General features: G+C 44.7%; 1 protein-coding gene across 1 annotated transcript; it reads left to right on the top strand.

Moving 5' to 3' along the window:
• Positions 1-31,205: 31,205 nt before the first annotated feature.
• RPA2 (replication protein A2) lies at positions 31,206-71,034 on the top strand. The gene is made up of 9 exons (XM_073616255.1): positions 31,206-31,354; positions 34,687-34,790; positions 38,076-38,177; positions 47,360-47,473; positions 53,007-53,081; positions 53,690-53,797; positions 54,446-54,568; positions 54,752-54,846; positions 70,679-71,034. The coding sequence occupies exons 1-9, from the start codon at positions 31,339-31,341 to the stop codon at positions 70,761-70,763; spliced, it is 822 nt and encodes a 273-aa protein (XP_073472356.1). The 5' UTR covers positions 31,206-31,338; the 3' UTR covers positions 70,764-71,034.
• Positions 71,035-72,089: the final 1,055 nt, after the last annotated feature.

Raw genomic sequence — 72,089 nt, 5'->3', positions numbered from 1 at the left:
CTTTAAATATCATAAGTAGAAATACAAATTTGCATATCTGCAAATAAACAAAAATAATACAATTCTAATTGTGGTTGCGATCAAATATTTGCAGCAGTGATCAAAAGAGTGTGGTTTCGCCTTCTGACCCAGAAATAAGTCATTGTAATCACCCGGCAGTTCCTGTGTTGGTCAGGATCTCCATCTAGGTGGACATGGCGAGGTCCCTCTTTAGCAAAGAGGAGGTGCTGCTCATTTTCCGCATAAGGGTATGATATGTACTTGTGCTTAATCAATGTGGGGTGGATGTGGAAATTAGATTAGGTGTGGGTGGGGTTCATTGATTTGTTTGGCATCCCCACACATTTGCTTCTGGCCCATGTGCACACATCACTTCCTGCATTTGTTCTGCTGATGTAAATGCAAGTATAAATGAGAGCTCCTTTCTACTAAAATATATATGACTTGTTTCACAGTTGGGCAACTTTGGACCTCCGAGTTGCTTGACAAGTTGTACCCCATGATTCTCAATGATAACTAGGGATGGGCCGAACACCCCCCTGTTCGGTTTGCAGCAGAACATGCGAACAGGCAAAAAATTAGTTTGAACACGCGAACACCGTTAAAGTCTTTGGGACACGAACATGAATAATCAAAAGTGCTAATTTTAAAGGTTAATATGCAAGTTATTGTCAAAAAAAGTGTTTGGGGACCCGGGTCCTGCCCCAGGGGACATGAATCAATGCAAAAAAAGTTTTAAAAAGGGACGTTTTTTTCGGGAGCAGTGTGTGAAATGGTAACGGGTACATTGTACTCCTACCATTTCACAAAAAAAGTGTCAAAAATTGAAAAAACACACAGACACAGCATGGGACAAGTCGTTTATTAAAAAGGAAAAAAAAAATTCCAGCGATGTAATCCTTCCTTGTCCCGGGATACAGAGAAAGATGCTGCCACGGTATGATCCGCCTCCATGGGAGGAGCCCGCTGAATGACACTAGACCTGCCGTGACAGTTCTTAAAATAGCTGAGGGCAGGGCCACCCGTGCCGTGCGCGGGTGACGCCTCACATCATGGGTGGCCCCCACCCTTTAAAAGTCTATGGGAGAAATCAAAAGTGCTAATTTTAAAGGCTTATATGCAAGTTATTGTCATAAAAAGTGTTTGAGGACCTGGGTCCTGCCCCAGGGGACATGGATCAATGCAAAAAAAAGTTTTAAAAACGGCCATTTTTTCAGGAGCAGTGATTTTAATAATGCTTAAAGTGAAACAATAAAAGTGTAATATTCCTTTAAATTTCGTACCGGGGGGGTGTCTATAGTATGCCTGTAAAGGGGCGCATGTTTCCCGTGTTTAGAACAGACTGCCAGCAAAATGACATTTCAAAGGAAAAAAAGTCATTTAAAACTACTCGCGGCTATTAATGAATTGCCGGTCCGACAATACACATAAAAGTTAATTGATAAAAACGGCATGGGATTTCCCCACAGGGGAATCCCAAACCAAAATTTTAAAAATAATGACGTGGGGGTCCCCCTAAATTCCATACCAGGCCCTTCAGGTCTGGTATGGATTTTAAGGGGAACCCCGCGCCAAACTTAAAAAAAAATGGCGTGGGGTCCCCCCAAAAATCCATACCAGACCCTTATCCGAGCACGCAACCTGGCAGGCCGCAGGAAAAGAGGGTGGACGAGAGAGCGCCCCCCCTCCTGAACCGTACCAGGCCACATGCCCTCAACATTGGGAGGGTGCTTTGGGGTAGCCCCCCAAAACACCTTGTCCCCATGTTGATGGGGACAAGGGCCTCATCCCCACAACCCTTGCCCGGTGGTTGTGGGAATGAGGCCTTCCAGGGCGGGCGGGGGGTTTATCGGAATCTGGAAGCCTCCTTTAACAAGGGGACCCCCAGATCCTGGCCCTCCCCCTGTGTGAAATGGTAAGGGGGTACAAAAGTACCCCTACCATTTCACAAAAAAAGTGTCAAAAATGTTAAAAATGACAAGAGACAGTTTTTGACAATTCCTTTATTTAAATGCTTCTTTTTCTTTTATCCTCTATCTTCTTTCTTCTATCTTCCTTCGGTTTCTTCCTCCATTTTCTTCTTCTGGTTCTTCCTCCGGTGTTCTCGTCTGGCATCTTCCTCCGCGGCGCCAGCGTCTTCTTCCCTTCTTCTTCCCCTCTGACGCACGGGGACTTGACAAGGACTTCCCTGTGGCATTCCCCGTGACGTCAGAGGGGGCGGACAGGGAAGTCTCCGTGCGTCAGAGGGGAGGCCCTCCATTATTTAAGAACCGTCAGAAGAGGAGAAGCGTCACACAGCGGGAGTCTCCAATCATGGTGGATGCGGAGCGGCCCAGAAGAAGGGAAGAAGACGCCGGCGCAGCGGAGGAAGATGCCGGACGAGAACACTGGAGGAAGAACCAGAAGAACCAGAAGAAGAAGAAAATGGAGGAAGAAACCGAAGGAAGATAGAAGGAAGAAGATAGAAGAAAGAAGAAGCATTTAAATAAAGGAATTGTCAAAAACTGTCTCTTGTCATTTTTAACATTTTTGACACTTTTTTGTGAAATGGTAGGGGGGAGGGCTGGGATCTGGGGGTCCCCTTATTAAAAGGGGCTTCCAGATTCCGATAAGCCCCCCGCCCGCAGACCCCCACAACCACCGGGCAAGGGTTGTGGGGATGAGGCCCTTGTCCCCATCAACATGGGGACAAGGTGTTTTGGGGGGCTACCCCAAAGCACCCTCCCAATGTTGAGGGCATGTGGCCTGGTACGGTTCAGGAAGGGGGACACTCTCTCATCCCCCCCTCTTTTCCTGCCAGGTTGCGTGCTCGAATAAGGGTCTGGTATGGATTTTGAGGGGGACCCCACGCCATTTTTTTTTTTTAAATCTTGGCCGGGGTTCCCCTTAATATCCATACCAGACCTGAAGGGCCTGGTATGGAATTCAGGGGGACCCACACATCATTTTTTTTTTTTTTAATTTTGGTTCGGGGTTCCCCTGTGGGGAATTCCCATGCCGTTTTTATCAATGAACTTTTATGTGTGTTGTCAGACCGGCAATTCATTTATAGCCGTGAGTAGTTTTAAATGACTTTTTTTCCTTTGAAATGTCATTTTGCTGTCAGACTGTTCTAAACACGGGAAACATGCGCCCCTTTACAGGCATACTGTAGACACCCCCCAGGTACTAAATTTAAAGTAATATTACACTTTTATTGTTTCACTTTAAGCATTATTAAAATCACTGCTCCTGAAAAAACGGCCGTTTTTAAAACTTTTTTTTGCATTGATCCATGTCCCCTGGGGCAGGACCTAGGTCCCCAAACACTTTTTATGACAATAACTTGCATATAAGCCTTTAAAATTAGCACTTTTGATGATTCATGTTCGTGTCCCATAGACTTTAACGGTGTTTGCGTGTTCGAACAAATTTTTTGCCTGTTCGCATGTTCTGGTGCGAACCAAACAGGGGGGTGTTCGGCTCATCCCTATTGAGGGCATGTGGCCTGGTACGGTTCAGGAGAGCTTTCTCGTCCCCCCCCCTCTTTTCCTGCGGCCTGCCAGGTTGCGTGCTCGGATAAGGGTCTGGTATGGATTTTTAGGGGGAACCCCACGCCATTTTTTTTTTTAGTTTTGGCGCGGGGTTCCCCTTAAAATCCATACCAGACCTTAAAGGTCTGGTATGGATTTTGAGGGGGACCCCCACGCCATTTTTTTTTTTAAATTTTGGTTCGGGGTTCCTCTTAATATTCAGACTTTTTTTACTTTTAGAAATGTCATTTTGCTGTCAGACTGTTCTAAACACACGAAAAATGCGCCCCCTTTACAGGAATACTATAGACATGCCCCAGGTACGAAATTTAAAGGAATATTACACTTTTATTGTTTCACTCTAAGCATTATTAAAATCACAGCTCTCGAAAAAATGGACGTTTTTAAAACATTTTTAAAATACATGTCCCCTGGGGCAGGACCCAGGTCTCCAAACACTTTTTATGGCAAAGAACTTGCATTTAAGCCTTCAGTGAGAACTTTGGATTTTGCAGGTTCGAGCCCCATTGACTTCCACTATTCCAGCATATGTGATCTGACAGGCATTATTGCTGGCAATAGCGCTGCTTTCCATTTGCATTAGCGCTCAGTTTCTGAGAATTGAAGTCTTTCTGGCCTTTTTTGAGAGCTATTTTTTGGCACTGCAGGATAATTTTTTGGCGCTATAGTAAATGACCCCCACAGTGACTTCTTCAGAATAACAAAAGGTAGAAATCTGCAAAGTTTGTTCAAATCCTTGCAATGTACTGTACATAGATCACCCAGATCACCCACAGGGGAATGTATTTTTCTCAACAAAAGTGGTGTTACGCTTTAACGTGAAACCATAAAAATGAGAAATAACTATAAAAATGAAAATTTCCTTGAAATATAGTGCCTGGGGGGGGGGGGGGGGGCCCTTGATCACCTCAGTCTGCCTGAAATGTGGCACATCTGTACTGTGTATAGTGCCTGCTGCAGCAATAATGACATTTATAAGGCCAAAAAAAGACATGTTCCATTCAAGCTCTATTTATTTTCTAAACAACTGCTTGGGGAGCCTGTATGACGAGGCCGCAATTTTGTGCATTCATAAAATGATTAGAGATTTTTTTGGATAAATTCTGGTGTCTCTTTTGCAGATTTTGGATAGGAGTAACAGGTGCGGAAAAAATTGTTTTTTGGGTGTCGGTGGTGCCTTCACACCGTAATGCCCAATACACACGATGAGATTATCCGACGAATGAACGTCCAGATTTTTTTTTTTTTTCCATGTCAATCTCAGATTGAACCTAAAGAGTTTACTAAAGTCACGAAAATTCTTGTACGACAGAAAAAAAAATTTGGAAGTGATGTAATGTGTTATAATACTTTTTGTTTTTTTGTTTTTTTAAATATATTTTATTGCCTTTTTTTTAACATACAGACAGACGTACAAATAAATACAACGAAATCCAAAAATAAAATACAGAATGCTCCTATGTCACCTTAGAACAGAAGGGGATAACATCTAACTCGACATTAAACTTTGTATAGACGAGTATCACAGACATGGATAGTACTATTGTGGCAAAAGTCATTCACTGTGTGATTTGTTAACTAGTTTTAACCAGAGACCTCTAGTAGGAGTCACAGTACCCTCCCAGGTCAGTAAGATGACCTTCTTTGCGTAAAAATAGAGGATATGAAGCAGTCTTTTGGCCTTGGAGGGAACAGCGAGGTCACCAAAGATGCTCAAGAGACAGTCCTTGGGATTAAGTATATTCGGGAGACCCAGTGCTGAGGACAGAAAGGCGCCTATGTTCACCCAGAAGTTCTGTACTATAGGACAAGTCCAGAAACAGTGGAGGAAGTCAGCTGTTTGTCCACATTTTTGAAAGCATTCGGCCGAGGGGGATATGCCCATTTTTTCATATTAACTGGAGTAAGGAGTGATTGGTTGAATTATCCTATATCTGGAAGAGATAACCGAGGTCTTAAAGGTGTCACAGAATTCAGACCAGTCTTCTTCTGTGATAGGGATGTCTAAGGAGTCCCATTTCTGTTGTGTTGCCCTGAACCTGGGATTACAGTTTGTCACTAGGGCTGAGTAATAAGTAGATATAAGTTTTGTCTGGTCCAGAGCTCTTAGTAGTTTTTCCAGGTCGGGGGTCTCGAGGGGACTAGCTAGGGAGCCATTTCTGTTGTGTTGCCCTGAACATGAGATTAGAGTTTGTCACCAGAGCTGAGTAATAATAGATATAAGTTTTGTCTGGTCCGGAGCTCTTAGGAGTTTTTCCAAGTCAGGGGTCTCGAGGGGACTAGCTAGGGAGCCAAACTGAGCTTGTACAGCATGTCTGAGTTGGTAGTAATAGAATAGATAAGTACGTGGCAGATCGAAGTCCAAACTCATCTGGGGGAAGGATTTGAAGCCCTGAGGAGTGTATATATATCATAAGTATTTAATCCCCTTGGATGTCCATCTCTTAGAGTCAGGTAGGGAGTTTAGTTCCTTAAGCGTAGGTGACAGCGGATTTAGTAGACCAGACTGTGTGGACTGCACAGAGGAAACCAGAAACGCATGTAAGTGAAAAAATAATGGTGTTTATTAAATAAGTGACAAGTAAGAGAAATATAAACAGTGCAAAACCAACCACAGACCCGCAAACAACAAATAGTATATACAAGTAAATGGAGATACCGGAATCGTAAACAAAGCCAGGCCAAGGTCATACACAGGGAGGTCAGCAGATGGGTAAGGACGGGAAACCAGCAGGACAGGGAGAGGATGGATGGATAGGCTGCAGGGCAGGGATTCAAGGGAATCAGGAGGGACAAGTACAGGATGGGCTAGGGATGGGGATCGGATCAGATCAGGACAGGGCAGAAACAGGTTCACGGTCAGGATACAGACAGCAAAGTCAGGGCGCAGGGAGAAAGATACCAAGGCAAGCCTGTGAGGGCTTGCCGGGTATTTATAAGGCTGTAGTAATTGACCTCATGTTACAGCTGAGCGCAGAGGGTGCTGTTTGCTCCACACTGCCGGAGTGCACGCGCTGGTAGACACCGGTACTACGGCCCAAGGATGCAACAGTGCCACCAGCAGGAGAGTCCTCTTACTACAGGTCCTAGGTGTTGGAAGACACCCGCTGGTGGACACTGGTACTGCGATCCAAGAGACCGATAGCGCCACCAACGGGTAAACCCTCTCATGACAGTACCCCCCCTCAAAGGAGCGGCCTCCGGACGCTCCAACAAGATGAAATTGTCCAAAGTTCATGGCCTCAAACCGAACAACAGATGAGGGCACATCAGGCTGGGCATCGGGTACATCAAACTGGACAGTGGGTACATCCGAGAAGACAGCGGGCACATCCGAGAAGACAGCGGGCACATCCGAGAAGACAGCGGGCAGGAACACACCAAGCTGGGCAGCGGGCACTTCGAGCTGGGCAGCAGGCACAGGCACTTCGAGCTGGGCAGCAGGCACGAGCACTTCGAGCTGGGCAGCAGGCACGGGCACTTCGAGCTGGGCAGCCGGCACATCAGCCTGGGAAGCTGGCACATCAGTCTGGGAAGCTGGCACATCAGACTGGGAAGCTGGCACATCAGGCTGGGAAGCTGGCACATCAGGCTGGGAAGCTGGCACATCAGGCTGGAAGGCAGGCATTGAGACATCAGGCTGGAAGGCAAGCTTCGAGACATCAGGCTGGAAGGCAGGCACTGAGACAGACTGGGAAACTGGCACATCAAACTGGGAAGCTGGCACATCAAACTGGAAGGCAGGCACATCAGGCTGGAAGGCAGGCATCGAGACATCAGGCTGAAAGGCAAGCTTCGAGACATCAGGCTGGAAGGCAAGCACTGAGACATCAGACTGGGAATCTGGCACATCAGACTGGGAAGCTGGCACATCAGGCTGGGAAGCTGGCACATCAGGCTGGAAGGCAGGCATCGAGAAATGCAGACACCAAAACATCAGGCTGAAAGGCAAGCTTCGAGACATCAGGCTGAAAGGCAGGCATGAAGACATCAGACTGAAAAGCGGGCACCGAGACTTCAGACTGGAAGGCAGGCATCAGGACATCAGACTGGAAAGCAGGCACATTAGACTGGAAAGCAGGTACATCAGACTGGAAGGCAAGCACATCAGACTGGAAGGCAGAGACATCAAGCTGGAAGGCAGGCATCGAGACATCCCTCTGGAATGCAGGCATCGAGACATCCGGTTGGAAGGCGGACACCGAGACATCAGGCTGGAAGGTAGGCATCAGGACATCAGACTGGGAGGCAGGCACATCAGACTGGATAGCAGGCACATCAGACTGGAAAGTGGGCACCGAGACTTCGGGCTGGAAGGCAGGCATCAGGACAGACTGGACAGTGGGCACATCAGACTGGGAGGCAAAGACATCAAGCTGGGAGGCAGGCCCGAGACATCCGGCTGGAAGGCAGGTGTCACGTACATGGTAGGTTTTGAGCCTGAAATGCAGAGAGAGACCTCCCTTACAGCTCCCACTCCCGTTCCTCTGGACTGGAGACAGAGAGCCCAGGAGTGGTATGAGGAGTGGTATGAGGAGTGGTATGGGTGCCTGGCAGGATTAACAGTCACCAGAAGTTCAGGAGTGGTGGCACCCTCTGGAACCTGAAGCTGAAGAGAAGACTGGAGACTGGAATGCAGAATGGACCAGGAACCACAGCAGGTAAGTAGGCAGAAACTGGAGTGCTGGACAGGAACCAGGAACAAGCAGTAGATAGTAGACTGGAACGCTGGACTGGAACCAGGAACAAGCGGTAGGTAGCAGACTGGAACGCTGGGCTGGAACCAGGAACAAGGAGTAGGTAGTAAACTGGAACGCTGGGCTGGAACCAGGAACAAGCAGCCGGTAACAGACTGGATACTGGAGCGCTGGACTGGAACCAGGAACAAGCGGTAGGTAGCAGACTGGAACGCTGGGCTGGAACCAGGAACAAGCAGTAGGTAGTAGACTGAAATGCTGGGCTGGAACCAGGAACAAGCAGTAGGTAGTAGACTGGAACGCTGGGCTGGAACCAGGAACAAGCAGCTGGTAACAGACTGGATGCTGGAGTGCTGGACTGGAACCAGGAACAAAGCAGCAGGTAACAGACTGGATACTGGAACGCTGGACTGGAACCAGGAACAAGCAGCAGGTAACAGACTGGATACTGGAACGCTGGACTGGAACCAGGAACAAGCAGCAGGTAACAGACTGGATACTGGAGCGCTGGACTGGAACCAGGAACAAGCAGCAGGTAACAGACTGGATACTGGAGCGCTGGACTGGAACCAGAAACAAGCAGCAGGTAACAGACAGGATACTGGTATCAAGCAGAGGAATGGTCAAACAAGCCAGTGGTCGATATCGGGCGGACAGCAGAGGTACCAGGGAATACACAGAAGGATGGTCAGGCAAGCCAAGAGGGTCTGTTGCAGGCGGATAGCAGGATGGTCTAACAGGAAGCCGGGTCAGATAACAGAGTACACAGATCAGATCAGGCACACAGAACGCTGTAAAGCAGACAGCGGGGATTGAGTGTGACAAGCCGGTTTAAATAGCCCGCCTGACACCAGCGGGAGTGCGCGCGCGCGTGCCCGTGCGTGACAGCACCCATGAACGCACGCGCATGCGCGGTAGAACCCGTGGCTGCGTTCCCATGCGTCTGGATCGCCAATTACTGGCAGGATCTTCATGACATTGCCCCCCCCCAAGGGGCAGCCTCCAGATGCCCCTTTGGAGAAATTTCTCTGGATGGGACCTTTTAAAAGCTTGCAACAGGTCTTCAGCATGAATATTGTTCTCAGGTTCCCAAGAATTTTCTTCTGGGCCAAACCCCCTCCATTTTATCAGAAATTGATTTTGATTACCTCTTTTCCTATGGTCCATGATAGCCTCCACCTCGAATTCCTCCTCCCCATCTACCAAAATTGGATCAGGAGGATCCATACTTCGGCCTGGAAATAGATTAGAAATAGAGGGTCTGAGCAGAGACACATGAAATACTGGATGCACTTTTAATGAATCCGGGAGTTCAAGTTCGTATGCCACCTCATTAATTCTCCGCTTGACAGGGAATGGTCCAAGAAACTTGGGACCCAATTTCTTTGAGGGGCAGGCCAGCCTGAGATTTACTGTAGATAACCATACCTGATCCCCGGGTGTAAGTAACAGCTCACCTCGCCTCTTTTTATCGAAGATTGATTTATTATACTCCTGGGTCCTGGTCATGGTCTCCTGCAAAACTTGGTTATTGGAAGTAAAGAAATCCAACTTCTCCTGAACTGTGGGTACTGTACACTCTGGAAGAGAATTAGGCAAAAATGAAGGGTGGAAACCGTAATTTGCAAAAAACTGAGTCTGTTTGATAGCGGAATGAATAGAATTGTTGTAGGCGAATTCAGCCAATGGAAGCACAGAAATCCAATCATCTTGGGCAAAAGAAGAAAAACAGCGTAAATATTGTTCAAGAGTCTGGTTTGTTTGCCCATTAGTCTGGGGATGATAAGCAGATGAGAATGAAAGCTTAATGTTCAGTGTTTTGCATGGAGATCGCCAGAATCGGGAGGTAAACTGTACCCCCCCGATCTGAAACAATATTGACCGGTACCCCATGGAGCCTGATGACTTCTTTAATGAATGCCTGTGCCGTCTCTGTAGCTGAGGGAGTGCCCTTCATTGGGACAAAGTGGGCCATTTTTGACAGCCGGTCCACTATGACAAAAATCGAGGTGAAGCCCCCGGCCGGAGGTAATTCAACACTAAAGTCTATAGAAAGCATTTTCCATGGCCTATCTGGGACAGGCAATGGTTTTAGCAATCCCCATGCCTTGGTTCTGTGCCCCTTGTTCCTAATACAGGTAGTACAGGACTCTACAAATTTCCTACAATCCTCGCGTAACTGAGGCCACCAGAAGGTACGCTGTACCAGATCAGTGGTCTTAGCTACGCCAAAATGCCCAGCCAGTGCATGGTCATGACAGAGTTCTAGTACTGGAACTCGTAGTGTTTCAGGTATAAAAATCCTACTCTCGTGCCAAAGTAACCCATCCTTAACTTGGAGTTCTGGCCCAATGGAAGATCCCAATTCCGCAGAAGCCTGCTTAATCTGGGAAAGCAGGTTTTCCTGAAGCAAAAGAAAATTCCCCGGGGACAAAATGCCCAGCCAGTGCATGGTCATGACAGAGTTCTAGTACTGGAACTCGTAGTGTTTCAGGTATAAAAATCCTACTCTCGTGCCAAAGTAACCCATCCTTAACTTGGAGTTCTGGCCCAATGGAAGATCCCAATTCCGCGGAAGCCTGCTTAATCTGGGAAAGCAGGTTTTCCTGAAGCAAAAGAAAATTCCCCGGGGACAAAATGGTGTCCGGAGGGGAAACTTCTTGGGACTTGTGAAACATCCTGGATAGGGCATCGGGTTTGGTATTTTTGGAGCCAGGGCGGTAAGTGACATGAAAAGGGAACCTGGAGAAAAAGAGAGCCCACCTGGCCTGAAGTGGCTTCAATCTCTTAGCAGATCTCAAATACTCCAGGTTCTTATGATCTGTAAAAATTAAGACTGGGTGAGCGGCACCTTCCAGCAGATAGCACTACTCCTCTAATGCTGATTTGATTGCCAACAACTCTCTGTCACCTACATCATAATTTCTCTCTGCCGTGGACAGCTTACGAGAGAAGAAGGCCACAGGATATAACAGGGCCATAGTTCCCTGTTTTTGGGACAACACTGCCCCTACCGCAATTTCAGATGCGTCCACCTCAAGTACGAACGGCAGAGAGGAATCTGGATGCTTTAGTACGGAGGCGGAAGCAAAAATGCCCTTAAGGGTCTCAAAAGCCTTTTGGGCTTCAGCAGACCAGTGGAAGCGTGTTCCTTGTCTAGTTAGCTGTGTGATGGGTGTAATGATGGCTGAGAACCCCTTAATAAATTTACGGTAAAAATTGGCGAATCCAACAAATCGCTGTATTCCCTTCTTGTCTGTAGGAACTGGCCAATCTAAAACTGCAGCGACCTTTTGAGGGTCCATCTTAATGCCTTTACTGGAAATGATTAACCCCAAAAATGGAATACTTTCCTGTTCGAATTCACACTTCTCAGCCTTTGCATATAGGCCGTGTTGTTGAAGCCGGCCCAACACACTTCTGACGTGCCTGCGGTGAGATTCAAGAAAACAAGAAAAAATTAATATGTCGTCTAAATAGACGATGACGAACAGATCTAGAAAGTCTCGTAAAACATCATTGATGAAATATTGAAATGTAGCAGGGGCATTGCACAAACCGAAAGGCATCGCCAGGTACTCAAAATAACCATAACACGTACGAAAGGCGGTCTTCCATTCGTCTCCGTCCCTAATACAAACTAAATTGTAGGCTCCGCGGAGGTCAAGTTTGGTAAATATGCTGGCCGTCCCAAGTCTTTGGAACAATTCTGGTACCAGAGGAAGAGGATAACGTTTTTTTACAGTGATCTTATTTAGTTCGCGGTAATCCACACATGGTCTGAGGGTTTTATCCTTCTTCTGTACAAAGAAGATGCCTGCACCTGCTGGAGATGTGGACGGACGAATGAAGCCTTTCTTTAGGTTCTCATCGATATATTCCATTAATGCCCCTTGTTCTACTTCAGTCAAAGGGAAGATTCTTCCAAAGGGAATCTCAGCACCGGGGAGTAACTCGATAGGACAGTCATAGGCCCGGTGAGGAGGTAGGACTTCTGCCCCCTGCTTGCTGAACACATCTAAGAAATCATAATAAGCTGCAGGGATGGAGAGATGTAGACTGGGATCTGTGTCTAGGCAGAGCAAGGTAGGGTTCTCCTGAGCGTTCTGGATTCTGCAAGACTGTTGGCAATATGAAGAAGAAAAGGTAACCTCACCTGTGGTCCAGTTAATGTCAGGATTGTGAGCCTGTAACCAGGGCATGCCGAGGATTATGGGAAACAGGGGTGAGGCGATGATATCCAGGCGTAATAGTTCTTGATGAGAATTGGAAATAGAAACGGGTATCGGAACAGTCTCTTGGGTAACAGGTCCGGATTTGATGGCGGTTCCATCAGCTAGATGAATGGAAAGTCCATGGGCCTTAGGCAACAAAGGTATCTGGTGTTTGGTAGCAAAAAGAGAGTCCATGAAACAACTGCAAGCTCCAGAGTCAATAATGGTGGTTATTTGCAGAGTCTCTCCTGGAAGCTGTAACAGGATAGAGAGAGCAAGGTGAGTAGTATTCTTGTACAGAAAAAAGAAATTGACTCCTGCGCACAAGTGGTCAACCAGATAGATGGAAGGACGACACAGGCCTTGCTGCCCTCAAGGATGGGGAATCCTAGCAGACAAAGAAATAAAAAGAGAGAGGAGTGCACCGGCCATGTGCATTATCTTTTGTAAAACATTTATTGAATAAAATAATAATAAAAGAAATTACTCACAAGCAGTAGTAAAATCTGGTGCCATAAAACTCGAGCAACAACAAGCAGCAAGTGGTAGTGATGATGAGCGAAGCCTTCCAAAGGTCTTAGAGGAACATAAAAGCTTCACTACTAGCTAGTAGTGAAGCTTTTATGTTCCTCTAAGACCTTTGGAAGGCTTCGCTCATCATCACTACCACTTGCTGCTTGTTGTTGCTCGAGTTTTATGGCACCAGATTTTACTACTGCTTGTGAGTAAATTTCTTTTATTATTATTTTATTCAATAAATGTTTTACAAAAGATAATGCACATGGCCGGTGCGCTCCTCTCTCTTTTTATTTCTGAGTAGTATTCTTGGCCAGAGGTGCAACATAGTCAGTGGACAGGGATAGGCACTTACGGAGCTTAAGAGGACAGTTCCTGACATAGTGCCCAGGTTCCCCGCAGTACAGGCACAAATTATTCACTCAACGACGTTGACGTTCCTCCTGGGTAAGAGAAGGCTGCAGGACCCTAATTGCATTGGCTCAGGTGGGTTAGATGTGGAGGTGGTGACGTATGATGAAAAACCTTTGGGGTAACCCAGGTTGGGCGAGAAGATCCCATAGCTCTCTCAGTCCTACGCTCTCTTAAGCGTTGATCGATCTGAATGGCTAGATCGATCAAAGCATTTAAAGTCTGTGGTGTACCCACCCTAGCCAACTCATCCTTCAAAGAGTCAGAAAGTCCCATTCGAAACTGATAACGGAGAGCCGCATCATTCCAATTTGTGTCCGCACTCCACCTTCTGAATTCAGCCACATAGTCCTCTGCTGCCCTGCTGAAGGGTGTGCAGAGCCGCCTCTGCAGTCACGGAGAGCTGGGGGTCATCGTATAACTGACCCAATGCGTCAAAGAAAGTGGAGAGGTTGGTCAGGGATACATCCTTTTGCTCCAAGAGGCGATGTGCCCAGGTTTAGGGGTCGCCAGAAAGCAGAGAAATTACGCAGCCCACCTTGGTAGCCTCCAGGGAAAAGGTACGTGGCTGAAGAGCAAAGAACAATTCACAGTAGTTGCGGAAGGCCCTGAATTTATGGCGATCCCCGGAGAATCGTTCAGGAGTCGGGACTTTGGGTTCTGGAGGGAGCATCACCACCGTTGAGGAAGGCCCGACTGAAGAAGCGGAAGCAGGAGGAACTCCCTGGACCCCAATGGGATTAGACAAAGTTAACACTCGTTCCTCCAGCCTGGTGTATCCTTGCTGCAGATTCTTGACTGCTTCAGTCAATCCTGCCAGGTGTGCACAAAGTTCCTCCATGGGAGAGGTTCCCTGCTCAGGCTCAGACATGGCTGTCTGCTACTGTCACGTACCTGGTAGGTTTTGAGCCTGAAGTGCAGAGAGAGACCTTTCTTACAGCTCCCACTCCCGTTCCTCTGGAATGGAGACAGAGGGCCCAGGAATGAGGAGTGGTATGGGTGCCTGGCAGGATCAACAGTCACCAGAAGTTCAGGAGTGGTGGCACCCTCTGGAACCTGAAGCTGAAGAGAAGACTGGAGACTGGAATGCAGAATGGACCAGGAACCACAGCAGGTAAGTAGGCAGAAACTGGAGTGCTGGACAGGAACCAGGAACAAGCAGTAGATAGTAGACTGGAACGCTGGACTGGAACCAGGAACAAGCGGTAGGTAGCAGACTGGAACGCTGGGCTGGAACCAGGAACAAGCAGTAGGTAGTAGACTGGAACGCTGGGCTGGAACCAGGAACAAGCAGTAGGTAGTAGACTGGAACGCTGGGCTGGAACAAGCAGTGGGTAGTAGACTGGAACGCTGGGCTGGAACCAGGAACAAGCAGCCGGTAACAGACTGGATACTGGAGCGCTGGACTGGAACCAGGAACAAGCGGTAGGTAGCAGACTGGAACGCTGGGCTGGAACCAGGAACAAGCAGCAGGTAGTAGACTGGAATGCTGGGCTGGAACCAGGAACAAGCAGCCGGTAACAGACTGGATGCTGGAGTGCTGGACTGGAACCAGGAACAAAGCAGCAGGTAACAGACTGGACACTGGAACGCTGGACTGGAACCAGGAACAAGCAGCAGGTAACAGACTGGATACTGGAACACTGGACTGGAACCAGGAACAAGCAGCAGGTAACAGACTGGATACTGGAGCGCTGGACTGGAACCAGGAACAAGCAGCAGGTAACAGACTGGATACTGGTATCAGGCAGAGGAATGGTCAAACAAGCCGGTGGTCGATATCGGGCGGCCAGCAGAGGTACCAAGGAATACACAGAAGGATGGTCAGGCAAGCCAAGAGGGTCTGGTGCAGGCGGATAGCAGGATGGTCTAACAGGAAGCCGGGTCAGATAACAGAGTACACAGATCAGATCAGGTTTAGCACACAGAACGCTGTAGAGCAGACAGTGGGGATTGAGTGTGACAAGCCGGTTTAAATAGCCCGCCTGACACCAGCGGGAGTGCGCGCGCGCGTGCCCGTGCGTGACAGCACCTGTGAACGTGCGCACATGCGCGGTAGAACCCGTGGCTTTGTTCCCGTGCGTCTGGATCGCTGATTACTGGCAGGATCTTCATGACAGCAGGCATCAAGACATCAGACTGAGAAGCGGGCACATCAGACTGAAAAGTGGGCACCGAGACTTCAGGCTGGAAGGCAGGCATCAGGACATCAGACTGGAAAGCAGGCACATTAGACTGGAAGGCGGGAACATCAGACTGGAAGGCAGAGACATCAAGCTGGAAGGCAGGCACCGAGACATTTGACTGGAAGGCAAGCATCAAGACATCCGGCTGGAAGGCGGGCACCGAGACATCAGGCTGGAAGGTAGACATCAGGACATCGGACTGGGAGGCAGGCACATCAGACTGGATAGCAGGCACATCAGACTGGAAAGCGGGCACCGAGACTTCGGGTTGGATAGCAGGCAGAGGTTTGGCAGGTTTAGGTGGGTCATCAAGTTCAACTGGCATGAACGCAGGCTGGAACAGGTTGGTTGGTGTGGAGGCAGGTTGGGTTACTGGCAGGATGGTGTGGGTCGGGAAGAACTTTCGTTTCTTTTTTGGTTTAGCCACTGCAGCTTTGTACGTAGGTGCAGGGTTGTAAGAAAAGTATGTAGCTGGGCAAAAGGAAGACCAAGGAACAGTGGCTGGAGGAGGGTTCTGTGGGGTTGTTACAGGTGGAGGAGAAGAGACAGGTGGATTGAAGGCAGGATAGGTGCTACACTTGGAGACTGGGTAGTAGTATTTGGTAGGGGGCTGAGTAAACTGGGCTGTAGCTGAGGTTGCCATAGGCGACGGGGAGATAGATTTTTGGGAAGGCAGGTGATTAATGGCAGGGCTGGAATATTGTGGCTTAGCTAAAGAAGATCTGACCATGCCTGCAGCACAGGTTGAACAAACGCTGATTCACACACAGCCTGACTAACCAAGGATTGCACCGACTGGATGCAATTAGACAACACCTGCTGTGAACAAGAGGAATAATGTTCCATGAAATAGGCTGGATCATCCTCCAATAACCATACCAGGGATTCAACTTGGCCATAATTGAAGGGGGGAGAAAAATCATTGCTTCCTTCGGGAATGCATGACAGGGCTGGTTTTGCACATAACTGGATCAGGGGCTGAACATCTTCAAATGACATATACCCCTGATCCACTAGGCAATGAGCTGATCGGATAGTTTCCATCAGCTGGTCACTAGTCCACCCTTTCAAAATCTGGCGACAATATTCACCATCATCTTCTGCCAGCAGGGAATAATAACTGATTTCATTGAAATTCATATTAGCAGAACTAACAACCCAGACGGTTCCTCAATGCAGCCACATCTGGTCAGGGATGGCCTTGGTATACTGTCAGCGGATTTAGTAGACCAGACTGTGTGGACTGCACAGAGGAAACCAGAAACGCATGTAAGTGAAAAAATAATGGTGTTTATTAAATAAGTGACAAGTAAGAGAAATATAAACAGTGCAAAACCAACCACAGACCCACAAACAACAAATAGCATATACAAGTAAATGGAGATACCGGAATCGTAAACAAAGCCAGGCCAAGGTCATACACAGGGAGGTCAGCAGATGGGTAAGGACGGGAAACCAGCAGGACAGGGAGAGGATGGATGGATAGGCTGCAGGGCAGGGATCCAAGGGAATCAGGAGGGACAAGTACAGGATGGGATGGGGATGGGGATCGGATCAGATCAGATCAGGACAGGACAGGACAGGACAGGACAGAACAGGACAGGACAGAACCAGGGTCACGGTCAGGATACAGGCAGCAAGGTCAGGGCGCAGGGAGAAAGATACCAAGGCAAGCCTTTGGTATTTATAAGGCTGTAGTAATTGACCTCATGTTACAGCTGAGTGCAGAGGATGCTGTTTGCTCCACACTGCCGGAGTGCACCCGCTGGTGGACACCGGTACTACGGCCCAAGGATGCAACAGTGCCACCAGCAGGAGAGTCCTCTTACTACAGGTCCTAGGTGTTGGAAGACACCCGCTGGTGGACACTGGTATTGCGATCTAAGAGACCAATAGCGCCACCAACGGGTAAACCCTTTCATGACAGTAGGGTTATACCAGAGTGGGCTATTGGGAGAGGCCAGCCAAGAGTCAGAGGTACGTTTGACTATCACTGTTTTAAACATAGAGAGAGAGTACGTATGATAGACATTCCAGGTCCTGGTGGTGTGCATCTGCAGTATATTATGTTATGTAGTGTTTCAAACGAGGAAACTACAGCTCCTTCAGTAGTTGTCCACGCGTTATTGGAGTCAGGGTGTAGCCAGTCATGGATATTAACTAATTGAGATGAATGGTAGTAGAGGTAAAAGTCAGGGAAAGCCAACCCTGCCAGGTGGGACGGGAGGCGAAGTGTCTCTAGTGCGACTCTAGGAGGCCGTCCATTCCAAAGGAAGGTAGTACAGATAGAGTCTATGCTCTTAAAAATAGATTTAGGGATTTTGCAAGGGGAGTTAGCCATGACATACAGCAATTTAGGTAGATATATCATTTTAAGGACATTGGCTCACCCCATAAGGTCTAAGGGTAAGTCCTTCCACTGCCTGGTCTGAGTCTGCAATTGGTGTAGTAGGGGGGCTAAATTATTGCTTATATAGAGGGATATGGGCAGTTGAATTATAACTCCTAGGTACCTGAATGAGATGGCTATTTGCAGTCTGGAGTCTGGTTTGATCCACGAAGTAAGAGCTTGGGGAAAGAGAATTGACTTGTCCCAATTCACTCCGAATCCGGAGAAGTTGCCAAATGTATTGATGACAGCTAACAGATTGGTAAGGGATGCATGGGGGTCGGCTAGGTAGACTAGTGTATCATCTGCATGAAGAGATATCCGTTCTTCTATGTCATTTATGGGGAGACCTCTAATTAGCGGGGAGCTATGGATCCGAATCGCAAGGGGTTCCATGGCCAAGGCGAACAGGAGGGGTGATAAAGGGCAGCCCTGTCTGGTGCCTCTAGTAATAGGGAAAGTCTCAGTAACTTGTGAATTCATTTGTATAAGGGCCAGTGGCAGAGTATACAGGTGCCGTATGCAGGCTATCAGTCGGGGGCTGAATCCATATAGCTGTAGGACTTGAAACAGGTATGGCCATTCTACGCTGTCAAAAGCCTTGCATGTGTCAAGGGACGCAATAACCCGAGTGGGTGGACAGTCATGTGGGTAGATCAGGTTATGAAATAATCTGTGAGCGTTCATTCTGGTCGAACGACCTGGTATAAAGCCCCCTTGGTCACTCCCTACCAACTTCGCAACCACTTTATTCAGACGGCTGGCCAGCACTTTAGCCAGAATTTTGACATCTACGTTGATGAGAGATATCGGCCGATAGGAGTTGCATTTAAAAGGATCCTTTCGGGGTTTAAGTATTAAAACAATTAAAGCCTCTCTCATTGAGGGAGGGAGTACTCCTTCTTTCAAGGCCTTATTATATGTATTAAGTAGGATAGGCCTAAGGATGTGTTGAAAGTGCGTATACCATTCAGCTGGAAAACCGTCTTAGCCTGGTGTCTTGCGAGTTGGCAGTTGTGAAATCGCAAGGGAGAGCTCCCCCACAGAGAGAGATTCATCTAGCTCCTCGCGGTCTTGGTCTGTCAATTGGGGGAGTGATATTTGGGTTAAATAGTCATCAAGTTGTGTCTCCGAGTATTGAGCTCTAGAGGTATAGAGATCACGGTAAAAGTTTAGGAAGGTGTTTGTTACATGTTGAGGTACATCACTGATGTGGTCCTTGGAGACCGAAATCCTGGGGATTGAGACGGGGGGTGGTCAATATGCCAGTAGGCGACCCGCTTTTTTACCATGTTCAAACGTCTTCTGAGTGAAATACAGCATGTGTTTTGCAGTGAGATCTAGCAAGCGAAGTTTATATTCCCTGTGACATTGCAGCCATGGAGTTAAGGTAGCTGTACCGGAGTTTTGGGCATAGGTTGCCTCTGCCACTAGTAATGCATTTTTTAATTCCTCAGTATGTTGTTGGGCATTTTTGCATAGGATGCCAGTGATAGACATGAAGGTTCCCCTTAACACTGCCTTGGAGGCCTGGTTCACCCGCCAGTAGTCAGTGATGCCCTTCTGGCATTCACTCTGTACGATCTCATCCTCCAGTCAGTGAGAGGTCAGTCTCCAGAACAGAGGGCCTGCTCTTGGCAGGAGGAGGAGGTCCACAGACATAGGGGCGTGATCAGAGATCCCTCAAGGTAAATACGAGACAGACTGGACAAGAGGGAGTACCCCTGCTAGGGCAAAAGCCAGGTCTATGCGAGACATGGTATGGAAGGAGTCAGAGTGACAGGAATGCTGTCGGTCATCTGGATGCTTCCATCACCATAGTTCAGTGAGGTCATATACCTGGTTCCAGTCAACAAATTAGGGGTAGGATCTGCCCCCTCCCCGCAAGCGGTCCACAGTAGGATCAAGTACAGCATTAAAGTTGCCTATAAACAGTAGGGGACCAGGGGATCTGGACAATGGTAGGAGGGATATGTGGGTTTTTTTTCTGTGGCGAACGGAGGAGGAACGTATACGTTCACCAATGTGAAACCTATAGAGACTATACGAAAGGTAATTATAATAAAACGTCCTGCAGGGTCAGTTTTTGCTAGTATTAGTTCTGCTGGGAGGGACTTTGCTAGCAAGATTGAAACCCCCCGGGAGTAGTTGTTGTAGGTGGCATGATATTGGGTAGCCAGCCAGGGACGTTTAAGAGTCCGTAACGTAATATCAGTAAGGTGGGTCTCCTGTAGACAGATGATATGAGGCTTATGTTTTTTTAAATAGAAAAACACTAGGGACCGCTTGTGAGGTGAGTTCAGACCTATGACATTCCAGGAAATTAATTTTAGCGCATCAGCCATATATGGTCTTATCTAACATAATATCATTAGGAAAGTTATCAAACATTACAGCATACCACATATGACATAGCATATAGTAGCGCCCATAGTAGGGATGCAATAGCAGTAGAAAAAAGCTGCGCATAGGAGCATGTAAAACAACAAAAAACCTGAGAGACCAGACATTCTTATCATCCCTAACTTGAGATGAGACTGGTGTGTCAAACATCCCCCCCTCTACTAACCCAAACACAGTGAGCATTGGTTCCCGGAACAAAAAAGAATCCCTCTCAGCAACAGTCATGAGAGAGATTAGGAAGACCTGTGGCCTGGCCACCTACTGGTATGGGGGATGTAGCAGTTTCATGGAGGCTCTCACGTAAGGTGCAGGTGTCCATCTTGCAGAATATAGGATAGTTCTGTAACATAAGGCACATTCAATAACAGTAATGGTGAATTAGGCACAACAGGTGCAATTTCTAAGTGGATCAGGGGATATATTGCTATTTGAAATTATCATCAGACCCGATTAGGGTGTAAGGAAGTTTAAAGAAAAGGGGTAATGCAGATACCTAATTTTGAGGAATGCTGTCTATTATGGCAAAAAGAGAGTGAGCACAGGATGGGGTTCTCAGATAGCAGTGCTAGCAGTCATCAAACAGGATAAACGCATAAGCATAAAAGACCCCCCCACGGATGACATCAGTTGCGGCGTTGCCTGGGTTGCTTTCCAAAGTGGGTATCTAGCCAGGCCATAGCTTCTTTAGGGCAGGTGCAAAAGTGAGCTTTGCCTTCATGGATGATGCGCAGTTTAGCAGGAAATAGCATCACATAGGGGAGGCCTTCATAGCGGAGTCTGTCTTTTATTGCGTTGGCGTTGCACTTCTGCTGAAAAATCAGGGTATATGGAGATGGAGTTGCCATTGAACTTCAGTGGACCTTTTTCTCTGGCAAGTCGCAGTATGGCGACTTTGTCACGGAAGTTGAAGACTTTCCCAATCAGCGATCTCGGGGGGGGCTGGTTGTGGAGGGCGCGCGGGGGGGGGTGCGATGCGCATGCTCAATTTCAAATGCACGTGAGAGCTCCTCTGACCCAAAAATGTCACGCAGCCATTTATGGAGAAACCTTTATGGAGGGACCTTCCGATCTTTCGGGGAACCCCACAAATCTGACATTGTTCCTTCGTGAACGATTTTCCAAATCGTCCAATTTAGCTCTAAAGGGTCACTAGCTCGTCTGTGGCCGTGCATACAGTCGCATTCAAAAGATGCACAGTATCTTCCAGAGAGCTGACACGTGCCTCCACCTCCCCTGTCCTATCCCTCAGGTTCTGCACGTCTTGCTTCAGTTAGGAGAAATCAATGTGGATGCTCTCCATTTGTACAGTGAGAGAAGCCTTGCAGTCTTTTATGGCCAGCATGATTTCTGCCAGTGTTGGTTCATCTATGGAGGGGCTGGGGGAGGTGGGGTCCGCTGAGCTGGGAGGGGAGTCTAGAGCTGCTAGGTGTGTAGCCTGGGTGGAAAGGCTGCAGGAATAGAATCACTCACCCCTTGTGCAGAGACCTGTGATGAGGATGGAGCTGGCTGCAGCGTGGCCTCATGCATGGCTGGAGGATCAGTGTCATCTTGCCTTTTGAACCAGATCAGTTGCTCCGCAGCGGATTGGGGCGCGGGTGGCCCATATTTGTTTGCCATCATGCTTGGAACGGGTGCCCACCGTCTTTATGAGGAGTTCGGTGCCACTTGTGAGGAGATTGGACCCAGGATGCCTGCAGGATGGATATTTAGAGCCTAAGAAGCGGAAGCACTCATAATGCCATATCCGTAAATTCAGGGAAACAGGAGAGGGTACTAATATATATAATATAATATATAATTGCTTACTATTTATTTATTTATTTATTTATTTCAGGTACTTATATAGCGCCGTCAATTTACGCAGCGCTTTACATATATATTGTACATTCACATCAGTCCCTACCCTCAAGGAGCTTACAATCTAAGGTCCCTAACTCACATTCATACATACTAGGGACAATTTAGACAGGATCCAATTAACCTACCAGCATGTCTTTGGAGTGTGGGAGGAAACCGGAGTACCCGGAGGAAACCCACGCATGCACAGGGAGAACATGCAAACTCCAGGCAGGTAGTGTCGTGGTTGGGATTCGAACCAGCGACCCTTCTTACTGCTAGGCAAGAGTGCTACCCACTACACCACTGTGCCTCTTACTATATTAGTACCTTCTCCTGTTTCCTGGATTTTTAGAGCCGGAGCTGTGGATCTAAGCTACTGTTCTCATGAACCTCAAGCCACGCCCCCCGTTATAATGCTTTTGTATTGCATTTTCGAAACAACAGCTGTACTGATTAAACGAAAATCGTATGATCTGGCATCGTACGAAAAAAAAATGTGTGCATGTCTGATCGGATGAACTGTCATGATCGGCTCTCAAAAGCGATTTACTAACGATCCGATTATCGTACGATTCAAAAGCAGTATTTTTCGTATGAATTTCTGATCGTGTGTATGGGGCTTAACCCTATAGAGGTACTCTTGATGAAAGCAAGAATTGGCCTTGCTGTCGAAAATTGAAATGATATGCACCTGTCATGCAGGTGCAGAAAAAAATGTTCCTTGGGTGTTAATTGTGCCCATGAAACCTACACCAAAAAATTTCTTCCAGATGAAATTAACAACCACAAAGCTAGGCAGCTTAGACAGTCTTTCAGAGAATCCAGATCCAGAAAGCACTTAATCAGGGACATCGCCATCAGGTAGTTTCACCAGGTGAAGTGCAAGCTCACTTTCATTTTAGACCTCAAAGGGTCTACTAAACAAGTAATAAAAGAAAATCCTAAATTTTGGGTTGTCCCCAGAAAAGTAATAGAGGGGAAATCTTCAAATGGAGACACTAGTTCTGGTGACCTGGAGGTCTCCAAGGAATTCACTTGATTTCCAGGGATTTCCTCTAATTTCCTGTTTGGTTATGGGACAGGAAGTGAAAGAAAATCTCCACAATAGGACACAGAGAAGAAAAAACTCTAGGAAGAAAAAATGTATGTGCCCCACAAGGCAATATCATAAGGTGCTAGTATGCACTGCATACTAGCACATTATGACATACCTTAACCACTTGCCGACCGCCTCACGCATATATACGTGAGCAGAATGGCACGGGCAGGCAAAATCACGTACCCATACGTGATTGCCTTCCCGCGGGCGGCAGTCGGCATTTGGCTATGAGCGATGAGAGACGAGGGGGAGACCATCCGATCGTGGCCCCCCCCTCGCGATCGCTCCCAGCCAATGAGGAACATCCCCTGCCTGTGTATAGTACACACAGGCAGAGGATGTGATGTCATCTCTCCCCGGCTCGGCAGTTTCCGTTCTAGCGCCGAGGAGAGAAGACATGTAAGTGCACCAACACACACACAGTAGAACATGCCAGGCACACAAAACACCCCCGATCCCCCCCGATCCCCCCCCCAATCACCCCTCCCCCCTCCCTGTCACACTGACACCAAGCAGTATTTTTTTTTTTTTTTTATGATTACTGCATGGTGTCAGTTAGTGACAGTTACTGTGGTAGGACAGTGAGTGTTACCCCCCTTTAGGTCTACGGTACCCCCCTAACCCCCCCTAATAAAGTTTTAACCCCTTGTCACCAGTGTCGCTAAGCGATCATTTTTCTGATCGCTGTATTAGTGTCGCTGGTGACGCTAGTTAGGAACGTAAATATTATAGTGTCAGGGCACCCGCCGTTTATTACCGAATAAAGGTTTAGCCCCCTGATCGCCCAGCGGTGATATGCGTCACCCCAGGCAGCGTCAGATTAGCGCCAGTACCGCTACCACCCACGCACGCAGCATACGCCTCCCTTAGTGGTATAGTATCTGAACGCATCAATATCTGATCCGATCAGATCTATACTAGCGTCCCCAGCAGTTTAGGGTTCCCAAAAACGCAGTGTTAGCGGGATCAGCCCAGATACCCGCTAGCACCTGCGTTTTGCCCCTCCGCCCGGCCCAGCCCAGCCCACCCAAGTGCAGTATCGATCGATCACTGTCACTTACAAAACGCTAAACGCATAACTGCAGCGTTCGCAGAGTCAGGCCTGATCCCTGTGATCGCTAACAGTTTTTTTGGTAGCGTTTTGGTGAACTGGCAAGCACCAGCCCCAGGCAGCGTCAGGTTAGCGCCAGTCGCGCTAACACCCACGCACGCACCGTACACCTTCCTTAGTGGTATAGTATCTGAACGCAACAATATCTGATCCGATCAGATCTATACTAGCATCCCCAGCAGTTTAGGGTTCCCAAAAACGCAGTGTTAGCGGGATCAGCCCAGATACCTGCTAGCACCTGCGTTTTTCCCCTCCGCCCGGCCCAGCCCAGCCCACCCAAGTGCAGTATCGATCGATCACTGTCACTTACAAAACACTAAACACATAACTGCAGCGTTCGCAGAGTCAGGCCTGATCCCTGCGATCGCTAACAGTTTTTTTGGTAGCGTTTTGGTGAACTGGCAAGCACCAGCCCCAGGCAGCGTCAGGTTAGCGCCAGTCGCGCTAACACCCACGCACGTACCGTACACCTCCCTTAGTGGTATAGTATCTGATCAGATCAATACCTGATCCGATCAGATCTATACTAGCGTCCCCAGCAGTTTAGGGTTCCCAAAAACGCAGTGTTAGTGGGATCAGCCCAGATACCTGCTAGCACCTGCGTTTTGCCCCTCCGCCCAGCCCGGCCCAGCCCACCCAAGTGCAGTATCGATCGATCACTGTCACTTACAGAACACTAAACGCATAACTGCAGCGTTCGCAGAGTCAGGCCTGATCCCTGCGATCGCTAACAGTTTTTTTGGTAGCGTTTTGGTGAACTGGCAAGCACCAGCGGCCTAGTACACCCCGGTCGTAGTCAAACCAGCACTGCAGTAACACTTGGTGACATGGCGAGTCCCATAAATGCAGTTCAAGCTGGTGAGGTGGCACAAGTAGTGTCCCGCTGCCACCAAAAAGACAAACACAGGCCCGTCGTGCCCATAATGCCCTTCCTGCTGCATTCGCCAATCCTAATTGGGAACCGACCACTTCTGCAGCGCCCGTACTTCCCCCATTCACATCCCCAACCAAATGCAGTCGGCTGCATGAGAGGCATTTTCTTTATGTCCTCCCGAGTACCCCTACCCAACGAACCCCCCCAAAAAAGATGTTGTGTCTGCAGCAAGTGCAGATATAGGCGTGACACCCGCTATTATTGTCCCTCCTGTCCTGACAATCCTGGTCTTTGCATTGGTGAATGTTTTGAACGCTACCATTCACTAGTTGAGTATTAGCGTAGGGTACAGCATTGCACAGACTAGGCACACTTTCACAGGGTCTCCCAAGATGCCATCACATTTTAAGAGACCCGAACCTGGAACCGGTTACAGTTATAAAAGTTAGTTACAAAAAAAAGTGTAAAAAAAAAAAAAAAAAAAAAAAAAAAAAACACATACAAAAATATAAAATAAAAAAAAAATAGTTGTCGTTTTATTGTTCTCTCTCTCTCTATTCTCTCTATTGTTCTGCTCTTTTTTACTGTATTCTATTCTGCAATGTTTTATTGTTATTATGTTTTATCATGTTTGTTTTTCAGGTCTGTAATTTTTTATACTTTACCGTTTACTGTGCTTTATTGTTAACCATTTTTTTATCTTCAGGTACGCCATTCACGACTTTGAGTGGTTATACCAGCATGATGCCTGCAGGTTTAGGTATCATCTTGGTATCATTCTTTTCAGCCAGCGGTCGGCTTTCATGTAAAAGCAATCCTAGCGGCTAATTAGCCTCTAGACTGCTTTTACAAGCAGTGGAAGGGAATGCCCCCCCCCACCGTCTTCCGTGTTTTTCTCTGGCTCTCCTGTCTCAACAGGGAACCTGAGAATGCAGCCGGTGATTCAGCCAGCTGACCATAGAGCTGATCAGAGACCAGAGTGGCTCCAAACATCTCTATGGCCTAAGAAACCGGAAGCTACGAGCATTTCATGACTTAGATTTCGCCGGATGTAAACAGCGCCATTGGGAAATTGGGAAAGCATTTTATCACACCGATCTTGGTGTGGTCAGATGCTTTGAGGGCAGAGGAGAAATCTAGGGTCTAATAGACCCCAATTTTTTCAAAAAAGAGTACCTGTCACCACCTATTGCTATGATAGGGGATATTTACATTCCCTGAGATAACAATAAAAATGATTTAAAAAAAAAAAATATGAAAGGAACAGTTTAAAAATAAGATAAAAAAGCAAAAAAATAAAGAAAAAGAAAAAAAGCACCCCTGTCCCCCCTGCTCTCGCGCTAAGGCAAACGCAAGCGTCGGTCTGGTGTCAAATGTAAACAGCAATTTCAGCATGCATGTGAGGTATCACCGCAAAGGTCAGATCGAGGGCAGTAATTTTAGCAGTAGACCTCCTCTGTAAATCTAAAGTGGTAACCTGTAAAGGCTTTTAAAGGCTTTTAAAAATGTATTTAGTTTGTCGCCACTGCACGTTTGTGCGCAATTTTAAAGCATGTCATGTTTGGTATCCATGTACTCGGCCTAAGATCATCTTTTTTATTTCATCAAACATTTGGGCAATATAGTGTGTTTTAGTGCATTAAAATTTTAAAAAGTGTGTTTTTTCCCCAAAAAATGCGTTTGAAAAATCGCTGCGCAAATACTGTGTGAAAAAAAAAAATGAAACACCCACCATTTTAATCTGTAGGGCATTTGCTTTAAAAAAATATATAATGTGTGGGAGTTCAAAGTAATTTTCTTGCAAAAAAAAATAATTTTTTCATGTAATCAAAAAGTGTCAGAAAGGGCTTTGTATTCAAGTGGTTAGAAGAGTGGGTGATGTGTGACATAAGCTTCTAAATGTTGTGCATAAAATGCCAGGACAGTTCAAAACCCCCCCAAATGACCCCATTTTGGAAAGTAGACACCCCAAGCTATTTGCTGAGAGGCATGTTGAGTCCATGGAATATTTTATATTGTGACACAAGTTGCGGGAAAGAGGCAATTTTTTTTTTTTTTTTTGCACAAAGTTGTCACTAAATGATATATTGCTCAAACATGCCATGGGAATATGTAAAATTACACCCCAAAATACATTCTGTTGCTTCTCCTGAGTATGGGGATACCACATGTGTGGGACTTTTTGGGAGCCTAGCCGCGCACGGGACCCAGAAAACCAAGCACCGCCTTCAGGCTTTCTAAGGGCGTAAATTTTTGATTTCACTCTTCACTGCCTATCACAGTTTCGGAGGCCATGGAATGCCCAGGTGGCAACCCCCCCCCCCAAATGACCCCATTTTGGAAAGTAGACATCCCAAGCTATTTGCTGAGAGGTATAGTGAGTATTTTGCAGACCTCACTTTTTGTCACAAAGTTTTGAAAATTGAAAAAAGAAAAAAAAAAATTTTTTTTTCTTGTCTTTCTTTATTTTCAAAAACAAATGAGAGCTGCAAAATACTCACCATGCCTCTCAGCAAATAGCTTGGGGTGTCTACTTTCCAAAATGGGGTCATTTGGGGGGGGTTTGTGCCACCTGGGCATTCCATGGCCTCCGAAACTGTGATAGGCAGTGAAGAGTGAAATCAAAAATTCACGCCCTTAGAAATCCTGAAGGCGGTGATTGGTTTTCGGGGCCCCGTACGCGGCTAGGCTCCTAAAAAGTCCCACACATGTGGTATCCCCATACTCAGGAGAAGAAGCTAAATGTATTTTGGGGTGCAATTCCACATATGCCCATGGCCTGTGTGAGCAATATATCATTTAGTGACAACTTTGTGCAAACAAAAAAAAAAAAAAATTTGTCACTTTCACGCAACTTGTGTCAAAATATAAAACATTCCATGGACTCAACATGCCTCAAAGCAAATAGCTTGGGGTGTCTACTTTCCAAAATGGGGTCATTTGGGGGGGGTTTATGCCATCTGGGCATTTTATGGCATTCAAAACTGTGATAGGTAGTGAGGAGTAAAATAAAAAATGTACGCCCTTAGAAATCCTGAAGGCAGTGATTGGTTTTCGGGGCCCCGTACGCGGCTAGGCTCCCAAAAAGTCCCACACATGTGGTATCCCCGTACTCAGGAGAAGCAGCTAAATGTATTTTGGGGTGCAATTCCACATATGCCCATGGCCTGTGTGAGCAATATATCATTTAGTGACAACTTTTTGTAATTTTTTTGTCATTATTCAATCACTTGGGACAAAAAAAATTAATATTCAATGGGCTCAACATGCCTCTCAGCAATTTCCTTGGGGTGTCTACTTTCCAAAATGGGGTCATTTGTGGGGGTTTTGTACTGCCCTGCCATTTTAGCACCTCAAGAAACGACATAGGCAGTCATAAATTAAAGGCTGTGTAAATTCCAGAAAATGTACCCTAGTTTGTAGGCGCTATAACTTTTGCGCAAACCAATAAATATACACTTATTGACATTTTTTTTACCAAAGACATGTGGCCGAATACATTTTGGCCTAAATGTATGACTAAAATTGAGTTTATTGGATTTTTTTTTAGAACAAAAAGTAGAAAATATCAATTTTTTTCAAAATTTTCGGTCTTTTTCTGCGTATAGCGCAAAAAATAAAAACGGCAGAGGTGATCAAATACCATCAAAAGAAAGCTCTATTTGTGGGAAGAAAAGGACGCAAATTTCGTTTGGGTACAGCATTGCATGACCGCGCAATTAGCAGTTAAAGCGACGCAGTGCCAAATTGTAAAAAGTGCTCTGGTCAGGAAGGGGGTAAATCCTTCCGGGGCTGAAGTGGTTAAAACAAAGCCCTTGAAACGAAGCCCTGTCTAGCATATCTAGCATTTTCATTTTACCTACAGGTAAGCTTTATTATAAGCTTACCTGTAGGTAATAAAAGCAGAGGGTTTACTACCACTTTAATAAAGGACTACACATCTTAAAAGGACCGAACCAGATCCAATGTTTTTGTTTTACTATTTTCACTTTTAAAAAAGATAACACAGCAATAAGTACCTGTTTGCAAAATGTTATACCACAGAATATGAAAAACTTTTTGTTTTTTAAAAATGTTCGGTCTTTTTTTGTTTGTTTAGCAAGATACATAGAAAAAACCTAGTGGTGATTAAATACCACAAAGACCAGAGCACTTGCGATTTGGCACTGCGTCGATTTAACTTAAAATTGCGCGGTCGTGCGACGTGGCTCCCAAACAAAATTGAAGTCCTTTTTTTCCCCAAAAATAGAGCTTTCTTTTGGCGGTATTTGATCACCTCTGCAGTTTTTATTTTTTGCGCTATAAACAAAAAAATAGCGACAATTTTGAAAAAACGCATTATTTTTTACTTTTTGCTATAATAAATATCCCCCAAAAATATATATAAAAACATTTTTTTCCTCAGTTTAGGCCGATATGTAGTCTACATATTTTTGGTAAAAAAAATCGCAATAAGCGTATATTGATTGGTTTGCGCAAAAGTTATAGCGTCTACAAAATAGGGGATAGTTTTATGGCATTTTTATTAATATTTTTTTTTTTTTTACTAGTAATGGCGGCGATCAGCAATTTTTATTGTGACTGCGACATTATGGCGGACAGATCGGACACTTTTGGCGCTATTTTGGGACCATTCACATTTATACAGTGATCAGTGCGATTAAAAATGCATTGATTACTGTGTAAATGTGACTGGCAGTGAAGGGGTTAAAAACTAGGGGGTGCTGTAGGGGTTAAGTGTGTCCTAGGGAGTGATTCTAACTGTGGGGGCGAGGGGCTACGTGTGACACGACACTGATCACCGCTCCCAATTACAGGGAGATGTGATCAGTGTCACTAGGCAGAAAGGGGAAATACTTGTTTACATCAGCATTTCCCCGTTCCTCCTCTCCGTGAGACGATCGTGGGTATCCCCGCGGACATCGAGTCCGCGGGACCCGCGATCACACTCACAGGGCTCGCTGCGTGCCCGCAAGCCGCTTCTTAAAGGGCAACGTACTGGTACGTTAATATGCCTGTATGTGCCCTTCTACTGAAGTATATCAGCGTGAGCCGGTCGGCAAGCCGTTAAAAATGTCATTCGGGGAATGTTTAATGACTTTGTCATTCTCATTCAAAGTGTGACAGCGCTAAAAGCTAAAAAAGTGGCCTGGGCAAGAAGCGGATAAAAGTGTCCAGTAAGCAAGTGACTAAATAACATTATCCCCCTCCCCGAGTCCCCCATAGACCTCAGTGGGATTCACCACAAAGTTTGTGAACAAGCAGTCAGCAAATCAGTTAAAGTGGTTGTACACCCCGATGTCTATGGTGCATGCGCTGTTTAGAAAGGGCACATTGTGCCGTTTCTAATAGGGGTCATGCCATCACTGGCATGCGCGGGAGTGACGTCACATCACGTGACTCTAGCCAGTCACAGAGCCAGAGTTCACAGCCATAGAAGAAAAAGGGCTGAAGATTGACGCTTGCTGCTAGTGGGGACAGCGGTGACATCGCAGGCTTTGGTTTCAGGTAAGTGACACATACATTATGCTTTACCTTTGCAGGGAAATAAAGAGGAAGTAAAACCCACCAGGGTTTACTTCCTCTTTAAGCTGAACTCAACCATCCCTATCAAATATATATAGATAATAGAGGTATATTGTATACTTATATGTACCTTCTAAAAATGTAAGCCATTGGCAAAAAACAACGCTACCCGCACTAAAAACAATTAAAAGTTGCTCTTCTACGCAGGCGCCTGAACTTACAGACAACCAAGTGATTACAACCCCTCCTCCCGGACGTAGGGACGCCGACATGCATAGCCCGCGTGCGTATATCCCCTAACAAACATGGCGAGAAGTTCGTCACAGCAGAAAAAATAGACATGAGGCCGAACGTCGTGACGTTCTTGTCCTGACAGAGCTCCAGCAAGAAGCTGATTGGCCAGAAGGGGTCGGCGTCCCAGCGCTGCCTTGGATGTGAGTGGTGGCGGGAGAGGGGCGGAGTTTCTGATTGGCTCGGAAAGGTTAGCGCGCGAATAGGCTGATTGTGGTGCCTGGAGTGTGAAGCGGAATTGCGGGCAAGATGTGGAATAACCATGGTGAGTCCTGGGTGCCGGGAATATCCCATACATTCAGTCCTTGTGTGTTGGTTTCCGGACTCGTCTAGTTGTCAGTGTGTTCACAGTTCAGATGCACATTCCGGAACAGTGACGTATTATTATAGAATATGGGACACGGTGGTGTTATAACGTCCCTTCATAAAATCTGTGAACTCTATTGCTGTCTTTTATGTTTTTTTTAACAGTGAAAATAGTAAAACAAAAACAGCATTGGATCAGATTCGGTCCATTATTAAAGTGGTAGTAAACCCTCTGCTTTTATTACCTACAGGTAAGTTTATAATAAAGCTTGTAGGTAATTAACATTTAAATAAACCACTACATTTAACATGTAGCTAAAATGAAACCATACACGTTTAGGCGATATGCTAGGCAGTGCACCACGGGGGTGGGGGGGCTTCGATTTAAGCATACTAGCACATTATGACAAACTTGGCTTAAAATTTAAGGTAAGTGTCGTAATGTGCTAGTATGTGGTGCATACTAGCATATTATGATATTGCCTTGCAAGGGGGGCTTTAACCACTTGCTTACTAGGCACTTAAACCCCCTTCCTGCCCAGACCCATTTTCAGCGCTGTCAATTTTTGAATGACAATTGCGCGGTCATGCTACAGTTTACCCAAATGAAATTTTTATCTTTTTTTTTTTTTATTATTATTTTCACGCAGATAGAACATTCTTTTGGTGGTGTTTAATTGCTGTTGGGTTTTTTATTTTCATAAGTTTCATCGTTTATTTGAGGTGATTGAAGCCGTATTAGTGCAATTGTGACAGAGAAAATTGAGTACTGTCCGTGATACTTTTTTTATTTGCACTAACATATCATTTTTTCACGGACGAGCTTTCGGGGTGTGTCCCCTTCTTCAAAGTCCAAGCAGTACTGATTCACAAAAGTTTGAAAATATTTTTTTTTTTGTTATAAAATTTTAAAAACAGGTAATTTTTCTCCTGCACTGATCTGTGGCACTGATTTTTAGACACTGGTGGGCTTTGATGGGTGGCACTGGGTGGGCACAGCTGCGGCTTTCTGAGTGAGGGACCGATGTCCCTCTGACAGAAGCCGGCGATCGGCTTTTTTTTCCCATCACGCTGACAGCATGAGGGAAAAAAAAAAATACTGATTACCGAGCTTCTGTTTACATCATGTGGTCAGCCGTCATTGGCTGACAGCTAATCACGTGGTAAGGGGCCAGGATCAACCCCTTACTCCGATCTGTGATTAGCCGAGTCTCATAGCGTCATTAGCATAGAATTTTGTTACACATTACCTTATACTAACAAATTGAAAATTCTGTTTTAATTAAAGTAGAATTACAGCTTATACCTAACTAGCCTTAAAAATGCTGCTTCCCTCCACCCATGCTGAATAACCTGTGTAAGAAAGATGTATATGTTGCGCTAAATGAAAAATTCATATCCAAATAGTAAATCATAAAGGCTTTAAAGTCCAAAGAACCACATGATGAATGTGTAGCCAAAAAATAAAAACACAGTAGTGTCCGTGAGTGTAGATTAAAAAAAAATCCTCCACCATGTGTTGAAGCCACCGACACAAAGGTCAAGATGTATTCTTACCACAGAGTATGGACCCTCTGATTATGGAAGGTCACATAAGCCTTAGTAATCCACCACTGTTAGTTGGCCCTGGAAAACGAAAAGCGATGGTATAGGTCACATGCGCAGCTCCTGCTAATATGACCTCTGGTCATCCGAATTTTGCAGCGGTACAGCCAATAAAAGAGAAGGGGCTCCAATAGTGTAAAACCTCTTACAAAAGTAGAATATTGCACTTACATGTTTACAAAATAATACAAGCAGATAGCAGCATGATTAACGGCGATCAGTGAAGGTTCAGATAGTGCGATGACAGGTCTGTGTAACTCCGCCCGACCGGTTTCGTCACAAGTGTGGACTTTTTGTGACTAAACCAGTCAGGCGGAGATGCACAGACCTGCCATCGCGCTATCCGAACCTTCACTGATTGCTGTTAGCCATGCTATCTGCTTGTATTTTGGAAACATGTAAGTGTAATATTCTACTTCAATAAATTATTTGTAAGAGGTTTTACACTGTTGGAGCCCCTTCTCTTTTATTGGGTGTACCGCTACATAATTCTTTTGACCGGAGATCAGTTCAACAGAAGCTGTGTATGTGACCTATACCATCGCCTCTTGTCTTCCAGGGCCAACTAACAGTGATGGATTACTAAGGCTTATATGTGACCTTCCATAATCAGATGGTCCATACTTTGTGGTAAGAGTACATCTTGACCTTTGTGTCAGCTTTTCACATGGAGGATTTTTTGTGGGTTTTTTTTGGCTACACATTTATTATGTGTTTCTTTGGACTTTAAAGCCTTTATGATTCACTATTGATGTTGCAGCTTCCTCCAATGTATGTATTTTATTGTTATACAAGCACAATATTGCTCACACATTTAAGAAAGATGTATATACAGTGGAACCTTGGTTTACGAGTAACGCAGTTAACGAGCGTTTTGAAAGACGAGCAACTTTAAAAAAAAAAAAAAAATTCTGACTCGGTTTGTGAGTGTTGTCCCGCAAAACGAGCAGAATTCAAGCTAATGTGGTGTGCAGTACCGCATTTGAGCCAGAGGGGTGGGGGTGCCAGGGACACTCGGAACGGTTTGGAGCCTTTCGGAATCACTCAGAAATACTTTGTTTCCGAGGCTTTCCAAGTTCAGCCAAGCTGTCCCCGAGTATTTCCGAGGCTCTCTTGCGCCCCCACCTCTAGCCACATGCGGTATTGCATGTAATAGAAGTCAATGCAGAACGAATTATCTTCCATTGACTTCTATGGGGAAACTCGCTTTGATATGCAAGTGCTTTTGGATTACAAGCATTCTCCTGGAATGGATTATGCTCGTAATCCAAGGTTCCACTGTATGTATCTTTTTTCGGCTTGTTCCAATCTGTCACATGATCCAGCTCCCCTGTGTCAGTCAGCAGTGCCTGCAGTGCGGAGGAGGGAGGACTGACGATGGATGGGCCATAGAAGCCTATGGGTGACATCACCACTCCAGGCTAGTAATTACTAGCAATTGCCAATTGTTCTACTCCCTCCCCTGTAGCCACTGCTGGCTGACATGGGATCATGTGACCGGAGCGGGCTGAGAAAAATATATACTTTCTTTTTACATGAGTTAGGAGGGGGAAGGGACATTTTTAAGACTAGTAAGGTTTAGGTTGGAATTCTACTTTTACAGATTTTTAATGCTGTATATTTTTATATATATTTTTCAATCTCATTTTATCTGTTTTTTTTTTTTTTTTTTTTTTTGCACATTAGGTGGTTTCGATGGCGGCTATGGTGGCGGCACAGGCGGAGGAGGGTATATGCAATCACCAGGAGGCTTTGGCTCCCCAGCACCTACACAAGGAGAAAAAAAATCTGTGCGTATAAAAAAAAAATATATTATATAGTATATTTGCTTACTGTCTCCACCAGCAGAAGACCCTTTAGAACAGGGGTTTCAACCTTATAAACAAAGGGCCAATTTACTGTCCTTCCAATTTTAGGGTGGCCCGACTAGGACCAGTGGGATTAGAAAATGTCCTGTTATCCACAGGGAGTAAACAATGCCATATCTTTTGTGTTGGTGGAGGACTAGTGGCTCATCTATATCAGTGGAAGGAATAGTGCACCATTGTTGGTGCCGGTTGGAGGAATAGTGCTCCACTGTTGGTGTCAGTGGATGGAATGGTGCACCAGGGGCTGAATAAGGGCAAGCAAAGACTGTTGCTTTAGAAGAACCGTTATAATCTACATGTAACATCAAAGTTATGCAAAAAAAGTACAGTTGGTTATCGTCAAAATTCTAACGTTTAAAAGGGAACAATGGGAAAAATAAAATACAAAACTATATTATAATTCACAGCAGTGTCTATTTCGATTTGATTTTTTTTTCTGTCTCTTCTCTTAAAATTCTTATGTGACCCTATGAACCAGAGCAGTGTTTCTTATGACTGGAGTTGTTTTGAAGGTTAAAGTTTATCTAAACCGAGGGGGGGGGGGGGGGTAATATGCTAATCCTAAGGCTAGGTTCACATCTATGCACTTCTTGGTGCAGGGGTAGGCAACCTTAAAGAGATGGAGATCTACCTGAACAATATGGAAGAAGTCAAAGATCACCAGGCACAGTGTCTCCTCCTCACACCTGGTTTAAAGCCCTAGTTGCTGTACTACTAATCGTGTGCATTGTACAGCAATCATAGGTTTAAATCAGGTGGTGAGGAGGCAACATATTGCCGCCTCCTTACCACCTGTCAAACACACTCGGCAAGCTTTTCAGGGAAGCAGCAGTGGTTGCTGCACTTGTGAATGAGCCCTTAGTTGCGTTTGGCAGCGGCACTCTTAGGGCTTGTTCACACGTAAGGTGGGGGTAAAACCCTGCTGTTGAGTTGGGGTTTTACAATCCCCAATCCCTAACCCCTTTAGCTGGTGTACACATGCTGCAGCAGGAAATAAAACCCCCTGTTGCTTTTGGTGGCTGCTTCCGCCTGCCAATCGCGACCAGTTCAAGTAAATGGGGCCACTTTGCAAGCGTCCTGCAACTGCATGCTTCTGCGGGATCCAAGAGGTTAGAACAGCTGGTGAGAGAGCAACACAATGCTGTCTGCTTTAACACCTTGTTTGCTGCACTGCACAAGGTTGCAGGGCACTTCTAGAGCGGCCTCATTCACTTGAATGGGTCATGCTACACCCACCAACCATGACAGGGTGTATAACTCCTGCTGTGGCTGCAACATGTGTACGCCCCTGGCCACTGCAGCTAAAGAAGGTGGCTAAATGCATCTCAACCATGGGGTTTTACCACCCCCCCAAACTGCAAATGTGAATGAACCCTTACTGTTCTGAGTCCCATATGAGCAGTGCATCTGTGACTTTCCTGGTTTTGCTGAGCTTTGCCATAGACTTCTATTATATTCTACAGACGTGGTGCACTTTCTAAAAGTGCATCAAAACTCCTGCATTCAGAAAGTGCACCAAACCCGCAGGATATAATAGAAGTCTATGGCTAAGCATAGAAAACCTGCAGGAAGAGTGGGTAAACCACGGCACATCTGTGTGAAAGCAGCCCTATACTATTATGCCCAGTGTATTGCTTCACACCTCAAGATCTCTTCTTTCCTGCTGCTGGCACCACTCTGGAGACCGCTAGCCTGGTTAAGAGCTTGTGTGCAGTATCACTTCCCATGGGATAGGAGCCAGCACTACAGAGGAGGCATCAGCTTATGCGGCTCTTGCCCCCTACTACAGCTCCAACTTTGCAAGTAGTCCCTCTGTATTACACTCTGATAATCTGGAATGGCGGGTCAGCAAGTCCAGACCGTGATCTACAGGTTGCTGACCCCAATTTTAGTGTGTTTGCAGCTCCACAGAAACTCACTACAGTCCATTTATTCTTCTTTCCTATTGATTCCGTTCACATCTATGCAGTTTCCTGCACAATACAGGTAGTCCCCGGGTTACAAACAAGCTAGGGACTGTAGGTTTGTTCTTAAGTTGAATCTGTAAGTCGGAACAGGTACATTTTTTTGTAGTGTAGTTGGCTGGAGTGTAGCTCCAGCCCAAAAAATAATTTTTAAGCTGTTTGGATAGCATAGGGAAGGGTTAACACCCCTGTAACATTTGTTTTGCTGTCTGTGTCCCTGTTCAGAAGATTTCACCTCACTTTCTGTCCCAATGACAATTGGATTTTGAAAATTGTGGGTTGTTGTTGAAACAAGCCTTGGTGATAAAGCATCAGCGGAGACAACTTTTTCCCATAATAACTTTTACAGGAGTGAATTTCCCTTCCTAGGGGTAGATTTTCTCACTTTCTGTTGTCTCCATTCGTTTGTAAGTAGGAGTCGTTTGTAAGTCGGATATTTGTAACTAGGGGACTGCCTGTACAGTGTTTTACATGCAGCACGGTGCATTTTTGGCTCCATGGAATTGCTTCAAAAATGCATGAAAATGCAGTTTTGGTGTGTTTTCTGAACATGCATAGATGTGAACCTAGCCTTAAATGTGTCGGCTGCATTCATTTTCTTTAGGGCCCATTTCACAGCAGATGCAGTTGGATTGGTTGCATTTCTTTTTTATTTTATTTTTATGACATTCCCACTGCATTGATGGTGTACACATACATTCAAAAACTTGCAGTAGAAGTAAAGTTTCTGGTTTGAATGGACCCTTCATCTGGTGATCTGCCAGAATCGCACTTCCTGTCTTAAGTTATGCTCACTCTATTGTGTCTATGATGGAGCAACAGGCACCTTTTAGATGGCAGCCTGTGGAGAGGGTAGCGTTAGGGGTGTGGTTTTTTTTTTTTTGTTTTTTTTTGTTTTTTCATAAGTGACCAACAAAGCCTAACTCCCACTAACACTTTAGGTAGTTAAAGGCACTACTCTCTGGATCCATTCATGGAACCAGTTTTCTATCAATGTACATACAATTTTGTCAATTCCAAGAAAATTTTATTTTATAGAATAAATGTTTGAGGTACACTATCAATGCCTTAGCAAAATCTAGATAAACTACATCCACCGGACTGCCACCATTCATTTTCTCACTAAATACTATGCATTCACTTTCCGGAGGGCTGAATGAGTATTCATAATTATAAGTTTTTTTTGTTTTTTGTTTTTTTTTATTTCACAGCTTGATCACCAGCATGTTATTTTTTATTTCAGAGGTCCAGGACACAGCAAATTGTTCCTTGTACAGTTTCCCAGTTGCTGTCTGCCACCCAAAGTGATGAACTCTTCAAGATAGGAGAGGTGGAACTTTCTCAGGTGTGTAAGGATTGGTTGTGTGACAATGAGAATAGGTAGAAAATAGGTTAGTCTGGACATGTCTTAAGCCACTTGCCAAACCAGTCATGTATCTGGTATGACGTTAGACTTAAGTAGTTGTACCGGGATGATGGCTTCAGGCATCGTTTGGTTCTGGGTTTTTTTTTTTTTTTTTTTTTTTTTTTTTTTTTTTCTAGAGCGGACGGTTGGCTCTCTTGTAAAAGCAAGCCAGCGGCTAACTAGCTGCTGGCTTGCTTTTACAAGCAGCGGGAAGGGACACCTGCCACAGCTTTACCGGGATCTCCCGTACCATTGAGAGTCCCGATTGACGAGCTGGCACTTCCGTCGGCTGATCGGGGAACCAAACAAAGACCTGATTGGCTTTGGTTGGCTATGGTAACCCGGAAGCGATTATCTGACATAAATTCTGCTTTACCTGGATGTCAACGGCACCATTTTCAAATATCAAAAGCTTTTGATCACATTGATCTTGTAGATCTTATAGACCCCAGATCTCTTCATAAAAAGTACTTGTCACAAAGGAAGTTTTCATTCCTTGACGGCAATAAAAGTGCCTCTTCCCCTTGCACACAAACAGCGGTTGTCCCACACATGTGAGGTTTCACCGCGAATGCCAGATCATGGGCAATAGTTCTAGCACCAGACCACTTGTGTAAATATAAAGTGGTAACCTGTAAAGGCTTTTAAAGCATCACCTGTGGATAGTAAATTGTATGCCGTTTGTTGCCATTGCATGGGTGTGCACAGTTTTAAAGTGTGACACGTTTGTTATCTACAGTCCTTGACAAAAGTCTTGTTGCTTGTGTACATATTGACCTGAAGTGCTGCTAAAATATATTTCTAATCAAGATTTTGTTACAAGAAATGTGTCATTTTAATCCCAACAGCTTTTGTAATAATGTTTTAGTGCAAAACGAAACTGACAAAAAGTATTCTAATATTCACAGCTTGGTAAAGCCCACTGAGTAAATTTTTGCCAAGACATAAGTGTTGTCGCCTTGTTATATGAGCTTCACCTGTGACTAATAATGGATCAATTAGGTCTCAGGTGTGTATAAAAAGAACACCAGTACACTAGACCTTCTCAACTGCAACTAGACCTCTGCAAACATGCCTAAAATTCACCCGGAGACTAAAGTGTTGATTATCAAGAGGCTGAAGACCAGATCCACTGCTGATGTGGCAGACACCTTCAATGTGTCTCAGCGTCAAGTTCAGAGGATAAAAAAAAGATTTGAAGAGACTGAAGATGTTTTGGACAAGGCCAGGTCAGGCCGACCCCGCAAGACAACTGCTCGAGAGGACCGTTTGTTGGCTTGAAAATCCAAGGCCAGCCCATTTTCCACTGCAGCGGAGCTCCACGAGACCTGGTCACCTGAAGTCCCTGTGTCAACCAGAACAGTTTGTCGGATTCTGTCTCTAAATGGCCTCCATGGTTGAATCAGTGCCCATAAGCCAGCACTAAACAAAAAATAAGTGAAAAACCGTGTGGCATTTGCCAAGGGCCACAGCCTGCTAAAAGGATGGACTCTGGAAAAGTGGCAGAAGGTGGATTTTTCAGATGAAAACCTCTGTTGAATTACACCACAGTCGCCGCAAATATTGCAGGAGACCCACTGGAACCCGCATGGAGATGAGATTTACCCAGAAAACAGTGAAGTTTGATGGAGGCAAAATCATGGTCTGGGGTTACATCCAGTTTGGGGGTGTGCGAGGGATCTGCAGGGTGGAAGGCAACATCAATAGTCTAAAATACCAAGAAATCTTAGCTACCTCTTATATTCCCAACCATAAAAAAGGCCAAATTTTGCAGCAGGATGGTGCTCCATCGCATACTTCCATCTCCACATCAAAGTTCCTTAAGGCAAAGAAGATCAAGATGCTCCAGGATTGGCCAGCCCAGTCACCAGACATGAACATCATTGAGCATATGTGGTGTAGGATGAAAGATGACGCATGGAAGACGAAACCAAAGAATATTGATGAACTCTGGGAGGTATGCAAGACTGTTTTCTTTGCTATTCCTGATGACTTCATCAATAAATTGTATGAATCCTTGCCAAACCACATGGATGCTGTCCTTCAAGCTCATGGAAGTCATACAAGATATTAAATTTGGATCTCATAGCACCACTACTTAATTTGCTGACATATTTTTGGATTTTCAGTAAAGTTGTTCAATTTCTGTATAGGCGACAAAACTTTTGTCTTGCCAAAATTTGACCTGTCTGTCTTGATTAAATGATAAATCTTTTTTCAGTGAAACTAATTTATTTCAGTGCATTAAACATCATTTGGGAGGGCTTTAGCTTTTCATATGAGCTATTTCTAACACCAATTGATTAATTAAAAGTCAGGTTAATAGCAGGAGTTTCTACAAAATAGAGAAGCGACAAGACTTTTGTCAGGGACTGTATTTACAGGGCATAACATCTTTTATATTTTACCAAAAAATTGGTTCATGTAATGGGTTTTTTTTTGCATTAAGATTCTAAAGGTGTGTGGGTTTTTTTTTTAAAGTGCATTTGAGAAACCCCTTAACAAATACCATAAGAAAAAAAAAATGCACAACTCACCATTTTTATTTTCTAGGGCTTCTGCTTAAAAAATGTTTGGGAGTTCTAACATTTTCTAGCAAAAAATGCAGATTTTTACATGTAAAGAAAGTGCCAGATAAGGCCTTCGAGTGGTTAATGTCCACTTATTTAAGGCCCCTTTCACACGAACGGACCATTCAGGTCCGCCTGTCAGTTTTGACGGCGGACCTGAACGGGCGCTCCACGTTAGCCTATGGAGCAACGAATGTCAGCGGAGACATCTGCTGACGATCTGATCCGCTAAAAGCAGACGGATGGCCCTACGTCCGGATCCGTCGCTATCGGGTGAAATCTGATGAAAAGGGACATGCTGTCCCTTTTCATCCGATCCCTCCATAGGCAGCAGCGGCGCCTGACAAGCCCCTGCAGCTCAGTGAGCAGAGAGGGACCTGTCATCCGCCGGCTCAGCGGAGATCAACGGAGAGATCTCCCGCTGAGCCGGCGGACCGAGGCGGGCTCCGTGGAAGCGGAGTCCGCCTCGTGTGAATGAGGCCTAAGACTGTAACATTGGCGGCCATGGAGAAGGAAAAAACAGTGGTTAATTTGCATTTCCATCACCTACCTCCCCAGAGGGGATTGTACACGTGCCACAGCAAGTTTAACTCTGGATGCCGAGTTTAATGGGCAACTCTATAAAGAGATTCCCAAACTCAAACTTGCCAACCAGCCAGTGACCAGTCTAACAATATGCGTTAAGAACGGGTTTACCTGCACACATTTGCAAATAATTAATTTTGCAACAAATTAATAGGCAACTCTGCCTGTCATACTTGCCCGTGGAAGTCAGGCCTGCCCTGCATTTCAATACAAAATCCCTCTTTGGCTGGGAGAAAAAGTCAGAAAACGCGGTTATAGGAAGTGGCATCCTATCCTTGTTGAACCACAAAAGGTGTTTGTTAAGCTGCCACCTATAGGATGATTGGACACTGGCGAGCAAAAACACTGTAGGCCAGCCCATGCTAACCCCTCCTTCTACCAGCATACCTCAGGACATATTTTCTTAGTCTCTACTGTGTTAGAGACTAAAGTGTGTGGTGTTTATTTTTTTTTGTTTTTTTACACTAGCACTAGGCCAGGCTTTTGGAGTACCATGTCTGGACCCTTCTAAATTAAACATTAGGGAATAGCCAGCAAGTGGCCCTTAGACACTGGGTTCTATGTGGTGCGCTTTCCATAATCCATTTTGGTTTTTATATGTGGAGTGCTTTCCAGGTCGTCTTGGCACATACCTCATTTGCAAAGGTCACTGGGGGCTTTTATCCTCCATTCCTGCCGATTTTTGCCACGAAGTGGTTAAGGCTGTGGGGCTGAGCACTGTTGTACTCTGGAGTGTCATGCACCTGCACTTTTTCCTGCAATACATCATCAGTTAAGCATCTCCCTCCTCCTTCCTCCCTCCTCCCCACATGGAAAATGTTTTCTACTACCTGGTTACTCTGACCTTGGTCCCATCCTACCCTTACCTACTATCGCTGTACTGGGTGCCTTCAGCTCAGATCTGGAACTGCTTGAAGCATGCCCACTGGTGGAGGTGTGTCTGCATACTCTGCCCTTTTGTTTAAGGTCTTTACCACTGTTGTGCAAGCCATTATTGTTTATAGTCATTTGCGTATTATACCTGTAGAGGTCTGTGCCCTTTCTTGCAGTTTTTTTGTCAGCTACAGATTGTCTAAGGGTTCTTTTTACACAAGCTCTGTTGGTTGTCTCAAAAGTTGATATATTAAAAAAAAAAAAAAAAAACGTTGAAAATGATTGTAGGTGGGCAAAAAGTTGCTTGCCTACTTGATCCGTTTACATCCATTTATGAACACAAAATATAAAAGAATGCAACCTAACATACATTGTAGTTCAGGCTGGATCCATCTGAATAACTGAAACACTGAGAAGGGCCCCTCGGAATTCCTCCAGTTCTTGAGGATGGGCTTACTCTGAGAATTCAGTCTACTGCTATTTATTATTACCAAATTTGAAGGACAATTTTGGCTCTTATTGATGCAGTTTGCACCACTGTGAAATTAGAGGGTCAGCCTGTTGCTTTTTACCAGTGCTGTCTCTAGCCTTAGATCATTTGAAGCAGTATTAAACCCAAAAACACAAATGTAATGAATTGCAATTCATTTATGTAAAACCTTCTACCATAATGAAAAACTGTTGCAACTGCGTATGAAATAGTGTTAGCTGGAGTTCAGCTTTTATTGTGCCCAATGACAGCTGATCACAAGATGTAAGCTCAAGCCGGTTATTGGCTTTTCTTTCCTCACGCTTACAGCGCGAGGAGAGAAGAATAAAGCCGATAACTTGTTTGTGTTTAACCCCTTCCCACCGAGCGTACGCAGATATGCGGCCTCGGCTTTAGGGGGTTATACCGGGATGATGCCCGCAGCTGCAGGCATCATCCCGGTACCATTTCAGCTATCCAGGGATAACCGATACGGCTAAAAGCCGCTCGGTTGTTATCCCGGAGCGGGAGGCCCGATCCTCGATCCGCCACTTCCGGAAACGGCTTCGTTCCAGTCTCCTCTCTGTAAACACAGAAGTGACGTCACTTCCTGTTTACTCGGCTGCCAGTGGCGCCAGTTTTAAAAAAATATACAGTATTAACAATCGCCCTTTTCAGCGATCTGAATACTTTGAAGTGCAAAAAGGGATTTGGGCTCTTTTAGACCCCCGATCCCTCCATAAAGAGTACCTGTCACCACCTATTAGTGTCACAAGGGATGTTTAAATTCCTTGTGACAGCAATAAAAGTCATCGAAATTAAAAAAAAAAAAAAACACACAATGTATAAAAATAAATTAAATTAAAAAAAAAAATCTAAAGCGCCCTGTCCCCGCGAGCTCGCGCAGCAAATAAAATGCATACGGAAGTCGCACCCGCATATGTAAACGTTGTTCAAATCACACGTGAGGTATCGTTAGATCGAGAGCAATAATTCTAGCACTAGACCTCCTTTAACCTGGTAACCGTTATTTTTTTTTAAATGTCGCCTATAGAGATTTTTAGGTACTATAGTTTGTCGCCATTCCATGAGTGTGTGCAATTTTAAAGCTTGGGCGTAACATCATCTTTCACATTATACAAAAAAATTGGGCTAACTTTACTGTTTCGTTTTTTTTTAAATTCATGAAAGTCTTTTTTTTTTTTTCCCCAAAAAGTTGCGTTTAAAAGACCGCTGCACATATGCCGTTTGGCATAAAATATTGCAACAATCACCATTTTATTCTCTACTAAAGATATATACATAATGTTTGGGGGTTCCAAGTAATTTTATAGTAAAAAATACAGATTTTAACTTGTAAACACCAAATGTCAGAAATAGGCTTAGTCATGAAAGTTAAAGGGACATCGGCACTGATGAGCAGTGTCCTGATTATCCGTGCAGTCCCATCAGTGCCTCCTCACCAGTGTTGCCTATCAGTGTTACATGACCATGCAATTGTCATTCAAAGTGTGACAGTGCTGAAGAATTTGCCTGGGCAAGAAGGGGCCGAAAAGTGCCTAGTAGGCAAGTGGTTAATTGCAATTTATTAAATATTTTTTCTTCTTGGGTTTGATACTCAAACTGCAGAACACTATCCCTTTGCACCTGCCTTTCCAACTATTTTCTATATGGAGATTGGAGGCATCTTGATAAATTCCCCCAAACATTTTTTAGCTTTGTGTGTGTCTGGTAAGGGTGTCTTCTCCCTGTGGATCCAGTCATGTACTGCCTTAAAGTGGGAGTCCGGCGACCAATCCCTTTTTTTTTTTTTTTTTTTTTTTTTTTTTTTTTTTTTAGGTCATTGAGACACTTTGCTAATCCCAAAATAATACTCACAGTTTGGGTGTAATATTTCCGCCTCTGTCTGTTTTCGTACTGAAGAATAACTTTAAAAATGTGATGCTGGCTGTTTCCATCTTGCTTGTGGGCATGTGAAGCCCACAAGCATTGATTTCCTGGATGCGGTGAATGCTGTTCATTCACAGCTTGTTCACACGCAAGATCATTGTTCCCGCACTGAATCTTGGGAAGCCTGACACTAAGCTCCCAGGAGACAGTGCGGCGCCGGGGAAAGGCAATAAACACGCCTACTCCCATGGGAGGAGAGACAGGAAGTGCCACAATAAAGTACAATATAAAGGTAATTACAGCAATAAAAAAATTTTTCGTGCGGCATTTGAACATGTATGCAATTAACTGAAGGGGGTAAGATTAAGTTAAAAATTTGAGTGGAACCCCGCTTTAACAAGACGCATACTATTCCGATGCAGGATGTGCCTGTCTTCAAGGACTCAACTGATAGGTGTTTGGAAGCCCTTCCTAGAGCTCTGTTCTCTCTGGCGGGTTCTGCCCTTCAGTCAATTCTGAATGTAACTTTACTTTGTCAAACCATGTCTGGTCAAAAACCCCTAACCACTTTAAGACCAGGCTTTGTCTGACACCCATTTTACATGTAAAAAAAAATTGGCTTTTTTTTTGCTAGAAAATTACCTAGAACCCCAAAACATATTTTTTTTAGGCGAGGCTCTAGAGAATAAAATGGTGGGTTTTGCAATTATTTTTTATGTCGCATGTCATGTCGCGTTTGGTTTTTCGAACGCAAATGTTTTGGAAAAATAAAGGATTTTAATGCACACGAACACTATATAATAGCCGGTTTTATGGGTAAAATATAGAAGATGGTGTTACGCTAAGTAAATGGATATCTAACCTGTCATGCTTTAAAATTGCACACGCTTGGAGAGTGATGCCAGACGAGGGTATTTCAAATCCTTAACCGGTTACTGTTGTGGAGAGTTAGAGAGAAGGTCGAGTGCAAAAATGTATTGCTTTCGCTTTGATGTTTGCAGCGATACCTCACACGTGTGGTGCATTTGCTGTTTACGTATGTATGCAGAACCAATGTGTGCGTTTACCTTTGCGTGTGAGCACGAGTGGATGGGGCGCTTTGCACCCTCTTTTTCATTCTTTTTGCATTTTTACACTATTTCTTTGTGTGTGTGGTGATATCCCTTTTATTGCTGTCATGGGGAATGTAAACATCGCTTGTGACAGCAATAGGCAGTGATGGGTACTTTTTAAGGAGAGATCTATCTTGGGTCTATTAGACCCCAGATTTCTCCTCTGTCCTTTAAAAGCATTTGATCCCAACATGATCGGTGTGATCAAATATTTTTTCAAGATTTAAAAATGGCGCCGTTTACATCTGGGGAAACCGGAAATTATGACAGTACTCATCGTTTCTGTTTTCCTAAACCAGAGAGCTCACTGGAGACCTTACAGTCCTCTCGTGGCTCTATGGTAAGCTGGTGGAACCGTCTGCTTCAGTTTCTGGTTCTCTGGTGGAATGGAGATCCCAAAAAGGCAGCGGGGGGGGTGTACCACTCCTGCTGCCTGTAAAAGCAATCCAACAGTTAATTAGCCCCTTGGATGGCTTTTACTTAAAAGCTGATCTCCTCATATAAAAAAAAAAAATACTGGGATGATGTCTGTGGCTGCAGGCATCATCCTGGTATACCCCTTGAAAACCGCAATGTAAATATACATATTCAAGTGGTTTAAAGTGAAACTAAACTCGAAATATACTCCTCCAACGTCTAGCAATGCAGTGTTTGCATCCCTTACCAGCCTCTATCATCTTCTTCCAAGGTGCTTTTTCAGCCTCCTTGATTGGTTGGTGGGGGTGACATTGCCTCATGCATGCACTTGGTAATCAGTCATTCTAGCGCAACCTGAGTGTGCTGGGAATACATACACACTGAACTGGATATTGCACCACAAAACTCAGAGGGCGAACAGCTATGCATTGTGATACGCTAAAATACAGGTACTTTGCAGTGTGTTGGGACATCATAGAAAATGGCAGTGCCTTGCAGCGAAACAAATGTTTAACCGTGCTCTGCCTCAATGTGAAAAGTTGTGAATCCAGCCCTTATGTCACAGACCACAGTTAGTACCTGCAAAATATATATATATTTTTTTTTTACAAAATTTAGCCAAGTTGGAATTGGTGTTTTGTTGGGCGACGTTAAGAGTGATGTTATTGAATCATTTGGAAGGATGCCAAAAATTTTAAGATCTCAAGCCTCTTCATAAACTTCTCACATCAAAAGCAGTGTGTAGCTTCATTAGGGATTGCTCCAAGCTCCTTACTGACAGTTAAAAGTGGGACATCTTTGGCCATCTTGATTGGCAAGCCTAGGATGATGTTACTCCCATACATGTATGGGAGATATAATGCATTCTGGCACAAAGGCATGCTGAGAATGTACACAGAGCTGTGCATGCACAAGAGGGCTGCGAGCAGGCAAGTTAGATTTTGCTGCAGATGAGACCTAGTATGTCTCCTTTATAATAAAAAGCCTACCTGCTCTCAATATCAAGAGTTTCACTTTAATATGTATAGTTTTCAGCCTAACCTTTAGTTAGAAAATTGTTAGAGCTTTTAGCAAACCAATAGGTGTTCTGTCAATGTAAGTAACAACGTTACTTAGTGTTTTTGTTTTTTGTGTGGTGTGTGGTGTTTTTTTTTTTTTTTTTTTTTTTTTTTTTTTTCTAAAATTTGTCCTACATCTTTTTTTCAGGTTACAATAGTGGGCATCGTGAGACATGCAGAAAAAGCACCAACAAACATCTTGTATAAAGTAGATGACATGACTGCAGCACCCATGGATGTCAGACAATGGGTGGATACAGATGTAAGAACATAATTGATCTCATGGGAATGAAATGTGTGTGTGTGTATGTATCTAGCGAGAGAGATTTGTGTATACACTATATTGTCAAAAGTATTGGGACACCTGCTTTTACATTAATGGCATCCGAGTTTTAGTCCGTAGGGTTCAATATTGAGTTGGCCCACCCTTTGCTTTGGGCTTGGCGCCTTAGTTCCAGTGAAGGGAACTCTTAAGGCATCAGCATACCAAGACATTTTGGACAATTTCTCACTCCCGACGTTGTGGGAACAGTTTGGGGGATGGCCCCTTTTTGTTCCATGACTGTTTACCAGTGCACAAAGCAAGGTCCTGACCTCAACCTGATAGAAGACCTTTTGGATGAATTGGAACGGAGACTGCGAAAGAAGAAAGGTGTTCTATGAGTTTTGGTGTCTGCCCTATAGCCATTTTACTACTACAGAGATATATATATATAGATATAGATGTATAGATATAGTGTGTATATACGCGCCTCTGGCAGCTCACTTCCGCTGTGATTACACAGTGGAAGCTGATCGTGGGTGCACAGTACCCAATGTCCTCCGGCACCCTCTGATCGTTGGGCAGAGAGAACAGCGATCAGCCTAATGTAAACAAGGCAGATCACCGTTCTGATAGAAGGAATGGAATTTGTGTCCCTGCAAAGCAGGTAGCAAATTCTATCTTTTCCCCTATGAAAAGCACCTCACACGGTTAACACTTTGATCAACTCTGATGTTAACCCCTTCCCAGTCAATGCTATTTGTAGAGTGGCACTGATCACTGTATTAGTGTCACTGGTACCCAAAAAGTGTCAGAATTTCCACCGCAATATCACTTGCTGACCGTGCTATAGCCGAAAGACGGCTACAGCACGGGCCTTAATTGGCGGAGGGCATCCATGGATGTCCTCCCGAGCAAGCACTGTCTGCGCAACCTGTGATCACCGAGTCTATGAGACTCGGCTGATCACAGATCCGAGTAAGGTGTCGATCCCAGCCCCTTACCACTTGATCAGCTGTCAGCCAATGATGGCTGATCACGTGATGTAAACAGAAGCTCGGTAATCAGTATTTTTCCTCACACTGTCAGCATGAGGGGGTAAAAAAAGCCAATCACCAGCTTCTGTCAGAGGGACAATGGTCTCTCACACAGAAAGCCACAGCTGCATTTTCTGTGCCCACAGTGCCGCCTTATTAGTGCTCACCATCAGTGTCGCCCTATTAGTGCTCACCATCAGTGCACATCAGTGAAGGAGAAAAATTACACGTTTTAAAAATTTTATAACAAACTACATTTTCAGTCCTTTTTTGTTAGCAAAAAATAAAAAAACCCAGCAGCAATTAAATACCACCAAAATAAAGCTCTATCTGTGTGAAAAAAATGAAACATTTCATTTGGGTAAACTGTAGCATGACCGCGCAATTGTCATTCAAAGAAAGACAGCACTGAAAGCTGAAAATTGGTCTGGGCAGGAAGGGGGTTAAGTGCCCAGTAAGCAAGTGGTTAAAGATCTCAGTTTAAAGAGTATGCAAATACTTACAATGAATGCATTTGTTTGCTTCCTTTTTAGTCTGATAAATATACCATTAACCACTTAAGGACCAGCCTCGTTTTGGATTTTAGGTGTTTACATGTTTAAAACATGTTTTTTTGCTAGAAAATTACTTGGAACCCCCAAACATTATATATTGTGTTTTTTTTTTTCTAACACCCTAGAGAATAAAATGGCGGTCATTGAAATACTTTTTTTTTTTTTTTTTTTTTGCACCGTATTTGCGCAGCGGTCTTATAAGCGCACTTTTTTTGGAAAAAATTCACTTTTTTGAATAAAAAAAATAAGACAACAGTAAAGTTAGCCCAATTTTTTTTTTTATATTGTGAAATATAATGTTACGCCAAGTAAATTCATACCCAACATGTCACGCTTCAAAATTGCGCCCGCTCGTGGAATGGCGTCAAACTTTTACCCTTAAAAATCTCCATAGGCGACGTTTAAAGAATTCTACAGGTTGCATGTTTTGCACTACAGAGGAGGTCTAGGGCTAGAATTATTACTCTCGCTCTACTGGTCGCGGCGATACCTCACATGTGTGGTTTGACCACCATTTTCATATGCAGGGCACCACTTGCGTATGCGTTCGCTTCTGCGTGCGAGCTCGTCGGGACGGGGGGAGGTTTTAAAAAAAATTTTTTTATTTATTTTACAATATTTTATTTATTTTTACACTGTTTAAAAAAAAATGGTGTCACTTTTATTCCTATTACAAGGAATGTAAACATCCCTTGTAATAGAAAAAAGCATGGCAGGTCCTCTTAAATATGAGATCTGGGGTCAAAAAAGTCCTCAGATCTCATATTTGGACTAAAATGCAAAAAAAAAAAAAAAAAAAAGTAGTTTGAAAAGACATAAAAAAATAATATGCCTTTAAGAAAAGTGGGCGGAGCTGACATAATGACGTCGCTTCAGCCATCCAATGGTATGGAGATGGGTGGCGGCCATCTTAGCCTCACTTGTCTCCATACCCAGGCACAGAAAGGTCCCGATCGCCTCCGCCGATACCGACGGCTCCGGTAAGCTGTGGAGGGGGGGGGGGGTGGCACCTCTCCCGCTGCTGATAACGGTGATCTCGCGGCGAACCCGCCGCGGAGACCACCATTATCGTACACAGAACCGGCTCCTGTAAAGATGGATACCTCGGTTTTGGCAACAGCTGCTACCGTTACCGAGATATCCATCTTCAAAGTGCCGATGTATATGTACAGGAGACGGTCAGTAAGTGGTTAAGGGCTGGTTCACACCAGCGTGGCTTTGAAGCCGACAACCCTGCACGACTTCATTGCGGCTTGCATACGACTTCTTTAACAGAAGTCAATGCAAGTCTTGATTAAGTCACCCCAAAGTAGTGCAGGAACCTTGTTCTAAGTCAGAGCGACTTGAGTCCGATTTTAGAACGGTTCCATTGCTGTTAATAGGGCGCGACTTTGAGAATTGTGATTTTTTTTTTTTTTTTTTTTTTTTTTTTTTTTTTTTCTTCTAAGAAGAAAAAAAAAAATCACAATACTTGCAATGTAACATCTTTCAAATTGTACAAAAACATTGGGCTAACTTTACTTTTTTTTAATTCATTGAAGTGTATTTTTTTTTTATTCCCCAAAAAAACTGCCTTTGAAAGACAGCTGTGCAAATACAGTGTGACATAAAATATTGCAACAATCGCCATTTGGGTTCCATGTAATTTTATAGCAAAAAATACTGATTTTAACTTTTGTAAGAAACAAGTGTCGGAAAAAGGTTTAGCCTCCTAAAGAGGAACTGCAGTCTGCTCACATAATTTGTAATAAAAACGTCTTTGCCATTCTGAAGCTTCACTATTTTATATATATATATATATATATATATATATATATATATATATATATATATATATATATATATATATATATATATATATATATATATATATATATATATATGTATATGTATATGTGTGTATATATATATATGATTCTGGACTTGCCAAATATGCTGCAGAAATCTCCCTCCACTAAGTCTGACTGCATCCCTTATACCTGTGGGATGCTGCTTCCTGTTCATTTTCTGGATTTACACAGAGGCACACCTCCATCTCTGCAGCTCATTGGCCCTCTTGACTCACCCCACCTCCCCTCCTGGCAAACTCTCATGAGAGAGCTGTGCATGATGTCATAAGCCTATGCTTTTTACCAGACAAAAAGGAAGTGGGCTGTATAAGGTATTTACTGGCAGAAAAAAAAATGTTTTACTAGCCAAAGTTAAAACAACAAGGGCAGAAGATTTAATAGATGGAAAGTTGAAAAAATGACTTTAGCTCCACTTTTTAAGTGGTTAAACTTCCCTCATTTACAGCGAAAGTTCATTCCTTTGGTCTAAGAATGAAAAGTTACAATGCTTATAGTTATCCATAGGGGTCAGCCGATATATTGCCCGATATTTGGCCTTTTTTAAGAAATCAGCATCGGCCAATTATTATGCAAATTCAGCTGATTTAATCACACCGTGCCCCGTCGACCCACAAGTGTTCCTCCTCCCTTCCCCACACTTCATTGGCAGAGCCGCTAGGTGTGTGAAACTGACATATGTAACTGAATGCAGAGAGAAACCAGCTGTCAGAATTCAATGCTGATGTCGGAGGTGAGCGGGACCCAGCAGGTATCAAACACAAGCCGATGGGATCTGGGCGGGCCGCTACGTGTATCTGTGCCCGGCCCCTTTCTTAAACAGCCCAATCATTGGCTGGTGTTTGATAGCTACTGGGTCCCGACATCACCGCTGAATTTTGACAGCTGGTCTCTCTCTCTGCATTTAGTTACATATGTAAGTTTCACAGTACACACTATCGGCTCAGTGTGAAACCTGCCAGTGCCAACCTGTGCCACTTGCCAATAAAAGGAAAAAATCAGCCCAAAATATCAGCCGCAAAAATCGCCATCATATATCGGCCGCCCCGATTTCTAAATATCAGCATCAGCCAGAGAAAAACCCATATCGGTCGACTTCTAGTTATCTACCAGCGTGGAGAATGTTGTGAAAAATTTGACAGGCTGCCCGTTTTTTTTTTTTTTTTTCTTTTGACAGCTGAGTGAGCAGAGAACTCTCTACACTTGTTACATGAATCCGGAAATTCTGCATAGAGACCGTGAGGGGGGGATGAATTGAGATCACAATTCTTTAACGATTAATCGTGCAGCTCTAGTGCTCACCTTCTCTCCCAATTCTATCTAAGGGCTATGTTTAAAAGGAATGCACTGGTTCTTACTGATTGTTGGGTTATATTGTCACCTACAGAAGCATTTATACCCTGGCATACAAAACCATTGTGGCTAGCTTGGTATAACTTCTCCTACTCCAAGCATGTCTTAGTTTTTTTCCTCGTGTCTCAGGGTCTCTTCTCTACTAAAAAAAAAAGTCTTAATAGTTTGCTAGCTAATTTTTTTTTTTTTCTTCTATCAAGACTCCTGTTCATGCTGCTCTAAATATTTACTATTTGCAGCCATCTGGATTGGCGTTTCCTTATGCGTAGCTTTGGTGGCTCTATGCTGGACACTACTAAACTGGATGTTACCTCAAATGTGATCTTTGGGCACTGCAAGAACTGCATGTACTGTTGGCCTGCAGAGTGCTTCCATCTGTTTTGCTGCATGAGGGTTTATTGCAGAAAGATGGTTTGCTGTCATACAGTTATATGAAGCTATGCCTGTGGAGCTTGGAAAATACAAAGGTCAATGTGGTTGCTGCACTCTGTGTGCCATCGTTACCATATTATTAAAACGTATACATTGTTGGCTGAAAGACCATTTTACATCAATATAACCCTTTTAGGTTTAAAAAAAAAAAATACTATTCAGATTATCCATGTCATTTGCCATTACTGTTTTACTACCTAATGGGTAAAGTTTTTAATTTTGTTTGTGCAGGACATTTTACCAAAAATACTTTTTTGCTTATGCAATACTTTTTTGTATTTTCCTTTTTTTTTTTTTTTTTTTTTCCCAGGAAGCAAGCTGTGAAAGTGTAGTTGTACCTCCTGGAAGTTATGTGAAAGTATCAGGTCACCTTCGTTCCTTTCAGGTAATCTATCTGTGCATGTATTTAGATTTAGTCCATTGTTAAAGGCTATCGCCACCTTTTTAACAGGTTACACCTGTATTTATGATGTAACATGTTACTGGCCAGCACACACACTGCTACGCCTATCATGGCAAATGGCACTCTTTATTTTTTTTTTCCCCCCTGAAGCAACTTTATTGAAACGTCACAGAGTGGCATTTCATTAGGTTGTATTGGCCTTGTACTTTGCATTGAAATAATTACTGCCTACAATGTTTTTTTACTGCAACACAGTGGTGTGCACCAGGCCCATAAAAGACCAGGCACTTTGCCTGGTCTTGCAGTGGGACTGCACTGGAATAGCCGTCTAACACAGTTCCACCCCACCTGGTGTGAATCGACCCCCCCCCCCCCCCCCCCCAAAGGTCACCAGAACAGATAAGTAACTTTTAAAGAGGGCCACTATGGCATCCTCCCATAGTTCTCTCAGTGCAAGAAAAGTTTCTTTCCAGTAACCAGCCCATTGGGCCAGAAAACAAACCTGTCTCTTTATAATTGATTTTTATTTAACCTTTTTCATTATGATTTTGCATTGCAATATATTTCAATAGTTTTTTTTCTGTTTGTAGAATAAGAAGAGTGTAGTTGCTTTTAAGATTGCTCCTGTTGAAGACATGAATGAGTTTGTGTCACACATGTTGGAAGTTGTACATTCTCATATGAGTCTCAATGCTCAGGTAAGTTCAGGTTTTATTTGGCTTTTTTTTTTTTTTTTTTTCCATAAAGTGGACTTCTGCTCAAAAGTTAAAGCGACATTAACTGTATTACTGTGACTGGTAAAGCAGAATAGGGCTGACATACTTGCCTTTTCTGGAAAAAGTAATGATCCAGGCGCCCTTTAGTGCTGGCTGCATGACTGGAAGCCTTTGGTTATGTGATCTTTGCTAATGGGGGAGGTCAGTGTTCAGAGTCCTAGGCTTTTGGTAATGTGGCTTGCTTGAAGGAAGGGAAATTTTATATTAAACTCTTCTGTTACTCATTAACTATCCCCCAAGACTTTTTTTTTTTTTTTTCTCATAACCTTTTTTACTTGGTTTTGGCTCACTATCAGGGGTTGAAACATATGTAAGAAATCTGTGGCCTCACTTGGGAGACTTCTTTATGTGTCAGTGACCATGTTATCCAGAGAGGAAGTGTGGGAAAATCTCTCTAATGAGGCCACGAATAGCAATTAAATCCTAGCATGTTCTGATTTCTACCCCTTACCCACTTTTCCATAATTCCAAGTTCTACTTTCACCAAGACATATTTTATTTCACGTTAGAAATTGTTTACTGAATACTACACAGTGCTTTTGAGGTTTTTTCTTTTCTTTTTTTCAATAGCCTGGAGGCGGTGGGTCGTCTTTGGCACTCAGTACACCTGGTCGTGCGAGCAGTGACACTGGTGGCAGCTTTTCTGGAGGAAATGATATGCATACAAATGGACTGACACCCCATCAGAGCCAGGTTTGATAACCCATAGCTTAGCATTTTTATAAGCATTTCTGTCTGTTTAGCTATCTGGTGACAACAGGATTCAATACATTTGACGTGGTATTTTTTTTATAAATCATGTTTGTGGTTTTGGCTGTTGTAACGCTAGACTAAAAATGCAAACTTTTTTTTTTTTTTTTTCTTCTCTTGTGTTAGATTTTGAATCTTATAAGAAGCTGTAAAGGAAGTGAAGGCATGGGCTTTGAAGACCTGAAGTCAAGACTGCATGGAATGAATGTGAATACTATCAAGTAAGTATGGGAAATATGGTGCTAACATTAGACTCCCTGTACAGCTACAGAGCATCTGGGCATTTGTACATGAATAAAAAAAAACATGTTGCTAGCATATATGAAGTTTTCTTTTGCTAAAAGAAAAGTGATCTGACTTGACGGTTCTGAAATAATAAAAGTGTCACAAACGCCCTCAGATAACTCTGGGTATGTTCTGACATGTACCTGCCATGCAGGTTATGGCATGTAAATGGGCAAATCCAAGATCATTCTTGGTTTGGCTACCCACTCCATTCCAGGATGTTATCTGGTTGAAGTATTAAACTGTAAAGCGTGCCTGATTCATAGGGTGTAAAAGGAAATGTGCCATGCTGTTAGTAAATGCTTTAACTTGGTAATATAGCATATATCAATCCCATCTTCTGTGCATCAGTATCTAATGTATAGCTATAAAATAAACCAAGTGTGTTACTTGAATCATATTTTCATATGAAAAACAAGACATCCCTAACAAATAGGAGCTCAACCTGTGGCCCTTCAGCTGTTGCAGATCTACAAGTTCCATCATGCCTCTGCCTTCGGGAGTCTTTGAGATAACTGTCAGCCCTGCAATGCCTCATGGGACTTGTAATTCTGCAACAGCTGGAGGGCCACAGGTTGAGCACTCATGCCCTAACACAATGGTGAGAAATACTTGCTCAGTGATATGCACTGAGCAGTGTGAGGCCCTGCCTCTGAAAATGTAGGAGAAAGCAACACAGGGTTCTCAAAATTACAGTTTGAGGGGTTCCAGAATGTCATTTCAGAGTGGAGAAAGATGTTTTTTCATTTTTCTCCAGGTTTTGTGATTTTCTGTACCAGGGTCTGGAGCTCGGAGTCTTCGAAGTGCTTTGGGTGAGATAAAGTCTGCAACCCAGTGTCCAGGTCTTATCAGAGACCAGCAAGCTGATGGTGCAGCTGTGCATACCTGTGGGAAGCAATGACCGTACAATAGATTTGTGCTTCACCCAAGAGAGAGGAGGTCTCTGCATAGGAGTCAGGAGGACTGCAATCCCTCCCCAGGTGTCAGGTTGCACGGAGCAGCCAGAGCATATGTATGTCCGACAGTGTGGGTGCAGTCGGTGACAGAACATAAGAGAGCTGGGGCACAGAGTGTTAGATGGCCTGGAGGACGAAGGCAAAAGGCCTGAGCTGTGGTGCTGCTGGAGAGAGCCAGAAGGCTGCTCTAGCCCCCTCCACAGTCCAGCGCTCCAGTGAGTGTGGGGGGGGCAGATGACTGAGTCACCGCCTCTCTTCTCAGGTAGCTGTGCATGTTGGAGCTGGTGGGGGACAGATGCAGCATCGGACTGAGGTGAGTATGATTCAGGAAAAGAAAAACAAATCCCATGCACTCCTTTTTTTTTTTTTTTTTTTTTTTTTTTTTTTTTCTTTAATAATCCGGCTGCCAGGGTTTTTTCACACACAATACGGTGTCTGCAGCCACCGGGATTGTGTGTAAGACTGAAAGGCAGACTCCTGCCTGTCAGGTGGATGCATTCGGATGGCTGCACTGCCACCCAATTGCCTCCACACACCCCTGGTACTGGCGCCTTTTACCATGTATACTGGGCTCTGCTTGCCCATCTGTGGGACCGACATGGCAGGTGGAAGGACGACGTGTATGACATCAGTTTTGGATCAGCCTCGGCTAGCATAGCCTGGAAGGGCTGTATTGCAATGCAATCTGCATTACAATACATTCAGTGGAGCCCAGGGGAGACATGCATGTCTCATTAAAGAGAACCTGTCACCTAAAAATCATCACATAGGGTACTTGCACCCAAGCAGATAAAAATATTTTTTGAGGGCCCCCCCTCATATACGCAAGTACGAACGTAAACACACACACATCCAGGGCTGCGATTGCAATATACTTGTTACATACCGCTGCCCACGCCGGAGTGAGCAATAATTCCAGCATAAGACCACCTCCATAACATTAAACTGATGGGGGCTTTGGAAAGGTCGCTTAAAAAAAATACAGGGCACTGAAGTTTGCCGCCATTTCACGTGCGCGCGCAAATTTAAGGTTTAACATGTTTGGTATCTATTTACTCGGTGCAACCATGTCTTTTATATTTTACCAAAACATTGGGTAGTTTATTGCGTTGGTTTGCCCTTTTAATTCACTTTAGTGTATTCTTTGACGGACACAGCCCTTTAGTCTTGACCTTAGGGTTATATCGCCACCTTTTAGGAGAGGACTAGGCAGAACACAGCAAAAAAAACAAGCACAGTACCGCCCAGGGGGCGGTCCTACTGGCTATAACCCCTCACTCTGCTCCCAGCAGCTCAGTTTTTTTTTTCTGCCTAGTCTAGAAGGACCTGGCTCCCTGTGGGGACCAGTGGTCTTTGAAAATTTTTTGCTGTTTTTGTTTTTTCTCCCTGTGATCTACAATCAACAGCTGGGCTGGGTGACGGGCTGGATAATATAGGTCCTGGTATCCCAGTCTTTCACATTTTAGATCCATCACAGACCCCAGTATATGGGCTAAATATGGGATAGTAAAGATGAAGCAGATTATGCCCAACGGGCAAATACTCCCATTCCCAGAACTCAAAAGGACCTATCTATCAGCTTCCTTCGTGGATGCTATTTCGGTATCTTCAGCTAAAACATGCTATGCAAGCACAATTCCCCAGAGTAGTTACAGTGGTATCCAATATGGTGGAAAGCTTCCTTACCTCACGGGGGGGTAGACAAGATACTATCTTCCATATATTTACGCCTTACCTGCGGAGTGCGGAGACACAGAGAAGAACCCACATCTCCTACAGATGTGGAAGACAGACATAACTGATCTCTCTGACGAACAATGGGAAATAGCGATTCAAAACTATATACCGACAGTGATCTCGGCTAGGGATAGATTTATTCAACTCAAGTTCATACACAGAGCTTACTACACGCCACAAAGACTAGCGCGGATATATCCTTCGCAATCAGAACATTGTACAAAATGTCAGCAGTCGGTGGGGACGTTTTATCATGTCATCTGGGAGTGTCCTATCATTCAGGAGTATTGGAGGAAAGTGGTTGAGGAAATTAATAATGTCACCAACTTTTCTGTGCCCTTGGATCCTAGGATCCTTATTTTAGGAATTACAGAATTGATAACTCATTCCACGCATGACAAATTACTATTAATTTATTTATGCTTCTACGCCAGAAAAGCTCTCCTCCAACAATGGAAACTAGCGATTCCCCCCCACGGTGACTCAATGGCGTGCCTTGGTAGATGCGGTGCTACCCTTATACAAACTGACGTATATGGGCCGCAAGTGCCCCCAAAAATTTGACAAGGTGTGGAAACCATGGGTGACCACTAGATCACTTTCAGTTTGAGGCGGCCTCTGAAGATAGCTTAATAACTAATGGTACTGCTGGGTTACGTGAGTTGATTGTCCAGGCCTTGAAATGTAGATAAAAACTAAGTAATGGGGATAGTCCTTGCTTGCCTAACTTCTCTGGGTTGTAACGTTATGCTAGTATAAATGAGATAGGAACCATCGGGACCTATAAATGAAGCCCTCTTCTTCCCCTTAAAGTTTTGTATGACTGTTGAGCCTTTTTTTTTCTAATGTGCATTTAACTAACGGGCTTAATTGATTTGTCATGATCAAGTATACGCCTAACACGGCACAATAGTATAGCTGGGTCCAGTGTAGCCCCCTTTCCTCCTTCCTCTTTCCTCCTTCCTCTTTCCTCTTCCCATTTCCCCCCTACCAATTATAGGTTAGGGTTATAAGCCAGCACAAATGTCAGGCAGGATTACCATGCTCCGTCTCATACTCCGGAGTAGAATTGTGTAGCTTCATCAACTTTCATTCGTCCTAATTAACTGTGATATATTATTTCTAGATAGGATACATTGCTATGATGTACCGTGTTTTGTTTTCTTTTGTATTATTTTTGTATTTGTGATAAAAACTTTTCTGTTAAAAAAAAAAAATATATAGATCCTGGTAGTCTCCCCAGCCTGGCCATCGAGTGCGTGCAGTCTTTAGCTCCGCGCTGGGTCGGCCGCGACAGGGCCCCATTCTGATCTGGGGCGGCCGGTGAGCGATATGCTCCGGGGCACACACATGACCGGGCTACTGCTGTCCGAGTCAGTGTTGCCATGGCCGACAGCCACTCCGTAATATGCGGGTCTGTCCGTGGAGTGCGTCCAGCAGTGCCTGCAGGAGGGGTAAGTATGGTTCCACCTGTTTAGGAAGGATGGAGCAGCTGGGCACTCCCTGGGGGGGTCGATTAGGGGGTCTCTCTCTCCCTTTCCTCTTTCCCTCCTCCCCATCCAAGGGGGGTGCTGCGTGGCTGGGCATAGGGGGTGTGATGCACTTACTTGGCCCAGGGATCCCCCGGGCGGTTTCTGGGTCCTGGTAGGGGATTGTTCCATTCGTTTGGTTGCCTTGTTTCTTTGCCTCGTTTGTTACCTTCGTTTGCTGCCATGCAGGGGGGAATGGTCGCCGTGGGAACCGTGGCCATTTTCCTATAGCCGTGACCATTTTTTTGGAGCATGGCAGCCATTTTCCTGGCGGTCTGAAGCGGCCATTTTCTTGTAGCACAGGAGACGGTTTCTGTGATTCTCTAGCGCTGGGCGGCTGTTTAAGCCAGGAACAGCGCAAAACTGACACAGAACACCTCGTGGGTTGGATGCCGTCAGAGGGGGGAGCGGACAGCGGCACAGCGCCTTGGTCAGGGTGGTGAGTCCTGCGGTGAGCCCCTCGGTCTGTGGCAGCTAGGAGGGTGGGCATTTTTTTGTCTCTTGCCTTAGGTCCCGGGTGGCAGGCAAGAGTAGGTTAGACATGGCGTCGGATGCTGGCGCTTCTTCCCCAGACACTCCTGTGATAGCGACCGATTCTCCTGCACCTGCGTTGGCCATGGACGCTCTGACGGCGGTCCTGGAATCATTTGTTTCCAGGGATAGGCAGCGTGCGGGTGCAAGGTGTGTAGGGAAAAAAAAAAACGCACGCAAACCGACCCCCCCCCCCCCCCCCCCCGTCTGATTCAAACTCGGGCTCCGCTGTAGCAGGCGGCCCCTGTTCTGACGCTTCAGAGATTGTGGACCGTGACCCTTCGGACAGTGAGGAGGAATCCTCCGCGTCTGTTTCAGCACAGGAAAAAGCACTAGTGGGGAGGGCACTTATCACGGTGGTGCCAGATACCTAAAGATAGAGGACACGGCTGGGGCATCTGCAGATGCGTCGGTCTCTTTTGGGTCCTACAAGCCGGTCCGCACCGCTAAGGTGTTTCCCTACCGAACTTATTTTGATAAGTTTATTTACAAGGAGTGGGCACACCCGCAGCATGCCTTTTCAGTCCCGAGGTGAATGGCGGTGCGTTACCCCTTTTGAGGAGAGTTTTCTGAAAAAATGGACATCTCCGGTCGTTGACCCCCCGGTATCTAGGTTAAATAAGGTGACCACGATTCCGGTGGAAGGATCCCCATCTTTTAAGGACCCTGCCGACAGAAGGGCCGAAGCGGTTGCCGGTCCATGTTTACGGTGGTGGGGTCAGCGCTTCGGCCGGTGTCAGCCACGGCTTTGGTGTCACAAACACTGAATGGGCTAAGTTGTTGCTCGCGAGTTGGGGGAGGAGCAGTTTTCCCCAGTCTGTGTGGAACTGGCAGACCAGTTGGTGCACAGCCTTAAGTATATTTGTGATGCCGCCCTGGATACGGCCCCTTTGCTTTCTAGAGCCTCGATATCAGCAGTAGTGCTGCATCGGTTGATGTGGCTCAAGTGTTGGTCTGCGGACCAGACATCTAAGAAAGCGATGGCAGAGTTGCCTTTCCAAGGTTGATGGGCTGTTTGGCGCCTCGCTGGATGACATTATTAAAAAAGTTAAGAATGGGGGAAAGAGTACTTTGCTCCCACAGTCCAGAAAGGGTAAGGAGCCACGTTGTAGGCAGGGGCCCTCTTTTTCCACTCGGAAGCGGCTTTTTCGCCCACCCATGTCAGTGGGTAAGCAGTCCCAGTCCAACAAGGGGCCCGCTGAGGGACAAAAGCGTTCCTGGTATCACAAGCCTGCAAACAAATCGGCTTCAGCATGAAGGTTCGCCCCCGCCCTACTCTCGTGTGGGGGGTCGCCTTCGGGAGTTTGCAGACAGGTGGACTTCTCTTCTTTCCGACCAGTGGGTCTGCGAGCTGGTTTTGTCAGGCTACAAGATAGTTTCTTGTCCGCCAGACAGGTTTTCTCCCTCCAACCTTCATCATCTTCCGGCTCATTGGGAGGCCCTGTTACAGGACTTACTACTGCATGGGGTGATAGTGCCTCTACTGACGTCAGAAAGGTTTCAGGTATTCTACTCCAATCTGTTTGTAATCCTGAAGAAGGAAGGGGTCAGTCTGGTCCTGGATCTCAAGGCTCTCAATTGTTTTGTGAAGGTGCGGAGGTTCAGGATGGAACCAGTTCGTTCCGTGGTCGCTGCACTTCATCAGGGGGATTTCCTGGCATCTTTAGACAAAAAGGACGCATACTTGCATGTCCCCATATGCCTCAGACACCAGAGGTTCCTGCGTTTTGCGGTCGGGGACGAGCACTACCAGTTTGTAGCTCTTCCCTTTTGGCTTAGCGTCGGCACCAAAGGTATTCACCAAGGTGCTTGTTCTGATTCTGGCGTTGCTGAGACAATGAGGGATCGCGATCGTGGGTTACCTGGACGACCTCCTCCTGAGAGCAGCTTCTGCCTCAGTACTAAGGGAGGATGTGGCGATCACCATGCAGACTCTTCAGGAGTTTGGCTGGGTGTTGAATCTCCAGAGGTCGATGTTGCTGCGGACCCAGCGCCTGGAATACTTTGGGTTGATTCTGGACTCCTCAAAGGCGAGAGTCTTTTTCCCTTCAAGCAAGCTGCAGACTCTCTAGTCCGCAGTGTGGTTACTGATGTCCTGCAGGTGGTCATCGCTGCGTTTTTGCATGCGAGTTCTGGGTCACATGGTAGCCACTTTCGAGGTGGTACCGTATGCTCAATTCCATACTCAGGTCTTGCAGAAAGAGATCCTGTCCGAATGGGATAAGTCTCCAACATCTCTGGATTGTCAAGTCCGGGTGAACCAGGTAGCCAGGGCTTTGCTTCTCTGGTGACTGAGATCCCCAGCCCTTTGGTCCGGGAAATCGTTCCTTCCTCTTCATTGGACGGTGATCACGACAGCCTGATCGGCTGGGGGGTAATTTGGGGCATCCAGTCGGCCCAGGGTCTCTGGACGCAGGTAGAATCCCGTCTGCAGATCGATGTGCTGGAGCTGCGGGCGATCAGGCGGCGCCTCTCCACATGGTCGCAGAGGCTGCAGGATCGTCCGGTCAGGATCGAGTCGGACAACGCCTCCCTGTCAATCATCAGGGAGGGACAAGGAGCTCAGCAGCGGCGCTGGAGGTCTCCCACATCTTACAGTGGGCAGAGCGGCGCATGCCGGCTCTGTCAGCCGTGTACATTCCGGGCGTAGAAAACTGGCAGGCAGACTACCTCAGTCGTCAGTTGCTGGACCAGGGGGAATGGTCACTGCATGCGGAAGTGTTTTGGCTCATTTGGTTACGGTGGGGCATGCCAGATGTGGATCTTCTGGCCTCTCTGCTCCATCGGAAGGTGCAAAGGTTTGTGTCCAGGTCAAAGGATCCCTGGGCGGACGCGTTGGTGGCCTCATGGGGGCATTATCGGCTGATTTATGCCTTTCCCCCAGAGTGGAGGCCGAGGGGATTCCGGTGATTGCCCCAGACTGGCCTCGACGTCCTTGGTACGCCGACTTAGTATGAATGGTGGTGGATGTTCCCTGGTGACTGCCGGTGCAGGAGGACCTTCTGTCTGAAGGTCCGATTCTCCACCCTGCTTTACTGTCGCTGGCTTTGACGGCATGGCTGCTGAAAGCCAGGTGCTGAGGGACCGAGGGCTGTCGGCTTCTCTAATTTCCACTATGCTAAGGGAGCGAAAGTCTTCTTCCAGGAAGATTTATCCTCACACCTGAAAGGCCTACATCTCCCTGTGTGAGGAGGTGGGGTGGCATCTGCGTTTATATTCGGTTTCCAGGATCCTGCTGTTTCTGCAGCGAGGAGTGGATCAGAAACTTTGCATTAAGCACTATTAAAGGGCAAATATCAGCTTTGGCTGTCTCTCTTTTTTTTTTTTTTTTTTTTTTTTTTTTTCTTTTCAGCGACACTTGGCAACTCACTCATTGGTGCGTACGTTTGTTCAGGGGGTTCGGCATGTGGCTCCTCCGGTATGTCCGCCGCTGCCCCCGTGGGATCTGAATCTGGTGCTCTCGGAGCTTCAGAAACCGCGGTTTGAAAACGTTAGGGAGATCCCTTTTTATTGACGCTCTCTCAGAAAGTAGTCTTTCTAGTGGCTATTACATCTGCAAGGCAGGTTTCTGAGTTGGCGGCCTTGTCATGCAAGTCTCCTCCTCCTTTTATTTGATCATCCACAAGGATAAGGCGATGTTGCGTCCGCAGCCCTCTTTTTTTCTTTCAAAGGTTGTTTCGGCCTTTCATCTAAACGAGGACAGGCTTCCGTCCTTATGTCCTCAGCCGTCGCATCCCAAGGAGGTCGCTTTACATTCTTTGGATGTGGTCCGGGCTCTGCAGGTGTATCTGTCTGCTACGGCTCCTTTCCGGAGGTCGGATTCTGTTTGTTTGTCTTGGTGGCTGGTCCAAAGAAGGGCCTGGCTGTCTCGTCGGCCACCATTTCTCGGTGGATCAGACAGATTGTTGTTCAGGCTTATGCCATAAGAGGGCAGGCGCCTCCCTTTCCCGTCACTGCACATTCCACTGGTGCAATTGGTGCTTCCTGGGCTTCCGCCATCTAGCGTCCGTTTCACAGGTGTGTAAGGTCAATGTGGGATGCATGCTTTGGCCGCAAAGGTTTTGCAGGCGGCCGGCTGAGGTTGCGGCTCCTCTGATGGGGAGTTCTTTTTGTTGTGGGTCAAGTTTATTTTTCTCTGTGTTCCTACCCCCGCGTTTTTGGCACTGCTTGGGGACGTCCCTAAGGTCAAGACTAAAGTGCTGTGTCTGTCAATGAACGAAAGAGAAAATGGGATTTTTGTACTTACCGTAAAATCCCTTTCTCTGAAGTTCATTGAAGGACACAGCACCCACCCCTCCTATTTGTTTGTACTTCTTTTTGACGAACTGAGCTGCTGGGAGCTGAGTGAGGGGTTATAGCCAGTAGGGTAGCCCCCTGGACTGGACTGTGCTTGCTGTTGGTTTTTTTTTTTTTTTTTTTTTTTTTTGTGCTCTGCCTAGTCCTCTCCTAAAGGTGGCAATATAACCCTAAGGTCAAGTGCTGTGTCCGTCAATGAATTTCAGAGAAAGGGATTTTACGGCAAGTACAAAAATACCTTTTTTAAAGGTGTGCAAAAAGGGTTCTGGCAGAAAAAGGGTTAACCACATGCCTACTGGGCACTTTTACCGCCTTCCTGCCCAAGCCAATTTTCAGCTTTCAGTGCTGTCACATTTTGAATGACAATTGTGCTGTCATGCAGCAATGTAGCCATATGAAATTTTTATCTATCTATCTATACTGTAGGAGTAGGAAGTTAGGTACAACGAAGCACCCTAGGTGTTAGCCCCTGCTGATAGCCAAACCTCCACCATCTGTAACTTGCAGCCCAGTTTTTTTAGTGCTTAGGAGTTAGTACCTAGAATTTTATTTATTTTTTTTTTGCTACTCCTTTTTCCGTGTTGGGTTTTTTTTTTTCCTTCCATCTTCAATAAACTGTGGTGCAGGGCGACAAGCCAAATATATAGATCCTGGTGGTTTCATTCATAGCCGTCTTGGGTTGCAGGTTGGACACTCCTGGTTTAGATCCTCTAATAATGTTGTAAGAGATAAATTATCACCTTTCCAAATCATTATTTGGAAATTAAGCCTTTGTACATTTTTCTCTAATATATCTTCTGTTTCATGTATTTTTTGCCATGAAAGCTTTTGTGACACTGGGGGCAAACTTATCGCCCATAGCAACTTCAGTGATCTGCCCATTTTGGCTATTATATCAAAAATAATTATGCTCTAAGCCAAATTTTAAAACCTTTAGGCTAGGTTGACGCATGTCCTGCTGCGGTTTTGTTCACCAGTTCAGGTGCAAATTTTTACTCGGTTTCGCACCTAAACCGGACCAGAAGTGGCACAGTTCCTTTTTTAGAAACGGACCGCGGCAGCCCCGGACACGTATGAACTGGCTCCATTGAAAGCGGTCCGATTCACATGTGCGAATCAGATGTGGTTAAACACATCCAATTTGCATATATGTGAACTGAGCTTTAAAGTATAATCAAACCTGCTGTTTGTAATAACAATTTTTAACTGAGGGAAGGGCTTCTTTTTGGGTACAATGACATTTTTATTGCTCATGTTTATTGGCTATTGATGCATAGATGGCATTTATTTACTATATTATATTGAACTGTGGTGTAGAAAAGTATTACACATTTACTAACGTGCATCACAGGTTATTTTATGTATTTAATATGGATGAGTCTTTGAGCCAAGTTTACTCACAGGTTATGTCACAATGTAATTTTAACAAGGATATGCAGTTTACTTAGAAAGGCAAGTAGGAATATAACATCCACACTGTGATGTTTAACCCTTTTGCTGATTGGGGGGGGGGGGGGGGGGGTAGAGCAGGGGTTCTCACACATTTGTGTGTGAATCTGACACCTTTCTTTCAGGTGGCTGTGCTGCTGCCCAATTGCTTCCCCCAGTAACGTCCATGTACTTCCTCCCGAGAATGCGCAGTGCCCTCTGTGACCAGCCAGTCAATGAGACTTGGCTGATCACATATCGGAATAAGGAGCCGATCCCAGCCCCTTACCACGTGATGTAAACAGAAGATCGTCAGACATCGGTACCGATCACAGAGAACCACTGCTGCTATGCAGTGCCACCTACCAGTGCACATTAGTGAAGGAGAAAAATTACATGTGTTCTAATTTTAACGAACTATGAAATTTTTTTTTTTTAAGAATTTGGGGTCTTTCATTTTTCTGCTGAAAACGGGGAAAAAAAAAAACCCAGCAGTAATTTTAAATACCACTAAAAGAAAGCTCTATTTGTGTAAAAGAAAAATGATAATTTCATTTGGGTACAGTGTTGCATGACCGTGTGAGTGCTGAAAGCTGAAAATTGGCCTGGGCAGGAAGGGGGTAAAAGTGCCCGGTATTGAAGTGGTTGACTTCAGTGTATTTATTTTACTAATATTTTACGTTTCCTAGACTTTTGCAGTAATATCGTGTGATAAAAAAAAAAATACCACTATTTTATTTTCTAGGATATGTGCTTTCATAAATTGTTTTGGGGGGTTTCTGTAATCTTCAGGCCTAAAATTATTTTTTAAATGTGTGCAAAAATGGCTCTGGCAGAAAAAGGTTTAAAGCTGCATATGGGAGACGTGAAGATGTGTTAATACATATGGTACTCCTCCATCATACACTTTTCTGTTACAGCAGTTGTTTTGAGTGTCTAAATTTTGACAGTAGTTCAACAGATTTCAGTTTGACCAATACTGCCCATTACACTCTGTAATCTAACAGACTTGGTCAGGCACACCCTTTCTACAAGGCATAACTGCTCATTTAATAAGTCTAGGGGAAGGTAAAAAAGCATTTATACTTGTCCGATCCTCCAGTCTGGCGGTGGATTGTCTGTTGGCGTCCTGAGATCCAGTGCATATGGACCCTGGATTGGTTTAGAAAGATGTCCACTGAAGCATAGGCAGAGGACAGTGTGGGGTCCAGTTTAGCACTGCTGAGAATCGGATAAGTAAATCTGCTTTTCTATGTCCCATAGACCTAGGCCTAGGGATGCACTCCCACTGCAAGGGGGAATTTTCTAGTTTCCTGGTGTTCAGCTTTAACCGCTTGAAGACCAGGCCTATACTGACACTTCCTTTTTTCTTTTTTACAAGTCTTTGCTAGATTAGTGGGGGACGGAAAGTATTCAGGCCCCCTTAAATTTTTCACTCTGTTATATTGCAGCCATTTGCTAAAATCATTTAAGTTCATTTTTTTTTCCTCATTAGTGTTGTGTATATATATATATATATATATATATAATTAGAGGTCGACCGATATGGGTTTTTCTCTGGCCGATGCTGATATTTAGAAATCGCGGTGGCCGATATATGATGCCGATTTTTTTGGGCCGATATATTAGGCCAATTTTTTTTTTTTTTTTTTTTTTTTTTTTCCCCTTCATCTCATAAAATCTAACAGTTAGACCCCTTTCACACTGGGGCGTTTTTCAGGCGCTTTTGGGCTAAAAATAGCGCCTGTAAAGTGCCTGTAAAACGACTCCCCTGCAGTCTCAGTGTGATATCCCGAGTGCTTTCACACTGAAGCGATGCGCTTGCAGGATGTTAAAAAAAAAGTCCTGCAAGCGGCATCTTTGGAGCGCATCCACCACTCCTGCCCATTGAAATGAATGCGCACCGCTGCCGAAGCGCCTGCAAATCGTTTTGGCAGCAGCGCTTCAGGGGCGCATTTAACTCCTTCCTCGGCTGCTAGCCGGGTTAAAAGCGCCCCGCTAGCAGCCGAATAGCGCCGCTAAAATGACGGTAAAGCGCTGCTAAAACTAACAGCGTTTTACTGTCAACGCGTGCCCGCTCCAGTGTGAAAGCAACCTTAAAGCGGTTGTAAAGGTATTTTTTTTTTTTTTTTAAAAATAACAAACATATCATACTTACCTTCACTGTGCAGCTCGTTCTGCACAGAGTGGCCCCGAACCTAGTCTTCTGGGGTCCCTCGGCGGCTGTCTCAGCTCCTCCCCGCAAGCATTCACCACCTTAATGCGAGCTCCCTCGCATGGTGGTGAGTGCTTGCGGGCGCGCTCCCGTGATACAGCCGGCGGCTATAGCCGCTCGCTGTATCACTCGGCCCCGCCCCCCGGCGCGCCGCGTCATCGGATGTGATTGACAGCAGCGCGAGCCAATGGCTGCGCTGCTTTCAATCCATCCACTGCAGCCAATCAGCGACCAGGCTGAGCTGCAGCGAAGATGACAAGAACGTGCAGCGAAGATTCGAGGCGTCAGGTAAGTAAAACGGGGGGGCTGGGGGCGGCGGTACTGTCAAAAGTTTTTTCACCTTAATGCATAGAATGCATTAAGGTGAAAAAATTTTTACCTTTACAACCCCTTTAAGTAATAAGTGATATAGAAAATTTTTTACATTTAAACATTTATTAACCAAAACAAACCTACAATCAGTTCACTTGTATGTATAATTTAGATTAAAAAAATAACTATATCTTAAATATTAAATACACAAAAACAGGTAATCAAAACTTTTGGACGTAAAAAAATGGGCTAACTTTACTGCTTTATTTTTTTTTTTTTTTTGTTTTTTTTTTTTTTTTGTTTGTTTTTTAAATTTCATTAGTGTATTTTTTTAAAAAAAATTGCATTTGAAAGACCGCTGCGCAAATACCGTGTGACATAATATATTGCAACAACCGCTATTTTATTCCCTAGGGTCTCTGCCAAAAAATATATATATAATATTTGGGGGTTCTAAGTGATTTTCTAGCAGAAAATACAGGATTTTTACTTGTAAGCAACAAATGTCAGAAAAGATTTAGTCTTTAAATAGTTAAACTGAGAACTTCTACACATGGAGTTCAGTCTATTGATAAAAGAACCTGAAGAGATACAATGTTTCTTCTTATCAGACTTGGCAGGCTGCCCAGAGGAGGAGAGAAGTCTTTCCACAGATAACTGAAGGCAACTTGCATTGACTTCTATTACAGAAGTCATTTGCAAGTCCTGCTGAAGCTATATCGGCTTTTTTTATCAGCACAATCGGCCGATGCCGATTAAGTAAAAAAAGACAAATATCGGTCGATCTCTAATATAAATAAAATATATAACAGAGAATAAAATGGTGGTCACTGCTATTTGTCATGCGGTATTTGCGCAGCTGTTTTGCAAATGCAGTTTTTTCTTGGGGGGGGGGTAGGTACACTTTTTTTTTAATGAATTTTAATTAAAAAAAAAAACCCTATACAGTATTACCAATTTTTTTTTTTTTAAGTATTTTGTGGCAACAGATCAGTTGAGCTTGGGTAAAGATTCTTCAGTTCACCCCAACCGCACCCCCTTTAGCTGTAGGGACCACGGGTGTACACATGTCGCAGCTGCAGCAGAAGTTATACGCCCTATCATGATTAGTGGGTGCAGCACCTGCCAAGCATGACCTATTCAAGTGAAATGAGACCGCTCTGCAAGTGCCCTGCAACCTTGTGCAGTACAGTAAACAAGGGGTTAAAGCTGGCTGGTGCTGTGTTGCTTTCTCACCACTTAGTTTAACCCTTTGGACCCTGCAGAAGCATGCAGTTGCAAGGCACTTGTAGAGTGGCCCTATTTACTTGAATGGGTCGCCATTAGCAGGCGGTAGTACCTACCAAAATCAACAGGGGGCTTAATTCCTGCTGTGGCATGTGTACATCTTTGGCTGTTGCCTCAGCAGCTAGGGGTGTATGGATTGGGGGGAGTAAAACTGCGATATGGTGCCTCCTCACTACCTAATTTTAAACCAATGATTGCAGTGCAATGCACACAATTGCAACACAGGAGTATGAAAATTAGAGGTTTAAATCCAATGTAAAGTGGTGACCCAGTGATCTTTGATTTCTCCCATGTTGTTCAGGTAGATCTCCACCTCTTTAAGGTTGCCTACACCAGACCTAAAGGCAAACTCCACTTTTTGCAACATATTACACAAGTATTTATGTGTAAACCCCACCCTACCCCCTAAATTTTGAAATCTGTGAATGAATTATCTACCACCGCAGCAAACAGACTTGTAGTTCCTAAAGGAATTCAAGTGCGCAAATTGCCAAATCTGTAGTTCGTTGACACTTCCTTCAGCTTGAAGCTTGTACCTTGGTACGGAGAGGGAGCTGGAGGAAGAAGATCCTCGAACTGCCCCTGTGATCCACTGATTGTGGGCAAAATGCTTTGCAGGCTCCTATGCAAAAAATGTACACTTTTTTTTTTTTTTTTTTCCCCTGCAAAAGATATGTATTTTATTAAGGTGGAACCAGCCTTTAAAAGTGAGGCTTTGGGCTTTGTCTTACTTTTAGCATTGTTGCATTAAATGCTTTACTGCATTAGCAATTTACTAGTGGCTTTTACTTGTTCCCTTAGATGCTCTTCAATGTCCATCCAACCAGTGTACTGTTTAACCACTTGCTTACTGTCCAACTGAATGTGATAAAGTAGGTGTAAAAAACATCCACCAAAGTGACCAGTGCCAATTCCTCTCCCTTAAGAATAAAGCTCACCAGATGTAGTTGCCAGTCTCGTGTCTGGCAAAAATAGCTTTTTGTGTTCTGTTAAAGCGCCTCTATAGACCGCCAAACTTCATCCAGATATCATTCTCCTCATGTGAAGATAAAAGCCAAGACAGAGCCTTCAATAGTGTAAAAAAACCTTAAGGTAACTATTCTTATTTAAAAGTAATGCACTTGAATCATAAAACCATCAAAATCATATTTGATTAAAAGAATCTCAATCGTGCCGGGTGCCACAGTGCTGCGATCTTGCCATCCCAGGGTCACCGTCTCGGCATTAGAGTATAGTTGCCACTCCCTGACTTGGTCATAGGGGACGTGACAAAACACAATCACAGGAGGACATCTATTGACGCCCTCCCGCACTGGATGCCCACGCTGTAGCCATCTTTCTGCTATAGAGCAGGTGGAAAGTGGTTAAATATCCTCTTTGAGATTATACCAGTTCAGCATTTTGTCTCTGCTATTTATTAACACGTAATTTTTCTTCCTTTTTTTTTTTTTTTTTTTTTTTTTTTTTTTTTTTTTAGACAAGCTTTGGAGTTTCTTAGCAATGAAGGTCATATTTATTCCACCGTGGATGATGACCATTATAAGTCAACGGATGGTGATTAATAGATCAAATGGGAGCCAAGAAGAAACCAATAGCAACCTTAGAGATGTTTTGGCTAATTACGAGAACAGACAACGAAACGACAGCTGGTCATTGCTGGTATTTGTTTTGCTTTCAGCAAGCTAAGCATAGTATATTGTCCAACCCTTTTTATTGAAAGATACACACTTGATTACATATAAACCCTGGGAGGGAAATGGTGTAAATTTTGTTGCTTATGTTCATACATCTGGACCATATCCTTGTAAAACTACCAGTTCATTTTAAGTGCGGAGAAAAAAAGATTTTTGCTCTACTGGTGTCTGCATCAGTATAAAAGAATAGAATTTTATATCTGATAGGTATGAGAATGTTAATGAACTGGCTAAGTGGAGTGGATGCCATTATTCATAGCGAGAACAGCTATTTACAAGGTGCTCACCATGAATATTCACCATCCTTGTAAAAGAATTTATTGTGTATCCAGTTAAGCTGTTTCCTTAAAGTTTATCTGGGAACCATGTATATGCAGCTATACTGGTATTGTGTGGGTAGTTTAACTCTTGATATGCTGCCAAAAGATATATTTTCCATTTAGATTTGGAGCCACCTTTTTAATGTCTGTCTAATTTCTCTAATATTCTATTGTGTGCAGACAGTATTCATAAGGATGTCACTTATAGCTATTTTGTACTATGACACAAGGATTTTTCTTAATTTTAATATTCTGTAGTTTCAGTTGAACATTAGTCTTTAAAATATATGTAAATAAAACATGTAAAATAAATTTTGGATGATATGAATAAATTGGTCTCTTCTGTTCATTCATAGTTTGTAACCACCCCATCCAGGTGAATAGCATTGGAGGGGCCTAGCTCCTGGTATCTTCAACTCTTATCTGTCATTGTGTGGAGCGTGGGTGAACTCCTTTCTAGCCAGCACTCGCAGCAGCGGGCACAGGACTACACTTCCTAGCAGCCCGAGCGCCTTGCATATATACCATGGGCTCGCAGGGCCTAGGTCTACAGGCAGGGACTTCCAACAAACAGATTCTCAATATTATTCTAGAGGATTGACCTCATTAGTGTGTTTGCCCTTCTTTGTAAGGATATTGTGATATGCTAGAGCAGGGTCAAGTGTTTCATTCTAGACCAGGGAGGACGCGTGGAATTTGAAGGGGTCCTTTCACATGGTGGATGCTACAGCAGTGCTTGTGTGCATGGTTCAGTACTAGGGAGTGTGACCAGAATATAACACTGGTAGAGCTGGCTACTCTACTAGTTTCCTTTTTGGAGACTATTCATTGACGGCTATTGTTATGAGCATCATTTTGCAGCTGAGGTTAACCA

This window comes from Aquarana catesbeiana, linkage group LG02, assembly GCF_042186555.1.
Source record: "Aquarana catesbeiana isolate 2022-GZ linkage group LG02, ASM4218655v1, whole genome shotgun sequence".
Classification (NCBI taxonomy): Eukaryota; Metazoa; Chordata; class Amphibia; order Anura; family Ranidae; genus Aquarana; species Aquarana catesbeiana.
The sequence above is the reverse complement of the archived record's forward strand: the minus strand, read 5'-3'. Positions and strand labels throughout refer to the sequence as shown.

Excerpts from the sequence above, each read along its gene's own strand:
- RPA2 (XM_073616255.1), top strand. Across the intron at positions 53,082-53,689 it reads GTCACCTTCGTTCCTTTCAG|AATAAGAAGAGTGTAGTTGC; the intron begins GTAATCTATCTG and ends TTCTGTTTGTAG. Across the intron at positions 54,847-70,678 it reads ATGAATGTGAATACTATCAA|ACAAGCTTTGGAGTTTCTTA; the intron begins GTAAGTATGGGA and ends TTTTTTTTTTAG.